The sequence below is a fragment of the Paramormyrops kingsleyae genome, chromosome 13 (assembly GCF_048594095.1).
Source record: "Paramormyrops kingsleyae isolate MSU_618 chromosome 13, PKINGS_0.4, whole genome shotgun sequence".
In the NCBI taxonomy this organism is placed as follows: domain Eukaryota; kingdom Metazoa; phylum Chordata; class Actinopteri; order Osteoglossiformes; family Mormyridae; genus Paramormyrops; species Paramormyrops kingsleyae.
Window position 1 is genome coordinate 10,941,978 of NC_132809.1, and position 72,089 is coordinate 11,014,066.

The 72,089-nt window shown below is 43.7% G+C and overlaps 1 protein-coding gene across 2 annotated transcripts; it reads right to left on the minus strand.

The window, feature by feature from the left end:
- Window positions 1-1,015: 1,015 nt before the first annotated feature.
- Window positions 1,016-46,493, minus strand: LOC111859503 (tumor protein p53-inducible protein 11-like). 2 transcript variants are annotated; one of them, XM_023842241.2, is made up of 8 exons: window positions 46,316-46,492; window positions 36,446-36,571; window positions 15,773-15,952; window positions 7,084-7,142; window positions 6,747-6,795; window positions 6,015-6,111; window positions 4,520-4,621; window positions 1,016-4,241 (listed from the first exon to the last, which is right to left on the minus strand). In XM_023842241.2, exons 3-8 carry the CDS (start codon window positions 15,899-15,901, stop codon window positions 4,108-4,110), a joined length of 570 nt encoding a protein of 189 aa, XP_023698009.1. In that variant the 5' UTR covers window positions 15,902-15,952; window positions 36,446-36,571; window positions 46,316-46,492; the 3' UTR covers window positions 1,016-4,107. The 2 variants fall into 2 exon arrangements, with proteins under 2 accessions (XP_023698009.1, XP_023698010.1); XM_023842242.2 differs by lacking the exon at window positions 36,446-36,571 and having other exon boundaries at window positions 46,316-46,493.
- Between the last annotated feature and the right edge of the window lie 25,596 nt (window positions 46,494-72,089).

A 72,089-nucleotide genomic window follows, 5' to 3' on the forward strand; every position in this document is an offset into this window, starting at 1 on the left:
ACAAAACTGGAAATGTCTCTTGGGTACCGTTTAAGCGTCGTTTAAAAACATTTCAAAATTTTTTTTTAAATAACGATTTCGTGTCTTAATCAGTTTGTGAGGGAGGCAAATGATAAATGCAGATAGGTTGTGATGGTTTTTACGAAATCACATACAACTCCAACCCCGATAGGCCTGACTCACCTGAACCCCCCCAGTTCAGACACTTTCATATAACCAACGACTGTATCGCAGACCGCGATAATGAAGCCTGTATTCATTTAGGCAGGTACGCGGCGGGTGGGGATAGACAGAGCAAAGGACGCCGTCCGTCTCATAAAGACCCCTTGTCCGGTGGGTAGCGTGTGCAGGCTTAATTATGGGGCCTGAGTTTGGGGGTTTCAACATAGCCAGATGGTGCTACAGGGAGAGGCTTCAGACAGAGGGAGGCACTGCTGGAGGTGGCCGCCACGGGGGCTCCTATTAAACCTGCCCCCCTTCCATATTTACGGAAGAGAACATGTGAAACACAGTCCCACATGCCCAAGTGACATTTCAAGCCTCTCACTGCACATATCCCACATATGGAACACGAGAGATATTAACTATACAGCAATGGGGGTTACTGGTAGGCATGCAAACGCATATTTCTGAGAGCCAGCTTTTTGTTTAAAGCAAAGTCAATAGTAACTGACATCTCAGCATCGTACAGTTATTTCCGTTTCCCTGCCCACTTTATAATTAAACCCCGTCCAGATAATTTGGTTGTAACTAGTAGGCAGACGAAAGTAAAGTTGGTAAACTGTGCCTCCTATAGGTAAGTATGAGAACTGCAGTCATTCCTCAACAGCTGATTCTCATCACAAAGAAAGCTTTTGGATTCCCAGACCATTCAAGGTCACAGACAAATACACCCTCAATTTGCTATGGGGCTACGTTTAGACTAGTTTAGTCTCCAGGAAAATCTGTAAAGAAACTGAGTGAACTGCACACCACACAACATAATTCAGGTGAACAACAAAATTAAAGGAAACAATTGGAAAAAAAAACATTTATTTCTATGGCACACATACACGAAATTCCATTTGGTTTTTCCAAAAGTAGATACAAGATGATCTTTGCATTTTTCTATCTATGAACCAGTATTTTTCTAGGCAAAATATGTACATACACACTTAAAAACCTATTTTCATAAAGCATTTTATACATACTCATTTCACCCAAACAAGTGACCGAGGACCCAGAGGGTAAACAGGTTGGTACCGGCTGTGGTGATTAAGTGGCTGTGCTATGTAGCAGTGCCATAAGCTTGCTTGGAAGTTGCAAGAACGATTGAGAAGTTTTTCCTCTTTTTTTTTTCCCTGTGGAGCCCATGAAAAGAGTTGGGGGGGGGGGGCACAGAGACTCCCCAACAGAGAAATGAGAAAGTCAGCTGCTAGACACACAAGCATCTGTACTGCACTTAAACAGCACATGTCCTGGCTCTGCCCTTTTGAGCTCCTCTATGAGCAGAGCTACGGTCTACCTAAAAATGAACCTTGCTGTGCACAAACCTTTGCTTTTTATGGTCTGTCTGAATGAGATCCAGAGACGCTGTGCGAGAGTACAGCTTTCCTAGAGCGCTCGGGTGGGCCGGAACACGCAAAGACAGAGAGCAGAGTTTTAATTACAAAGCAGTGAAGGAGACTGTTACTGTTTAGTACATGGAGTTCACCATTCTAAGCTCCATTCTGCACTGCACGAATGACGGCACATGTAGTGCAGCCAAGCCAGTCAGACGCTGTAGCTCATTCCATAATCCACAGAAAAATTTGAGCTCCGCTGCAGGCAGAAAATGTTTCAAGATTCAGGCAGACTTTCAAGTGAAAGGGGACCCAAAATAAAAAAGGTTTTCCATTATGCAGAACTTCTGAACATGACTGCTCTCAGTGACGGTTCCATAAAAATGCCTTTTGATACACCACACCTGAACACAGGCCAGTGGATAGACACCAAAAAAACCTTGCGGCTTGTATTTCAATTCATTCGTGTTGCCCTTTGGTCCTTCATCGCTGCTTAAACTTCATTTACAGCCAGACAGAGAAGCTGCTGCCTTTTGGAACGCGTTAGTCTCCTGGAGAAATGATTTGTTGGCAACTGGAGTTTAACCAAAAATTCCTGCCATTCCCCACCATCTACGTGCATCTGTGGTCTTGTCTAACCATCACTCACACCAAAGACAAAGACAAAGAACTTGAGTATAGGAATAAGCACATCATTTTGTGCCCAAACTGTCCCCAAAAGATTGCCTCTTTCCAACACGCCTTTCAAAAGCAGCCCGCAATCTAGTTCTACCAAGAGAAATGTGCTATTACACAATATTTGTTGCATGCTTTTTAATCAACAATGCAGTCCAACTCTTTAAAAACATCAAAGGCCACCAATGTAAATACAAACTGCAGGAAGGACACCATGAGAAGAGAAATCTACTGCCAGGTTAACAATTAGTTCAAGCAGTAGTGTACTGTACTACTTTTGTTCAACTTGAATTCAGCAAGTCACAAGTTTTTTTTTTCTTTTTTTGCTGCCACTCTAATAGAACCTAAAGCGACAAGGTAGTTGTTTACACCATAAAATACAACTATTGACCTAACCCCATGTTATCATCTGCGGTTTAAGGCAACACTATGGATATGTTTCAAAAGTCAGCTACATTACTCGAACAAAACGGTTAAGTTCAAAGTGCTACAGCAAACATGCTCTGTGTCACGGCCTAAAACTACAAGGACCAAGCATGTGCACCACGCCCACGCCCAACCATGCTGTCCATGACACGCTGGTGCCGGCTGCATGGAACGCATGGCTGTTGTAGGGAGCAATGCTTAATTTAGATGTGAAATGCAGCTTCTCGGAGCAAGAGCAACAGCATCTGAAATGTTGTCAACAACAGAAATGTGTTTTCAGCCCCGATTTACAAATTTTTCTCTGCAGGGTTCAAAGCAAAGGCAACTTCAAGCAGTTTAGTTTGCTTTGACAAAGCAGGTAGTCACAGCCAATCTGGAAGAGAGTCACAGAAACCATTCAGAACATGTGATCCTGTTTTCTAATTTCATAACAGGGGAACTTCAAGCCTTGCCTGTGAACACCCTAAGTAATGGCATTTTCATTCAACAATTAGATGTTTGCACTTAGTCTGCAATCAATGCAGGATCAAATTGGTTGAAACACTGAACTGTAAAAAGAGCATTTTTTTCTCTCCCCATGTAATTCAGCTTTGTTATATTTGGCTTTGCTTACCTACTGTCAGCCAATGGCAGGCTGCTCAGTGCATGCAAAACACCCACAAGTCCCATAGGGGCACTTATGTGCATTGGTTAGCGCAGATCCCCCGACCGCCTGGAAGAGCTACTTCAAACTCCCTGGTCGGATATGGCGCTCGGGATCGTCTCATGCTCGGAGTAAGAGTCAAATCAGGAACCCTGCAATCTAAGAATTGCTGATGGGAAAGATGGAGAAACACCACGCATTCTGTCCAGGCCGAAAGGTATGACAAGTAGAAAGATATCCGGTTCTGTCTCCATGGCTGCAAACCCATCTAGCAGGAGGGCCCTCTGGGATAACACACCACCAGCGAGTCTGTGTAGCAGCAGGCTACGCAGAATGGACACTTCCCCACCCTGCAGGTCTGCTGACACCTCTACCTATACATGAAATGCTATGGTACCGTGCCTCGCTGCTCTAGTTGTCTATATTCTATAGTCTATAATTGTCATGTGACTGGGGTTGAAAGGTGACACCATTCTATTTAAACTGCAACCCACTAAATAATTATAGGGGCTGCATCTCAGAATTGTTAGTCTGCCAATGACACATTCCTAAAAAAAATAATAAAGTGAAACCTCACATATTTACTAGACAAACTTGTTAGCCTTGTGAATGAAAGAGCTTTACTCACAGTGAGGCATTTCCAATGGACCTTATGTGCTGGACCCTGATTAATATAAACTGCTGTCTTAAAAGATTGTAGGAAGGCTTTGGAGGGGGGGGGTTGATTCCTCAAACCACATTGTATTCAGCCCAGAGCAATGGCACCCCACAGCTGAACAGCTAGCTCCCTGCCCCCTTGGAACACAAGGAAAGCCTCATATATCATATCTTCTTGGGACGCCGTCCCAGATGATAGTAGTAGCAGAGTGTGATGATGAGGAAGAGCACCCGACTGAGGAGGAGGAGGATGCCGGAATTGGATGCTGAGCCCATCTCGATGAAAGTCGCAGTCATTACTGCAGAGAGATGAGAGCATTTCAGGCGGCAGTCAGTGAACGTGCACTTAAAGATTATCACTCATACACAAATGGAACGTGGATTAAAATATGTACAATCAAAATAAGTTAATTCTTAATAGTTTAGTAAAAAATTGACACCCCCTCTTGGCGTTTCAGTTTACAGCACATGTAATGCTAAACGTTTGCCACTAGAGGGCAGCATCGTTCTAGAAGATCAGGACTAAAATGGGTATTCAATGCATTATGTGCAGGTGATGGGAAACAAGTTCTCATACCTAAAAACTGGACAGTGAAGTAGCAAGCTTCTGTCAGCAGTGTCCACTGGATAATGACCTTTTCTGCCGTGTACAGGCCATTCCACATGATTAGAGAGATACCTGTGAAGGAGAAGAAACAGTTCACTTCTCAAGGTTTTCAGTCACGCAGACTTTACAGGCAGAAATGCTGTGGGCAGCAGACAGTATAGCGGTTAAAGCAACGATTCTTCATCTAAGTGCTGCTAGTCCTAGAATGGGCCCGTCTGTTGCATGATTAAGCAAGATGCTCGTTTACCCTGCTGAAATATGCAGCCATATATACAGTGAAAGAAAGTGTTGACTGCACTCCGGAATGTGATCATTCTGATAATGTAACGCATTATCAGTAATACTTCCCCGTAGTTTTTAGTATTTGTATGCAGCACTTTTTACATTTACTTTGTAAATGAATGTTTTTTTGTTGCATGTGAAAAGCGTAACCGCTTTGCAATTTCGTTATCCGCGGTATAATGACAATAAAAGGCTTCTAATTCCAGTTCTAAAAGCAGCAACTCTCATTCGAGAATTAGGTCTGTCGATGTACTTCCTGTCCACTCTGTTCAGTTCTTAACATCCCAGAGCGTAGTCTATGAAAAACCTACAGAAAGCTACCGTGAAGAAGCTGGGCTGTTTGCAGTACAAGCTGCATGTTTTGTTCGCGGCAGATCGAAACGACAGGTCTGTCCTGTGTGGTTTTCAGCAGGATATAGTGCGGTGTCACCCAGAGGACACCCAAGGCCCCCGCATGCTGAGTGTGACCCTGCTCTGAAGCCCACATTTGAGAGTGTCAAATGTTTTCTGGTCTAAACCAATTCAACTATAATAAGTTCACATCTTCTGCTCGGGTCTCCATGACATGGAACAGAAGTAGGACAGATTGAAAAATTGGTAGGCAACCCTCAATCTCTTTCTTATAATGGTGGATCCCATCTCGAAGGACAGTTTAATGTATGATTAAACAGGGGAGTCGCATTCGGTGTTTTTAATCTCCAGGAACATTCTTCTCTGTACATTCTGCCTGTGGTCTTTTTATCTCGTCCATTTTCCACTGATTTTTTTCAGACAGTTCTGATTAAAAGCAGCAAACCTGTTTTGATCACCTAACGCACATATTTTGCCAACAGCCTTCACTAAGCTGGGTCAAAGGTGACACTGGGAATTCACGGTGTTGAAATATTAAATCAGTCATTAATATTGATGATTCACAATCATGCTGCTCTGTGAATCTGAGTTTGCATGCAACAGGAATGTTTCCAAACTGCCCTCACTTTCCAACTTCTTCCTGAAGAACTGCCACTGGTGATGGGATTGTGGGATTTAATATATCCATAGGAGGAACTTTTCAGTTTTGTGTAAAATGTTGGATGAAAATCTCATGTTTCTTAGCTGGTGAATAGCAATGAGTACATGAAGAACTGAGCAATGGCCTGACATGACCACAGCACCAGTGTGAGAGGAGAGGCGGCTTCCTTACTGAGGAGGGCTCCTCCGTAGAGGCGGATGGAGATGATGGAGCTGGAGAGCTCCTCTTCAAACACCATCTCCGACAGCTGGCCGGGGAACGCCAGAGCCTGCAGGAAAGCGAGAGCTTCAGATGTTTCCCGCAAGAACGCCTGTCCACTTCAGGCACTTCCAATTTGTGTTACAGACCGGCTGGAAGAGTCCTGATGCGTAGTAAGGTGACCTGAGGCTTCAATACACCTTCTGGCAAAGTCCACCAATTTCATTACATCCTGAGATGCGGCACAGCGGCACAGCGCCGAGGCAGAGCGCGCTGAAGGCGGGGAAACAGCCCTCATCTCTAATGCATTTCGTTTGTGCTCTGGGGCCGCCGGCTCTTCTAAAGCGGACGCCGTTCTGCAGATACGGGAACCTGTGGAGCGACTTTTCTCTTCTCTGAGACAGTAGGTCTGATACACAGTGTGCATTCTGTTAGCACAACGTTTTTGAATTCAGAACGCAATTATCTGAGAAATCTCTGAACCAGTTTGAGCGGCTCCGTGGGGGGGGGGGCTTCGTTAGAAGCATCTGGGCCTTATCTCTGGCTGCCCAACCACGGACAAGTTCTTACGTTGCTAAACTCTGCTACTTTTTTCTTGGGCACTGTGAGAGATGCCAGTCTAAAGCTCCCCCCGGCAAACCCACCCCCCACCTAAAGGCCGCTTCTACATGAAAGACGCCAGCACTGCGGCATATCGGTACTCACCATTAGCGCCATCACTGTGAACATGACGGCTGAAATGAGGATCCATACCCTGCAATGAAAGGTCGCTGTTACTCTCTCCCTACTCTGCAGCAGAGTAGGCTGAACACTTTGCCCCATGCAAGTTTCGCAGGTTTAATTTAAACTGGGGAAGAAGCTCCAGAATACTGGGAGCAAAAAAGATGGGGGGAGGCTTCCCCCCCCAAAAAAAATGACTCCCTAATGTTAGTTCATCCCCACAGTTCTGCCAGGAAACACTGAATACCACATATCCAGAACGGGTACCCATCAGATACGCCCTCACCCCATGCCCCCCCCTGCCCCCCCGCCCCATGCTCACCTGAGGCCCATCGGCTCCCGCACCGCAAATTTGATTTCGTTGCCAAGCATCTGGCTTATCTGCAAGAAAGGGGCGACATTTTGGAGCCATGTCAATGAACAGGGTGCTCCAGAGGTCAGGCACACTTCAGCCGAGCAATTATGGATGGCTTCCATGCTCCTGTCATGGACAGGTCATGGACACGTGTGGATATTTTGGTCACGTTGCCACTCTGAGGCACAAACAGATACCCGCCAGTCCATTCAGACCGCAGTCTAAAAACACGGAAGATCGAGGTTTGTTTTTAATTAGACCAAGTTAATTTTTATCGGAGATGATTCAGAGATTAACAGGAGACAGGCAATCAATCAAAACATTACATATTAATAAAGGTCTATATTTAGCTGGAAAAGCTGATTATAGATCACATGAGTGACACCCCTGTTAAAGCTTCTCCCCCATGTAATTTACCCATAAATGATTTAACCCTGAAGCACCCCCGTCAGGCTAGAGTCACCATCCGTGACATATTGGACCTACAACAGCTGTTAGCAGAAACCGTGCGGCACTTAATCTGAGCCAGGGAAACACTCAGCGAGGAACGTGGCGAGTGAGGAGACGACTGAGCCCAAGCTGCCCTATTAGCTATGAAATTGGGATCTCCCCCCCCCCCCCACCAGAAAAAAAGCCTGGTGTCCCTGTCTATCCTGATGTCGCATCCCCTGTGGTTTTGTCACACACTCACAGAGACAGTGGAAGACAGAGGCGAGGGAAATGGCAATGTATAGCTTTACAGTGGCTGCGGCCCCCACTGCACGATGTACGGGGGTGTCAGCACTGGTGCCTGCAAACACTGCATATTGAAGCCAGCATAACTCAGAATCAGCTTATTCATCAACACTGTGCATATACCGCAGCATATGCAGTGCATGCAGTGAGGACACGAAACATGCATGACACACAAAGGACAGGTGGACAATTGCGATGAGGTGGGAGCAACAAGTAGGATGGGGGAGACAGCAGTAAGGGGTTCCTCTGTGCAAATTAGAGTAATAGATGACAATATGTACAAAAGCAGTTGCGATAAAAATGAGAGAGTACTGCAGACTTACTGTACAGGTTTTTGTTTTATGACTATTACTATTACAGTGTGATAGTGCCAATGTTGTAGAAGATGGTGACTAACAAGCCTTGTAAAGAGGGCAGCCTGAGGAAGAAACTGTTTGGCATCTGGCTTATTCTGGTTCTTTGAAACCGGTAGCCTTCCTCAGAAATGAGTTCCTGGATGAAACAGTGATGTGAGTGGGCAGGGATCTCTGAGGATTCTTATTTGTTATTTTCTTGTCCTGCAATTGTGAAGATGTCCAGTGGAGGGCAAGATTCAGCCAATGACTGATGAAGCGAGGAGATGCAGGGCCAAACCGGACTCGCGTGGAGAACAGGAGGGTGCTTTTGGAGGTAAAACTGTACCCAAATGGGCTTGATATCCTTGAGTCTGGTAATCCTGAGGGAGCTGGAGATGGTTGTCCCCAGGAGCCATCCAGCCATCCAGCAGTGTTAAGCTCTAGAAGGTTCTTTGAACACCACAACACCATGCAATCCCCCTATCTCTGGTACATAGTCACATCTGTATTTGCGATGAGATCCAAAAGCGACATCATCTGCAAACTTTAACTGCTTTGTGGATGGATCAAGAAGGTTCAGCCAATGGTGTCCAATGAGAAGTGAAGAAGGAAAAGCACATAGCCCATTTGACACAGTGGATCCCGGCAGCCGCATTTACTGTTCTGTGATTGGCAGGAAGTTGCCAATACACTAATGGATGGGGGGTGTGCTAACATAGAATATTTGATGTGCAGGAGATTTGGTTGATATGTAGAAGATCTGAGCTAAAATCAACATCCGGAACCATCCCATATGTACCACAGCTGTCCAGATGTTCCTGTATACAGGGAAGGTCTGATGCGGAAACTGTAAAGAGTCAAGAAGTGAGTCACTTTTCAGATTGGGAAGAATCAGACAGGTGCCAGGGGGGATGGGAGTCACTGAGGCAAGATGCTTTGTCCTTTCTGGAAGCAGGAACAATGACAATTGTCTCGAAGCGGGACCCAAGCAGCTGTCAGACGGCCCGCTCTTTGTTAAACAGCGGGATGCTGATGTCGGCAGGAAAATGAGGGACATTCCAATTACACCAGTTCGAGATTTCTAAGTGGGCAAACAAATCCATAAACAGAAAACATTTCAGGTAAGAACATCTGATGATGATGACGAAGATGACTAATAATTAGTCAAAAATAATTAAAAAATAAAAATAAATTTAAAAATAATTTAAAAAAACAGAACCTTTATTATTATTTTGGTGCAAAAACTGGTCGCAGAGCACAAATTGAAGCTGCAAAAAAAAAAAGTTACATTTTACAGCAGCGAAATGATAACTTGTCTAAGATAACCTCTAAAGCTTCTGAGGGGGGTGGAACATTAAACAAAAAGCTCAGGCAATATCATCCCGCGAAACAAACTCTGTGTGGGGTCCTTTGCTGGCTTGGTCTCAGGGCCGAGGAGCAAATGAAACACTCCAGCCAGCCAGTACTCCTGGGGGCAGAAGCACTCGCGGCGCAACAAGGGCCAGACGGCAAAAAAAAAACGCTGCGTTTTCTCTGCAGCCGCTTCAGCCAAAGGGAGCCAGTTGGGCCCCATTTGCCAGGCCTGCTGCCGTCAATCTCACCCCGTGCCAATTAACTGGACAAAGCAAAACCTCCCCCCTTGGACTGCTTTTGCGGCAAGTCTATACGGAGGAGCTTATGTAATAGGCAGCCCCCGGTGCCTGTTTTCATTTCACAGGCTTGGTGAATCCTTCCAGCGGGCAGGAACGACACTCATATCCCAGGGCAATCTACCGCGAGACATGAGGATGCTGGGGGCTACCTGACTGCCCAAGCCGACAGCGAAAGAGGAAGAGCAGGATGCTCGCAATGTGGGGGCGGGGCCACGTGTGGCAGGCAGGACCTCCACACCAGACGCGCACCTTCTAAGCCATCGAGCTCCAACGGCGCATAGAGACAGCGCCCCCTACAGGGACGGGCCTACTGCTGAGCTTTGAAGCCCCATGAGCACCAAGATAGCACTAATACTGGTGTGGCCTACTTAAATCTGCAATACTGGTGTCAGCTGACTGGATCTTCTACCCACCCCCCCCAGACTCCGCACCGTGACATAATATTACAGCAGATTGTGACTGTAACCAATTCATTTTACACAAGACTCTGGCACGAGTGCAGCAGCTATCAATCAAAACTTTTTCCCCCTCTTCTAAAGTAACAGTAAATGGCTTAAATTTTATAAAATAATTGATTTATGACTTGGCTAGCAGACGAGGTTTAAGCGAACAATTTCAACATCGCGATGAAAATATTCTAACACATGGATGTGCCAACTATTATTATACAAACATTTATTTAATCTACCATACTAAAACTCTCATTCTGAAACATTTTCAGTGATGTTTAGGAATTTGTAGGCGTTGCCTTAAGACGTCCCCAGAGGCCTTGGAGTAACATAATTAAGAAATGTGTCCTTTTGGTTACGATCAGCATCAAAGAGCCCCTAAATTTAAAAGTCCGCCTTTTATAAAACATTGACACACACCACTGTTCAGTGTCACGTGCCGCCCTCTCTGCAGCACAACCTCTGCAGTGCGTGTATGAAAATCACAACCACGGCTATATAAATGATTCTAAAATAAGGGGCTTGTCAAAGTGACCCAGAATGTGTGACCCGCAGCTAGGCGCCGGTTTCTAGTGACCATCTAGTCGGTGATACTGCGGACGCCGGGCCGTCTGGGTGCCCCGTCTGGGTGGAAACGGACCGCTGAGGCTCTGAAGTGGCCTGAGCCATGGGGCCTTCAGGATGGTGGGAACGCTTAAGGACTATTCCACGTTAGAGTGGAAGATAACAGCCGCTTAATGGTTGTAATGGGGAGATAATGGGGTTTCCCAGGATGCCAGAGTCTCCAGGGCCTTGGGACTGGATGCAAGACTGTTCTGGAAAAAAAAAAACAGGTCCATAGCCCCCCCATGACATTTTCATCTATCCCACTGGACAGATCCGTCCCGCTGAAACAACTTGACCCAAGAGGTCGTAAGACAGCGGAGCGCCTAAGTGGCGCAGATGTGCCGGGCCTTTGATGCACTGCCTGGGCTGGTCCCTTCCATCACTTCGCTTGACTCCCCTCCTACAACAGCAATTTGGTGCCAATTCCTTCTTGATCACTGGAAATACTCTGCCTGCAGCTAAGAAAACATCACAAAGACAGGGAGGATTGTAGGTGATGCTGACTGGGGAAACATAAAAGTCTGTGATACACGTCACCCAGAAATCTCTCCCTCAGGAACAAAAGGCTTAGAGGCACATAGTAATATCTGGTTTCTAGGCAAAAGGCATGTGTTTGTGAGTTCGAATAAGAGCAAACTACAAAGGATTAGGGATTCTGCCGAAATCGTGCTCAGGTTCCCTGGTATTAGAGGACTAACAAACCTAACACCGCTTGCCTTCAGAATGCAGGGTTCTGTGATCTGTGCCACCAGACCAAGATAATCATCCATCTTGGCTGCACCAGTTCCTGATTATTTTTGGATTCTTGCCTTGCTGCACAGAGCAGAGATTCTAGTGGAATTCAGCTGCGTGGGACGCGGGAGCAGGACAGCCGCGTGAGAGACGAGCAGCTGAGTTATGGCGCCCAAAAGAAAGAGACGACCTTCGCTGCGTGTCACTGGAGAGAAACCTCGAGCCTTCATAAATAAAAGTTCAAGAGAAACATTCCCCATAAAATAGTCATGAACCTTCCTGCAGCCCCCCTCCCCACAGGTTTCAGAGAACTTCCACTCTCCTTCCCCCTTCAGTCAGGGACTGTTTCCTTGTTCCACGACAGGAAGAGCCAGGCAGCAGCCGGTGCGTGAAAAGCGGAACGACGCTCGACTTTCAGAGGATGCAGCCTGGCATTGTTTACAAATGCCCCTCCCAGCCCGTCAACCACAGCCCAGCAAACTGCCCCCCACTTGTGTTGCCCCGCTCGCGTTCACATGAAGACCAAACCGAAAACAAAACATGTCTAACTTGTTCACCAGTGACATTATAGACTGTCCAGTCGTGTTGATATAAGTGGTGACACTGGTGTCAAGAGCAGCTGTGCTACATTCCCACTGGGATCCGCGACGTGGAGACCGGTCGTTCACCGCCATCGCACTTCCAGTCGAACGGAAGGCGGCGAGCATGAATTACGGCAGCGATTAGGGCCCCCGCCAAGATAAATGGCGTCTGAGGAGCAAACCGATGAACAACCGCAGGGCGGAACGGGTCACATGTCAGCGGCATTCCTGCCCTTTTCCTGTCAAAATGTTTATAAGACAGTGGGGGAAAACTGGAAGAGGAAGCAGCTCTTAGAAGCTTCTTGTCTGATTTGTTCTTCAGTGGAAAGGAATGAATGAAAAAAAATACACACTGAAGCCTGCAGGTCACTGGTGCGACTCTGTATATCACCCCCCATTCCACACAGATGAGATGCACCTCAGTACAAGGCAAGCACGTCTAATAATCTCTTCTGAAACCACGCTCTCAGTCAGTTTTGCTTGGGATGGATCACCTCTGCCCTCCCTATACTTCATATCACATACAGGCTGACATAAGCTAGTGTTTGGGTGCACTGCAGAGAGACAGCCTGACATAAGCTAGTGTTTGGGTGCACTGCAGAGAGATAGCCTGACATAAGCTAGTGTTTGGGTGCACTGCAGAGAGACAGCCTGACATAAGCGAGTGTTTGGGTGCACTGCAGAGAGATAGCCTGACATAAGCTAGTGTTTGGGTGCACTGCAGAGAGATAGCCTGACATAAGCGAGTGTTTGGGTGCACTGTAGAGAGACAGCCTGACATAAGCGAGTGTTTGGGTGCACTGCAGAGAGACAGCCTGACATAAGCGAGTGTTTGGGTGCACTGCAGAGAGACAGCCTGACATAAGCGAGTGTTTGGGTGCACTGTAGAGAGACAGCCTGACATAAGCGAGTGTTTGGGTGCACTGCAGAGACAGCCTGACATAAGCGAGTGTTTGGGTGCACTGTAGAGAGACAGCCTGACATAAGCGAGTGTTTGGGTGCACTGCAGAGAGACAGCCTGACATAAGCGAGTGTTTGGGTGCACTGCAGAGAGACAGCCTGACATAAGCGAGTGTTTGGGTGCACTGCAGAGAGACAGCCTGACATAAGCTAGTGTTTGGGTGCACTGCAGAGAGACAGCCTGACATAAGCTAGTGTTTGGGTGCACTGCAGAGAGATAGCCTGACATAAGCTAGTGTTTGGGTGCACTGCAGAGAGATAGCCTGACATAAGCGAGTGTTTGGGTGCACTGTAGAGAGACAGCCTGACATAAGCGAGTGTTTGGGTGCACTGCAGAGAGACAGCCTGACATAAGCTAGTGTTTGGGTGCACTGCAGAGAGATAGCCTGACATAAGCGAGTGTTTGGGTGCACTGTAGAGAGACAGCCTGACATAAGCGAGTGTTTGGGTGCACTGCAGAGAGACAGCCTGACATAAGCTAGTGTTTGGGTGCACTGCAGAGAGATAGCCTGACATAAGCTAGTGTTTGGGTGCACTGCAGAGAGACAGCCTGACATAAGCGAGTGTTTGGGTGCACTGCAGAGAGATAGCCTGACATAAGCTAGTGTTTGGGTGCACTGCAGAGAGATAGCCTGACATAAGCGAGTGTTTGGGTGCACTGTAGAGAGACAGCCTGACATAAGCGAGTGTTTGGGTGCACTGCAGAGAGACAGCCTGACATAAGCGAGTGTTTGGGTGCACTGCAGAGAGACAGCCTGACATAAGCGAGTGTTTGGGTGCACTGTAGAGAGACAGCCTGACATAAGCGAGTGTTTGGGTGCACTGCAGAGAGACAGCCTGACATAAGCGAGTGTTTGGGTGCACTGCAGAGAGACAGCCTGACATAAGCGAGTGTTTGGGTGCACTGTAGAGAGACAGCCTGACATAAGCGAGTGTTTGGGTGCACTGCAGAGAGACAGCCTGACATAAGCGAGTGTTTGGGTGCACTGCAGAGAGATAGCCTGACATAAGCGAGTGTTTGGGTGCACTGCAGAGAGACAGCCTGACATAAGCGAGTGTTTGGGTGCACTGCAGAGAGACAGCCTGACATAAGCTAGTGTTTGGGTGCACTGTAGAGAGACAGCCTGACATAAGCTAGTGTTTGGGTGCACTGCAGAGAGAGAGCTCACTGCCTACCCACTTTCTGCATTTTACACACTAATGAGTCACTGGGTTCACGATGCCCATTAGCTGATGATTCTGCCCACATTTCTATCAGACTGTGTGTGTGTGGTGGTGGGGGGGGGACTGATGGCCCGTCATGGTGCTGCGTCTACTGCCTTCAACCTCTTGATCTTGTCCCCAGTGGCTCTGTTTTTCCCACAGATTCCCCAGCTGCGGTTCCAGCTCCGGCTGAGAGGCCAGCTGACGTTTCCAGGGCAATTTTTCCAGGACGGCTCGCAGCCCCATATATGGCACCAGCTGCGGAGGCTTTCGGACCATTTAGAACCACCGAGGCGGCACTTTTCAAACTGAGGTGGAACCAGAATCACAAGTGATAAAATGCGAAAACCCCCATTAAGCTCTGAGGGCCAATAGAATCCATGTAGCCCAGTTATGCCTTACAAAAAATATTTCAAACTAATTACATTTCAGACTAATTAATTACATACTGTTGGATGGCCATTCAGGATGGCTGGCTTTCATGCAACATCCAAGATGTTTGATTTTGAAACTAATAGGAACCTGGAACAAGCATCGTGCCAACTAACGGAGGAGTAAAGTAGTCATGGTGAAACTTACAAACCCACAATCTACTAACACTCACTATAAAAAAAAATGTCTCATTAAATGCTGCCATTGTGATTTACGACCTTCAATAACAGCAGAAATTTGTTTGTGTTTAAGAGTTTAAACGGTAAGAGAAAGAAGCAGGCGGCCATATTTCTGCCAGTGTGCTTAGTGTGAAAAATGTTTTAGAAAAAGCTAAAAGAGAAAAGCCCATACATGAGAACAGAAGTGAAAGCGTGTCGTGTGTAATGGTGAAGCGTGTCGTGTGTAATGGTGAAGCATGCAGTGTGTAATGGTGAAGCGTGCCAGGATTCCCATTAATCTGCATCTACTCTTTCCATTAAAAATGTAAACATAATTTTTATGAAAATTGGCAGGATTTATGTTTTCAATTAAAGAGAGTTTTCAGAAATGTATTACAGTGGTCAATCAAGAGATTGTTGAACATAATGAGGTCTGAGTTTAGTGCAGAGCAGACCACTTCCTGAGACTAACTAATCACAAACTCTTAATTACTGCCCTGCAGGCCTGAGAGGCTCCAATAATTGGGCGTCGAGCAAAAAAGACGGAAAAAACAACTACAGGTCAGTTCCATCAGGCAGAAATCGAGCGGCTATTTTAAGGTAACTGGTAATGGTGCAGTTAGAGTGTAAAAAAGCCTGCCAATCACAGCAGACTGAGGGTGACGTGATTGGCTGCCCTGCCTCACAGGTTCCCCCTTGAGCCGCATGCTAGGAGGCCCACAGCTTCCAAAGAGCATCCAGCAGAACCCGTAAATCCCAGTGAGCGGCACGAAGAGATACTTCGCGACGAGAGCAAACTTAGCGCACACTGACCTTTGACCTGTGCACTTCCCCGTCGTCATCCTCTCCCCCGACTCCCAGGATCTTACGGGTCTTCAACCGACTGACCAAGTCAGTCTGACTGTGCTTCTTCATAAGGGGGGGGTGAGGTTTGGAAGCCATGGCTTGCAGGGAGCGACAGGGAGGGGGCGGAGGGCCCAGGTGTCTTGCTGCCTGCGGGAGAGAGAGAGACAGAGAGAGATTGTTGAAAACTTTCCCTAAAGCGCTGATATTATTCAGCAGAGATGGCTGTACCTCTGTGCCAGGGGTAGCTCCATTCACTGATACGGCTCATTACAAAGCTTCTGTGGAAAAAATAAATCCCTCCCTGCCACCCATTTACACCACTAACAGTCTACACCAAAACCCCCATTTACATCTCTATAGAAACTGTAAAATACCATCAACAAACATAGAGCGGTTACACCATTTAACATGTTAAAGTCCACGCTAACTAGTAAACTCAGCACTACATATCAAGTGACATTCAGAAAAAGATAAACAGCCTTATTTACATAATACTATGTCCAAGTGCCTCCAGAAAACCGTGAAACAGACATAAATTTGCCACGTTACAAATCTGCAGCTTTCTCATTGCAGTAGTTGCTCAGTTACCAAAATAGCAAATAAGGACAGTGAAGGGACCCTTTTTCTTACTGTGACACCTATTATTTCAGGTGCCAGATCACCTTCCTTTCATCACACAAGGCCCATACCTACCAGGTCTCGTAAATTACAGTGTTGATGGAACTGCCTGTTCCTCATAAAAGCACGGATTTCACGGTCAATGGCAGCGCAGAGCGGCATGGGGAAATTTAGAAGGTAGGGTTAGCTTTCCACTGGAGCCAAGCCTGCTGCTGCAATCCACCTCTGTTATTTCATGACCTCCCCCCCCCCAAACCAGAAATGGGTAGGGGGGTGGGATATTAAACATGAAACAAAGCACAGTCAGAGCTCATACATACTTCAAAGGGCTTGCGCTCTGCCATCACTGTGAAGAGACGGCTGTGGTTTGTAACACGGCTCATTCTGGATTTAGTCATCGATTTACAAACAGAGGAGAGACCAGGCATTAAGAGACGGTTTGTGTACCTCACAGGGCCATCGACGCCTTTCACTTTGGACTAAGGTTTGAAAAAACATTCATATTTCCATTCATGCCCTTTGACACACTGCCGACTGAATCTACATATAAAATTAAATATTGAAGTACATCGGTGTTTTCTCCATGAGCCTGTTGTCAGAGAGATGACTACCATTTGGGGCATTTTCGGAGCTCTATAGAACACAACGCAACCATCGCTGAGCTTAGTGAGTCACCTGAAAACAGGCCTACATTATCACTTTCAGCAGAGGGAGGGAGGAACAGAGACGACACCCCCACCATTGCACCGTTTACCGTGAGACAATCCATTAAATTATACATTCATTAACAAGAATCACCAAGCACAGCATTTCAAAACCAATCCAAGGGACTTCAATCCAAGAGACAACCCATGGAGTTTGTACACAGTGCGTGCAAGCTCGGGGGAGGGGTGGTGACTGATATTAACAACCACCATTTGTTCATAGAGTACACTGAACCGGAGCATTTTTCTTGATTGCTGATATCTCAAGGGTTATGAGCCTTATAAAAGCAGGTCTTCAGTCCAAGAATAGACCATGAGAGCACTCAGCGAATGCTTATTTAATGCAGGTTGACTTGCACATCCATTGAGAATGACTCTCAGCTCACCAGTACTGGAAAACCCAACATTTAAAAAAAAAAAAAATTCTTAATGTAAACAGGCATGACATAGACAGCTGCATGGGTCCTTGGCCTTTCGCAAAATACAATAAAACGGTGACCCGCAAATGGCTATACCACACAGTAGAAGATGGCTGATGGCGCCGACGCCGAAGGAGAGTTCAGAGGGAGGTCACGCCGAGACACGTGGCTATAGACAAGAAAGGTCACAAGTTCTGCGGCCAGAAGAAATGTGTGAGCAGGGGGTGAACTTCCCCCACTGGGGTCACAGTTTCTGTTTAGGGTCAGAAAACGGTAGAAAACTGTGTAGGGCCTGGTGTCTCGAGACACACACATGCGCACACACACACACACACACACGGGCAGATGGTCACATCTACAAGACCTGCCACAGTTAACGACCCCATCGCACACCAGCTGCCATCAGCGAGATCACTTTGGCACCACCGTCCAAACATTTTAGTGGGATGGATAACATGTTAGCAGGCAGCTGGGTAAGATGGGGAGTCAAACAGCAGCTTACTAATGCAAACAGTGGACTTCAGAACAAAACACTGTGCCTGTGGACTGTCAAGTCACTACAGATCACTGGGTACAGGGTGACTGAGGAATGCCTTTACCAGTTTTTGTATATATAGTGGCAATTTAATATATCAATGACAAACACACATGCATACATATTTGCGCACAGTCACACACACACTCAGCGGGCAGTTTATAAGGTACACCTGCTTATTAAGACAAATTATGTGGCTCTACTCAACATATGCAGCACCCAGACAAGACCAAGAGGTTAAGTTACTGTTTGACTAACAGCAAAATGGGCAAGAAGCCTGGTCTAAGTGATTTTGAATGAGCCGTAATTGTTGGGGCCAAAATCTCAGAAACAGCCACAGTCCTGGGATTTCATATAACCCAGCATTTGGAGTTCACAGAGAATGGTGACACGAGCAAAAAACATCCAGTGAATGGCATCTCTATGGTCGAAAACTTCTTGTTAATGAAAGGGGTCAGAGGAGAATGCCTCAAAGCTAACAGGAAGTACAAAAATAACAGTTCAGTACAGCAGCCGTATGCAGAAAGGCTTCTCTAAATACAAAACTCACCTACCCCTGAAATGGTTCTGGAGGTAAAAATAGGTCAAATCCGATACTAGTCCATGTACCTATTAAACTGGCCACTGAGTCATATATAATATACGCACACCCACAGATGTATATATACATGCATGCACGCTACATACGCACCCTACATACACATGCTACACATCCGTAAAATAAATTAAGAGACCATGGCGCATTTTTTTGTTTCACTTATTTCTCAATTTATGGGTATGCGTCTGTGAATAATATATGTATTTTTTTTTTTGCAAAATGCAACCTGGCTCTTCCCTGTTTCTCATTAATGAAGGGCTTTTTCCTTTGTTTATGGGACTTCAGTCCTGCTTCTAGGACCTGATTCGAACAGTCCTAGCAGTGCACTTCACACCTGCGCTTAACATTTTCCATTCCTTTTGAAGGTCATTTGATGATATCCTCCGATTCATGATGTTCATCTGTCATTAGAAAGTTGCTTCTGCCCTCTCCCTGGCTGGTTTTTGGTTATCGCCAGTGTCTCCTGCTTCACCTTGTTCTTGTGTACTTTGAGCCTGGAAGCAGTCTGCCTCGTAGTGCAGCCTTCTGCCACCAGAACCAGGATTGAACCAGGATTTAAAAATGCAGATTTGTTGAGTGGTCTCTTAATTTTTCTCACGGTTGTACATGCATTTCATGCCCTTATAGCTCCTTACAAATAAAGCAAACAGAATGACTGGCTGCCAAACGGGGACTGAAGCATCAATACTGATGCAGTCTATTAAGCTGTACTGTAGGAAGCAGGTGGAAGTGAGCAAAGGTAGGGGAGTCATGAGAGTGGGAGGCTAAACCAGAGCCTAGCAGCTAGAAATTGGCAGCTTAAGGGTAGGGCAAAGGCTTAGGGAGACTTACATCACTCTGGGTTTCATGCTCACAACGCTATACTTTGAGTTTTTATAAGGAAACAAGAAAACAAGGCAACGTGCAAACAATTCTGTGAAATGGTGAGCAGATAGACAGACAGACAGACAGACAGAGATAGATAGACAAATAGAGATAGATAGATAGAATACTGGGAAAGCATCCTGTAGTGTGAAAGTTTTTGGCAAGCATTTTAAACAACAAAGAACATTTTCTGTTTGAAATAGTATTTTGTCAATATTTTCATATTCTCATACTGATAATTTTATATTCTCATTATTTTCACTTTCCTCATGCATCCTACACAGCTGGATTAGGCTGAGCTGGCGCCCAGTTTGAGCGGTTCTCCATTTTTTTCATCTTGTGACCCTGCAACAAAGATCCTATTATCAGCAGAATGTAGAAGCAGTGCATTATGGGTCACAGATTAGTACCAACCCAGTAATGAGCGCCAATGACCGATTCCTCTATCTATAAAAGTAAAAAAAAAAACAAAAGAGAAGACATTTAACCACCCAGATAATTCTGTGCAACCTTTAGAGTTGCAATAATTTTTTGAATAGTTGAGACACACCAAACTCTCCACTTGGACTAGATAAGTCATAAAGAGATTCAGATAAATGATTACTATTACTGATCCATTTTAACCAACATCCTTATTGTGAAGTGCTTGCAGGTGCAGCTGAAACAAACAGGCATGTTGTGCTTCAACCCTAATGCCAGGAAAACCACACAGTTATTTGAAATTCAGCTGCAAAAAGGAAGCCGTGACGTGCAACATATTTGAGATGAAAAGGTGCATTTTGCTGCTTCCCCTGGTGTTGTGACATAAGACATTGACCTTTCCAGATGACTTCTACATTTTCCAGCTAAAATAAAGCAATTTCCCAATGGAATACAGCACTTTAACAAGGGAAGGGAACTTGCTCCTATCATAAACAGACAAAGCAGAATCTTACCACATATCGCAGACTTTTTTGTTCATTACCAGTTTCTGGCATGGTTGCATTATCATGCAAGGGAAAAATAACACTAATTTAGAGCATAAAAACCACCACCATCTGACTCAAGGATTTCTTACATGACTGATAAAGATGTTAAAACCACAGCAGACAAATCTTGTCCTGGAAAGTGTAATAATTTTGCATTATAGGACCTTACAGTGGATCAAATTAGGCAACATATTAAATGCATCAGGATGTATCAGCACTGTCCTCATTCTGACAACAGTGGTTAAGTGCTTTGTCTTAAGAATGAACCTTAATGTTCGCTGCCTGCCAATGATGCTGAGGCAGTTGCCTAGCAACTTCAAATGAAGTTGTGTTTTTCTCATCCTTGAATGTATATACATACATATATACATATACATATATATACATATACATATATATATACATATACATATATATATACATATACATACATATATACATATACATACATATACATACATATATACATATACATACATATATACATATACATACATATATACATATACATACATATATACATATACATACATATATACATATACATACATATATACATATATATATATATATATATATATATATATATATATATATATATATAGTCTATGGAAGATGATGTTTCTATTTTAAGGATTGCTACTTTCATAAGCAGACTAGAAAAACCATTCCAAGCATATGGTTTGGATTTCGTACTTAAATGAGTGGTTCAGTTCATCAGTCTGCTTGCTTAAAAATGTAAATGAACCAGAGAGATCCCAGAGTTACTCTTGTAATCTCACATTATTTTCATGTTTCAAAGAGAATTCCTACACTGATTCTTTCCCTGCAGGATTTACAATGCAAAGGCAGGGTAATGTTCATACACAAACTTCAGCTTTTACACAGAAACACTTATTTAATCTTTGGACTAAAGCAAAGGGAGCGCAGCACACATCAGAACGAGGGTCTGCATCTACATTCTGAATGCTATTAACCAAGGTGCTAGAAGCCCCGTTTAAGTCTTACCTCAGCTGGCCAATAAATGAGAGAATGCAATAGGGCTGGTTTAATGTTCCATGAAGCCCCTTTAATGGGCGTTGTGAACCCTACCTAGAAGAGGAAGGGCCCCCAGGCAGATACCAGGACCTACATTCATCCTTCCATCTATGAAGACTTAACCAGTAGGGCTGTTTCCCAACCCAGTCCTCAAGGACCCACAGACAGTCCACGTTTTCGCTCCCTCCCAGACAGTCCACATTTCTTTTTGGAGGGAGCAAAAATGAGGACTGTCTGGTGGTTCCTGAGAAGCGGATTGGGAAACACTGCAGTAGGGCGCTACAATGAACCTAGAGCCTAAACCAGGAAGCACAGGGCACAAAGCAGGAAAACGCCTAGGAGCGAATACCAGTCCGTCACAAAGCACACACTCATGCACACAATCACACACTAAGGGCAAATTACAGCCACTGATTCAGTGTTTTTGGACTGCGGATGGACACAATCACCTAGAGAACCCATAGAATTCCTCACACAGAGTACTACTTGTAATATTAGTACTGGCCCAGGGACAGAGCCAAGATCTTCCCTGCTGATGAAAGCTATTACACACCTTAGAAAGGTGTTACTTCAGAACAGACCATAGTATATAACATTTAAATAAAGTAAAATGTTAGGATGTCATATTAGGTTCCAAATCTCCAAAAACCTATGCAGTTGTGCTTTGTCAGGATGAGTCTTGTGTCATAAACAAACATCTAGCAAATAAACCTCAACATATGGCACTGACTTTACATAGTTAATTAGTTCTGAGCAATGTAGTGTGATCAACACTGCAGATAATTCCGTGATACAGATGGACTAAGTTGTGTTCATCCTGGAATGTCGGCGTTCCTGCTCTCTGCCCATGTTCTTAATTTAGAGGCATCTTAAACAATGGAGAGCCCTCCTCCTCAGTCTCTTTTGAGTATAAACAGCCAGTGTTCATGGCTTCTGTTGTATGCACAGGCTGGTCAGACTGGAATAAATGCAGACCTTGGCCACATGCCTTTAAAAATCACGTCTCCACTCCAAAGTGCATCTGATTGCAGAGATGTTCCAACCCGACGGAGTCTGCCTGTTCGCTGCCACCGACGGGGGTGTATTCAGTTGGTCTCCGGCTAACAAAATAATCAGCTGAATCAATGCTCGGGCTAAGACGATTATGGGAATAGCTGGGATACCTCAGGGATGTCACCAGCAATCCCAGCTTCCCATGCTCTGTCTGACCAGTGACATGCAGCTCGCAAGCAGTAATAGAGCTGCACAATGTCCCAGATAAAAATCAAGGGGCCTAATCAAATATTCCAATATAATGCAGAATTAAAAGGTTTGTGTCTTTGTATTTAAGGTTTTCCAGTAGGTGGCAGTAGTCCTACCATCTCATTTGTAAGTTTCCTCAGCAAAGTGATTCTCCTTTTTGTGCTGATGCTGCCTTCAGCAACAACAAATAATCGGAGAGGTAACAGCCCCTTCCATGAAAAGCTGTTGTCCCAGATTTATAGCTAATTTACATTAAAATACTGCAGCAGGGCTCATTAACACAAACTGCTGTGTCTTCCTGACAAGACTCATTCCACTTCAAAGCAGAAGCTGTTGAAGGTGGGCCAGATAGAGGAAAACGTAGCCAAACATTTACTTGATTGCAGGAAGTTTAATGAAGGCCGTAACCCAAAACTCCAATAGGGAACAACCTCCCCCAGACAACAAGGCCAAATATCATAAATTAAGGTGCCTTGTGGAATAAACCAGACCTGGATGTTTCTTCCGACTGGCTCAGATTAGTTGAGCACATTTCTGGACTTTACAATAATACCCTGCGACCATGAACATCGTCCCGCTCCTCAGGAAAATGCTGCTATTGGGTGCGGTTGACATGAGTCATAGGGTTACGGTGAGAGATTCTTGGGCCATACCTGTTAGGAGTGGATGTGAACCTATCAGACCTCGCATCCACCCATCTTTCCCGTTCCCCATGGCAACGCACGCTCCCACACACCAGCTCAGACGCGGCAAAAGTTGCCAAGGAGTTGAAGCTAATCGTCCTCACATTAGAGTGCATGTGAAAAGCGTTTTGCAAAAGTATAGCAGCGTTGATGAGGCTGAAAAGCTAATATTCAGTCTCACTCATCTGCAATTCGCTCACAGTGCAGGTGCGCTACGCAAGCCTGATCAAAGGGCACAGACACGTGGCACTCAAGTTCTCATGCCTTTTTGTACGGAACGTGGGTCCTGATGAGTCAAGCTCCGCCCCACGGCGTGCCACCCAGCTGTGACAGGCCTGGCACAGTCTGCCAGCACATGACTCTCGTACACAATTTCAGGGTCTGTCACTTCAGCTTAGTCTGACTGACAGGCAATTAAAGCAGGCCAAACTGCGCAAACGAGCCCTTGCTGCGCAGCTGTGGCTCCGGATGCGCTCTCCCTTACCTTTGGCAACCCAACGGAGAGGTGATTCAAACCCACCCAGTCACCACGATGGCCCACCTGGGCCCGAGTGAGCAGACGACAGATCCACATACATGCAGTTCATCCAGCCATTGACCTGCTCCATCTTCACTGATCATCCCTTGGTTATATTTTCTTGGCAAGACTGGATCTTCTTGTATATTGTACTTGTCTTGTAGGAACCTCATCGTCAGGGTGTTTTGATCTGAATAACATTTGCTGTTAGGTACCCAAAGTGTTTTCTAATGCATTGTCAGCTCTTGGTCTTCTGCTTTGCTCCTGCTGCTAATCATTCATTCGAAGCTCAGCTTAGCAGCTCTGGTACCTGAGCTGGTCCCTTGACAGCTGTATGCCTGTGATGTACATTATCAGCCTCCCTTTATGTTGGACACCACCATCCGCTAAATGCCTACATGTAAATGTTAACGTTACTGAAGAGCCTTTAATCTCAGGGGTCAGTCTCTCCTGGATGAAGACGTGTGCCAGCTGGACATTCCCTCCCAAATGGGTATGTATACGGTCAAATTTCTCCACTGTGTACATGGGCATCTGAGCACTCAATCTCTCTCGTGTGGAACAGAACACCTGAGCACCCAGTCACAGTAGAGATGAGACCCTAAATATGGATACTACAGACCCCCCCCCACCCCCAGCCCATTACGTCAGTCATATCCAAAGGACTGTCCTGCACATGGGCAGGCATGATGTCATAGCCAGAGCACGAACAAATCGGATTTCCTTACCCATTGTGTGCACTAACAATGAGGTAATGCAGCCAGCCAGAGCTGTGGATTGTAGGGGCTCCTTTCACTATGGTCCAGATCTGTCCAGCTATTTATCCTGTCAAAAGGTAGCATCTTCTCTTATGGTTTATGGCAGGGCTGAGAGACTGATTGTAAATTGTCATTGTCATTATCAACCAGTTTATTGCCCCCATCCATAGAAAAAATAAAGCCACCCAGTCCTTAGTGTTTTGGTTATTATGTAATTAGTGGTTGGGGGGGGGGGGGGGGTCATTGGCTCTGGAATATCTAGGGGTCCCCAGTTTAAGAATGGCTGTAAACTTGTAAATCTCTCCTGGTTAACTTTCTCCTAATTAAATGATATAATAATAAAATAATAACAATAATAATATTATTATTTTTTTAATGCTAGCCCCCCTCAGGAAGACCAGAGCAGGAGCAGCGCCCTCACTCACCCAAGTGAGTCATCGGTGGCCCCCTCCCAAGGACAGCCAGTGGGACACAGCAGAAGGCTGCCCCCCCCAACAAGGGCAGGCAGTAAAGACCGGAGCAGTCAGAAAACTCCGCTTTTCCATCCTGGACACAGAAATGCTGAAGCAAAGCCTTGCCCCACCCCCCAACAAAACAAGCCTACAGTAATGCAGAGCAGAATTCATGTAAACATGATAATAAACCTTTCGACTACAGGTACACAACTTATTTCTTTGACAGACCTGTGTAATAACCGTACAATTGCTTTACAGCTCAGCTCAAGTCAATGGCTGCAGCCTAAATCAAAATTATCAGTGTCTATTCAATTCAGAAGCTTTTTTCTCCGCTTTCTATGTAAACAAAAGCAAAGAGCAACAGCAACAGAACCATGTGACAGAGAGTAGTGAATGACGGGTTAATTGGGGAAGGTTGTTCATTTTCAGAGATTACTTGTCCCTACTTGATCCTCATTAAAACAACAAATTAAGCTACCAAATTCAGCTACGGGTCTCTGGGCTGAAGCCATGTCTGGGTTACCAAGAGCCAAAAAAGAACACAGCAATTCGTCTATATCGAGAACAAGGCCAGGCGTACAGAATGCTCAGGGATAATCACTGTCGGAGGACAGGCTGAACACCACCCCCCCCCCCCCCATCTACAAAAACTTGGGGTATGAAATCTGGAATAATTAACGTGCATAATAGCCTACAGAATTTCAGCAATGCGGCAGTATCAGTACAGTTTGTATAGATCCTTTAAAAGATACACTAGAGTTTATCTGAGACCAGATCTTACATGTTAGGTACGATTGTATTTCTTCGGTCTGTCTGGGTATTGCATCAGTCCACTCTACCATGCCTCCCCCATGTTTAGCAGCAGCAGTACTTTCTTGTGCTTTTCTGTAGGGGGGGGGGTCACACACGAGCTGAGCTAAGCCTTGTGAGAATCGCTGTTTGTGACAGATTTAAAGTCAGATGTGCATTTTCTCATCCCACATACAGCCCCCCCCCAACATACTTCTTAAAGGGGAGGAGCTTGACTCTGGCATCATTTTGAACGGGGAAGAGTTGCATGTTTCCAGGCTGTTCATGTCAGCCCTTCTACAAACAGTGCAGGTCGTAGCCAAAGTGGCAGATGTACCCATTGCCGATTATGTGGGAGGACAGCTGAAACACACTAGATACGACTACAGTGATGGCACCTGTTGCCGTAGTTACCTGGACTGTTATCTGCACATTCCTGCACATCGCTCTCACTCTCTCCCTTTCTCCCCATCTCTAGAGTATAGAGGAATTTCAAGATCCGCCAGAAGTTCTCCACCCCCAACAAAATGCAAGATGACCGGACTGATGATCTTTTCAGATGTCAGGAAGTGCCACTGTTGCTCTGTGGTTTCCATGGCCCAGCTCAGAAACTGATAAAGCAACTGATGCAGCCAGTTTAGACGGAAAGAAAACCTGGGGGGGGGCGGGCTATGACACACTCAGTGCCACTGCCATGACCCCCCCTCACATCTGGCCCATGAAGCCAGGGATGGTCCTTTCATATCCTTCAGCTTGTGGATAATGGCCTGTTTGTAGAAGGTCCCCCACAATCCTACTCAGAAACTCCGTCAATTTTCACTGTACTGCCATGCAATCAAGAAAAGGGAGGCTAGGTCCACTGGCAAATAATATTCCACAAACACCAGTGTAACCACAGTCCTGTCTGGCACAGTTGTACTAGTATTTGCTCGCTTTCCCACTCATCGCTTACAGCACATTCATCCTGCATACATCCACCACGCAGCTCATTTCGCTTCTACTATAAATGTTATGAGAAGCCTTACAAAACATACAGGACCTTCGAAGGAAACAAAAACCCAGAAGAGAGCAGCTCAAACAGCCACAGGACACAACAGTCAGGAGCTTCCTTCCTGTCACCTTTGACCCCTAAAACCCAACACACCCTTAAGGGCTTCCACTGTCGTTTTCAAAAGCATTGATTCACATTTTCAAGCCAATCCTCGGGTCAGATTCAATAAATTACAAATTGCAGGCTTCTTTTAAGGTCCCTGGGGGAATTACATCTAAGAAAGCAAATTTAAGAGACCGAGTGCAGACTGTGAGAAGGAATGGCAACCAAAAGGGTGGTGGCACATCAAAAGGGACAGAAACATGGAAAATGTAATTTTGTTTGCTACCTTTTCATGTAGCTGTTGGAGTATTAAGTGAATAACCTGAACAGTAATTGTCTTCTTTGATTGTTCTGATTGGCTCTCAAGGTCAGGAACTTCAGTTTGAACTTACAATTCCATTTAAACCCAAGTGCACCCATTTACAATTGCACAAGCTCCCATCCAACTAAAGAGCGACATTAGCGATTCTAAGAGTCTGCCCAGGAATGCGCCGGAATACATGCCAACCTCCACGCACATTTCCTTGAATCAACAAAAAGATACAGGAAGTATAAAAAGGCAAATGATCTGTCTGGTAAAGACAATTTCACCACACCATAGTAAATGGGCTCTCATTCAGAGGCTGTGGACTGGTGACCTGGGCCACCACTAAAAGCTAAAACTAAACCCATTGATTGTCTTTGGGCCAGTCTTTCAGATCACAGTGAGCTACTGGTACAGTCTGAGGTTCTACTTACTGTACTTTAAATAAACCTAGATTTTATTACTTCAGACCAGTCACTCCCACCCAATACACATTGTATCTGGGCCCCACCCAAAAACAAACCATAAGCTCAAAGCAGAATAAAGGATTCACGTCATCAGGCAAGATATTGTCTACGAGGCCGTCGATTCACGTCAAGCTCATCAGCACAAGAGATTAAAGGCCACTTGAATACCTTTGTTTAATTTTCTAATTAAAATTAAATAAGGCTGGGCCAAAAGTGGCAACAAAGGCCATGTGCCCCCCAGCCCCGGTCTCAACCTGCTCCATTCTCGTTCATCCACAGAGGTACCACCTGGTTGCTAGGCAGTGCACACGGTGGGGTCTCTCAATTGGGAGGCGGTCTTGCTATTGTGACACCATTCGATAAATCACTAGCTCTGCATCACGGCGGCTCTCCTCCACAACAGCTCTGATAGCCTGTAAAAGGTCAGCAACATGCATGGGGGGGCTGTTCTTTTGTGCAAGGAAAATGGAAGCTGATTGCAAGACGGACCCGGTGCCTGTCTTCCTGAAGGAGACGTTTAACCAGAGCGACAGCCTACAATGGTCATTAAAAATCCTCTGGCAACAAGCAGGCTTGATAAACCCATACTCAAGGCCAATAAACTGACCTGTGAATTTCAGCATCTCCTTTCATATTAATCCCACAAGTTCAGATGGTGAGAACCATTGGGGACAATACTTAGGGAGAATACTTGCTGAAACTTACAGATTGGACCCCAATTCCATGAAGCCTATGGCACAAGGCTGGACTGGGTGGCAGTCCACTGCAGAACCAGCACACACAGATTAGGGATCTATACCTTTGTGGGGACTCTCCCCTTGTTTCTATTAGGCTAACCATAAATTCAACTATGACGACCAGAACCCTTACTCAGCCCTAACTTTAATACTAACCAACCAAACAAAATATACAGACTTTTGGCATTGTTAGTTTTTTAAATGCAATCACAGATTTTTATAAAATTGATTTCCCCCCTATGGGGACTGAACAGATAAAACGTGGGAATATTTGGTCCTCACAATGTAATATATACATGCCCACACACAGACACAAACGATGATCAGTTTTGAGATGCTAGTTCTCCTTTGTGTCTTTGCACATTCTCCCCTCATTACGTGTTTTTCCGGGGCTGTGAAGTCACAGTGCTGCTAATGAAAAATAATTCTGATCCAGTTCCACGTTCCAAAAGAGAAAGTTTTTGTTAAAAACAGATCCAGAAAATTTCCAAGCCCTAACGATATGGTGGGCAACACTTTACTTGAGGGGGCACAAATAATGTAGCAGTACACTCTTACTTAACGTATTAATTAATCAGAAACTAAGTGTTAGTTACATACTGATCACTTGTTTGTTCATTAATCAGTCACGACGGTTCATGTCTCATGAGTCATGCAATTACTATTCTTGTTCATGATTTGCACGTGAGTGGTAACCGAGTTACTAAGTTACTTGTGTCCCCTCAAGTGTGACCAAACAGTGTACTGAAAATTGGTTTCCATGATAAGATGTATTTTGTTTCTTGCATTTTCTTTTGGCATTTAAGTTAAAAGTGACAGGCCTGTTGTTTGACATTAAATTTAGGAAAACATAAATGTTAATGTTCTATAGCACGTGCATATCGATTAAACGAAAAGGAGTCACCCTGGTTGGTAACAGATTTCATCTCCCCTATTTATCAGGCTGCTTGTCTCTGCTCTTAAGCTCTCCACCCATGCAGTGTTTCTAGAAAGTGGTTCTGGAGGTAAGCATTCTTCATCCTCTCTACCACCCCCCACCTCAGAAAAGCAGGTGCTCCTGCCATGTAGATGCAGATGAGAGCCGGGGAGTTGGTCCAGTTAACAGCCAGGTTCTTAGGACTGGTCCTTACTGGGCGGCGTTACGCCCCTTGAGGTGTGTGCCTGGGTCTGAGACTCACATCTTAGCCACGGCCGTTCCTCCTGATCCTCATAATACTCCCCCCCCCCCCCCCCTTCACCCCCAATTAGCACTGCACTCGCCTCTTTGCATACAGCAATTATCTGTCAGACCTGGACCAGTAAACACCAGTCATGCTCGGCTGGTTGACTGACTCGCTCTTGTCAACATTGTTAAAGTAAAAGTGTTTTATAATTAATTGTATCTATAGACTGCAAGAACGAAAGAAATGTAAAAAAAAACAACAGTAGACTGTCAGCTACAGAAAAAATGCTGCAATCGTTAAAGGGGAGAAGCATTAATTATGGGTAAATATCTCACAGGTACTAGCTGACTCTGACCTTCCCAACCCTGGAAGCAAATCACCTATATCCCCTGAAACTCCAGATTCATTTTAGCTTTACAAATTAATTATGTAATTAATTTTTTCTACTTGTCTAAGGTTTGTCTGAATGTTTATCTTGAGCTATTTTTCCCTTGTCTGTAATGTCACTTTAATCTCAGGTTTCCTTTATTAAATTCATACCATTTCCAGCACAATTATCCATACTACCACATTCACATGCCGGAAGATCTCATTTAGGAAACAGAATGTCACAAAAAAGTCACTACATTTACAAATTACTGGCTGCTTCCATTGATGACACCCATTTATTGTTTAATGCACTTACCACTTTGGAAAAAAAGCATATGCCAAATAAAACAACATAAATGTAAAACCCTAATAATTCCACGTAGCTTCAAAGGCAACAGAGAACATTTGCAATGTTTCTAGCTCCGGAAGAATCACCCTCTGCGCCATATTGTTCTCATTTATCCTAGCTGTCAAGCAGTAAGTCAGGTCCCTTGTTTCAAACAGGATACCCTCAAGTCAACTTCATGAGTTACTTGCCCATGTGACATTGCACATGTTGGCAAACAAACATGTAACCCTGGTTATCTGGTTCTTCCCCTAATGGAAGTTTGGTGAGACTTTTTTGGTCTCACCAGTAGTTAATCAATCCATATCACTGAGTTGAAAACACGTTAAGTTAAGGCCACCTGACTGCCAAATGGCCAACCTGAAGACCAGCACTTACCAAATTACAGTATAGGAGACACTACCCCAGCTGTGTCCTTGGAACCCATAAAGTACTCAGACACAAACACTGCTTCTATTCGCAGAATGCCTCGAAAATGTCCTTGCTGCATTGTTCAGCAGAAAGTGAAGCCCTACCAATCATGGCTGGCCTTTCCCACAGGACATTACAAACCCATTATTTCCTCTTCTGCTTCTACTACATAGACAGAGAATAAAAGTAGGCTTTCAGACAGCAAGCGGACTACACAGAACGTGACGAACAAGCTAAATTCTTGAAAAATTCCATCAATATTTCACACCAGGCCACATATTCAAAAAAGGAGAAACAGTAGATCACAACATGCTACCCAGGAGTGGCAAAAATAATAATAATAAAATGTCTCACCACCCTTCAGAAGACTGTACAAGTCTTCACACAGTCTAAAAGTGGGCGATTGCCAGCAGGAGAAAACTCCTCTTTTCATGTTAGCACTTAAAAAAAACTTTTCTAAACTGGCACCAGCGTTTTCACCCTTTGATCTTCGGGACATCGTCTGACGTGTGCACTGGCTCAGGGAAGCAAAAAAATTCTACATATAAAAAGTATCAATGAAAATCAGAGATGGAAAGTCCAGCTCCAGAAAGTGCAAATCCAGACCAAGATTTTGTTTCAACCAACCAGTTGGGTACTCTCTGACAGTGACTCTTTATACACAACTGGTTGGTGAAAACAAATCCTTGGTCTGGATTTGCACTTTCTGGATCTGAACTTTCTATCTCGAATGAAAATATAAAAAGTTAATGCGGCCGACGTGCCCGTCATAAGCATTCGATCAGCCGAGTGCATGCAGAGATTTCTGACGGTGCGCCCACAGCACTCTGGGACATTAACAAATGGGACAATAACTTTCAGCTAAATCTTCCAGCCATGCGTGAGGTGTCAGCCCCTCCCCCTCCTCAGGTGGCCTGGGACAGACACAGTGTTTACATAACAGCCACTGCTCTGCCACCCAGCATGCACCCAACCCCCCCTATCCGGAGGCTGTGGCAAAAGCAGTTGTGTCTCAGAACGGGCTGAATTATTAACCATCTCGGCTGCGGCATCCTGCGGCTCAGATCTGATTATCCTCCCACGCGGATAATTACGGGAAGGCAAGGGAACACCCATTTCGCGGCATTCAGAGACACGTGCGGCGCTACGCCCAAACGCGGCCAGGCCGCCACTCATTCATCACTGATTCAGTACCCTGGAAAAAAAAATCTGATACAGCCCGAAAGACAGGTTGTTGGGGGGGGCATGTAGCTTATAGTCCGGAAACCCTTACCTGACACGTTCTTACGAAACACTCAGGATCTTAAGAGGAAATTGCTGCGCAAACCCAGCAAGACTATTATAAGCAGGAGGCCAGTACGCCAGCGCACCATTTGTAGGTTCCAGCTAGGAACAAAGGAACACACTTGTGAGCCCCCTACCACACCATCATAGCTTAACTCAAGGGTTCCGGCCTTCCAGTCCCACCCCACCCTCAAATGTAGATTAATGTCCTCAATTACAGACATAGCTTAAAAAAAGACTACCGTAAGGTTCAGTACCACAAAACCATAAGGCAGGTAATGCAATAATCGGTTAAGGCTACGGGGAGAAATAAGAAAATTATGGTTCTTCGCACTCTCCTCCTATTTTTAGGATGTTGAAAGAACCAAGTTCATCGAATTACGCCTCCTCGGGAGACGAGATAGCACGATAATCAAATCCGAGCCCCGACGCCAATAAAAGTCCTTTAATCATTTGAAAAATAGGGAGAGATTAAGGCAAGAAGGAGCTGCCTGTGTTGATATTTTATTGACTGCGAGGTGTGAGTCATAATTGCCCATGTGTAAACACCTCCTCAAAAATGCAGAATGAATTACGGATGGAACCCATCCTGCTTATTAGCAGTAAAATGCCCACAATCAGACTGGATTAGCTGAGAAATGAACAAAGGACTGTTATATAAAAGACAGAATCTCTCCCGAAAAAAGGCACAAAATTGCCCCCGGCACCCCTTTAAAGTCCTCCTACAGGAAGGAATTCCAAAACTGAAAAAGAACTTTCAGACCAAATCATTTTATTTTTTGCTCCAGAGTGTCTGCAGATTCAAGCCGAAGGAATTTTCAGTTCACCTACTGCAGAACTACCGCTAGCGATATATTTGGTTTAAATTAGCAAGACCCTTGCTTGGGTTCCCTGAATCTGCATAAATCTGTATGTATCAGGTCAAATTTAGAGCAATACATCATCTGTGACTGCTTATCAAATACAGGTTCATAGTGTTTAGTTACTATTACTATTAAATTACTACAGAGAACAGAGTTCCCCCTGCAAAAAAAATCCAGAAGTTAACTTTTCTGTAGATTTTGAATGAACTTCTTGGCCTTTAGAAGGGATATAATGACTCACCTGGGTCTCTTTTGAAATACTGCAATTGTACCTCGGAGAGTATAATTACCGGTTAAAGGAGCATGGAATGAACATTTCAGGCACAAATAGCAGATTCCTAGCATATGAAGAGCTCAGGGTATTAAGTCTCTTAGAATATCATTGTTGTTACATTTACATACACAGAAGTGATGGAAAAGTCACAGTAGAAGAGAAGAGGCAGGGAAAGCCAAATGCCTCTTCCATCCAGCTCTTCAGATGATAATAACCAAACCTTCCCACATCTTCATCCTTCACACCAGCCTGGCAGTAGCGGCTGAACAACATCTACCATGACGAGATGCAGACACATGCCAGTGTCAGCGTCACATAAAGCTTTCATCTTGTCAGTGTAACTTGTTTCAGGGATTCAGAAACTGTCAGTGAACTAGTTAAAACACTCAAAGTCTGTATTTCTTAAGAGCAATAACTGATGCAAAATGAATGCACATTCAAAAACAGGCTAAAATCCAAAAAAATGTTCTGCCTGGCCTTGGTATTCTTTCATTTAATACCATCAATACCATAAATAAGAATGAGCCTTGCTTTGCTAAAGGTGACTATATTGATTGCCATGGAAAGAAATGCACAAGGTGAAGTCTTGGATGAAGGCAATACCAGTGGAGGATGGAGGAGGAGGAACATGAGGAGGAGGAAGAGGAGAATCGTGATGATGAGTATAAGGATCAGGAGAGATGTGTAAATGAAATTTCACTAGACACAGCAGAGGACATTCAGGTGGTCAAGTGCAGACAAACCGACCAATGGTACGTATTTCTCAAAAACAGCCTCTCTCTCTTTTAAATACTCGGCTCCATGCCGTGCAAAAATATACTGAGATCTTGTGTAGCCAAGAACAAAATAGCTGTTCATTTCACTCCTAGTGTCTATTAAGAAAATAATTTGATTTCTCCCTAAAGATCACGGCGGAGATTCGGTGGAATTCTATGCAGAGTGAACAATTCAGTTGCATGAAAATGACCCGAGAAAATATTAGGAAGGAAAAGTTGCCTTAGGTATTACAAAATTACTGAAGTAACAGCGGATGAGTACATACATTTTCCAAACTGCCTATTCCAGGAAACATTGGGCAGAAGACAATGCAGACCCTGGACCGAATGGCAGTGCCTCAAAGGTACGCACCTGCAAACGGGGCAATTTCAATTTCTATTTTAAGTCTTTCCCAAGATGGCCTACCCATCGCAAATTCTGGTACTGCAAACACATTAGCATAAACCCATTCTTAGAAATTCAGGACAGATATTTTGGAACCCAGTGGTATTATGGGTATGTTCTGTGGGATGATCTGCCCCAGTCCGCATTAGGGCATGAAGATTCCAACACCAATTAGGTTAAACCCCACAGACATAACTTTGAGTAGCACCAATAAAATCACACCAACAGAGATACCATCGCATTCAGAAGAGAGGGTACAGTCTTCAGCATTGATGCCAATCATTTTACATTTTTCATTTATTACTCTCCTTTTTATATTTATTACTCTCCATTTTATATTTATTACTCTCCATTTTATTTTTATTACTCTCCAAAGCAACATGCATTTTTGGGAAGCTAAGATCAGACAGTCCCAGGGACAACTGAGAGTTAGGACCCTTGCTGAAAAAGCCGATGCCACAGTCACTCTGGGGTTTGAACTGGCAACCTTCCGATTACAGACACAGCATCCTAACACAGAGCCACACAATCAGACTAGACTGGCTAGGTTCAAGCAGACTAGATTAGCTACCCTGCAACCACTGTCCCAAAAGGCTGTCAATGGAAGACAAACGCCAGCACTAGATCTTCCATCAGCCCTCAGTTACCTGACCAGACACGCATGGGAACCCCTCTGCAATGCCTTCAACGATGCTTAGCATTAAGCCGCTACATCCTAGAAATGCCTGACCTCCACATGCGCTTCAAGTGCGTGATCATCATCGTGAGGAAAACCAAAAGCACAAAGTTCTGTGAGACATGAAAAATACTCATACAGTCATTAATATAACTGCCGTAGAGGGGAGGGGAAATTTTTTTTAACCACGATTCCAGCAGAGCAAAACCAAAACGTGTCCTCAAAAATTGCACTAAAATTAAAACGAGTTCAACATTTTACATTAAAAGCAACAGATAACCAACCGCAGACATCATCTAATGCATGAAACGCCAAAACACAAAGCCAGTTAGATAAGAAGCGCAGCGATTCAAACAGTTTAATCCCTCTTTAGAGCATCGAATTAACCCAGCACCTTCTAATTAAGCCGCAATAAAACAGGAATTCTACTTGAATATGTTTTCATGGGGTTGGAAATAAGGCAGGAGGACAATGCTGACTTCATGGGAGCCATGCTTTTGTGTAACTGAGGCAGATAAAATGAACAGCCAGTCATAGTTCTTACTGACGACTCAGCAGCACAGCCTGGAAGATCAAGGTACCGCCATGGAATTCACAGTGACACAGCCAACTTCCTGTTTGATGAAAATAACTGGGCCCTTGACTCCCAAGACAGGCGCAGATCTCACCGCAGGACTATGGCAGAGTGTCCAACACCGAGTGCTTCCTTGGGGACACTGAGTTTGCACTTGCAGGAGCAGCGGAATCTCCACAGCTGGCACCTGAGGGACACGGTTCTACCAAAGCCACTGAGCCAGGCTAACTGCCATCAGCATGTCACAAATCAGAGTTCCAGCGAAGGCCTTTTCAGCACTGCAGTTCTCGGTGATGCCAGGCGGCAAGGCACGGTTCGGGTAGGGGGACACCAAACATATCACCGTAGAAAACAAGCGCCGCTTTTGCGCACTGCGAGAAACTGCTCTGTTTGACGTCAACAGCTGCGGACCTCCAGGAAACAAGCGTGAAAAGGGGATTTGTCCCAGCTACCGCAAGATATGCGATACCATGTCTATAAAGGCATGAAACAATGTGCTACTGTGAGCGTGAGTCTGAAACTGCACAAAGACGGCAACAGTCCCCCGTCTCTGTAAGATCGCTTGCATGCCATCTCAGCAAGTACATCATTTCTAGTCAGTACAGAGAGGAATCTGGGAAACATTAACTTCACATGCGTTCCGCGTTCTCTAATCTCATCTAGAACACTGCAAGTCCAAATAAAGACCGGTAACTGAAAAAGTAGTGGAAAAAGTCCCGGCAATACATACTCAGGGAAGAATATTACCGAACCCAAAGGCTGGTCTTCTCATTCAAGTTTAAGGCCCAGGTAGTCTCCTCTTGGTTCGTAGATTTTTGCAGGCACGTGTCCGACGGAACAGCTGGCTGCAGGCCCACTGGGACGGAGGAGAAGAGGAGGAGAGGGTCAGGACTCCAGGAGATCAGAGACTGGCACCAGTCACTGACCTAGAACAGATACTGGCTGGAATTTCGGCGGTGTGCAGGGTGCTCCCGTCTGACTGTGCCTCACAGCCAATCCCTCCCTCCCAGCAGGCAATGGGTGGGACTAGTAGGCCGGACATAACAGCAATGTATCACCGGGGAGGTCATAAGGGCCGGACGGGGGGACCAGAAGATCAGGAAACAGTGCTTCAGGGCTGGGAAACCACTGGAAAAAAACCCTGCTGAATGAAGCAGTGGGCCATGAACTATTCCCTTCCTCCACAGTTATTCCATTAACCCACTATTCAATCCCCTCATTTTCCAAAAAGCTCATCTTACATCATATCCTACTTGTCATTAGCCTGTTTCTACAAAGGCTGCACAGTGTTCGGTATGCACCAGGCTGTAGATGCACAAACAGCCACTTTACTACATCCGTCACTGTGACAAGGCTACAGTTGATGGATAAGCAGTGGCTTTCACCTCGGCAACTGCTGAAGATCGCTCACTGCTAGTGACAGCGTGGCTCAGCCTCTGGCCACCAATCGGTCTCCGTTAGCTTGGTCTGACTTTATATCATTACTGCCCAACACTTGACATGAACAATATATTTCCAGTGAAATTCATCAGCAGAGGAAAAAAAAAAGAGCTGATGTTTCTGTAAACACAGGTGGTCTTCAGAAATGAAGCACCGACCCAAACTAGGCTTGCAAAATTCTGGGAATTTTCAAAGTTAGAAACTTTCCATGAGAATTAATGGGAACATATGGGGATCAATGGGAATAAACTGGAATTTTGAAAAGTTGCAGATTGGCTTGTAACAGGGAACTTAAATGCAGTTGGAAAAAACACCTTGACTGCACTATTAGTGATATCATTGTGTAACTAAGTGCTTTGGAAATTGTGAGTGTGTAAAATAACCCCAAACAAAATAATTCATATTCTATGTTGTATTATTCAAAGAGTTTGCTTTCTTTGCTGTATCGGACAGCTCACACGGAGTTCCACAAAATTCAATATTTTCTAAATTCCACAACTTAACTTCAGATGGAAAGTTTCTGGAAAGTTTCCGGAAATTTTCAGCCCCTTTGCAACCCTTTCCCCAAGAGATATATTTAATACAACAAAAATTCTCTAGTAAAAACAGACAAGAAAATACTGACTTAATTGGAAGTCTCAGAAAAAACTGCAAGAGAAAACAAGGTAGTGTATAAGTGGGTGGGGGAGGGTCCACACTGAGATTTTGCCTTAAAGGTCTTTAGCGCTTATGGGTACTGCAGCAGGCTTCTGAACCAAGACATCAAGGGCAGTTTGTGTAATGCAGAAGAAGCATGGGTGTGCTGCTTCCTGAGGAATAGAAATGCATTATGGGGACATTTATTTCCTACAGCAAAACCACAGGCCGCGATGGGGAATGAGTGAGCAAGCGCTATTAGCTTAGTGAAACATTTAAACTGCTGTGACTCAGAGAACCATCAACACAGATGGAGCACTTGTAAGCCATAGGCCCCATGTTTAGTTGTTGTTAATGCCCCCAGAAGGGGGTATATTATTGTATTTGAGTGAGAAAAAACTGGCAATGGAGAATAAAACTCAACAGCCCATTCTTATGAGAACTGGATGCGTGCATTACTGCGATACTGATCATTTAATCTGAGCTTTGGTTGTCCCATGTCATCAACTGAAATAACTCAGTGATGACGGCCACAATGGAGTTAACCTAGCAGATATAAGAGTTATCCATCTACCCATCTGCCAACCACATATGTTGGACAGGATTATGGAGGGGCCTGATCTGGACCACAATGAAAGGGTATAGAATACCAGTCCATCACATGAAACCACACCAACTCACTATGGGCAATTTAGGGACACCAATGACATTGTCCCGAGAATCAAGTCCAGGCCTAGGGATTTTCTGGAGTCGTTCTCTCACACATGTGGTACACAACTGGAGACTCTCCATGTCAGACATGTTCACACATACTAGAAATACTCCGGGTTGTGTAGACGAGCTGTTTGTTGGGGTCTTCTTCATGTAAATGGCCCTTAGTCACCCTTGGATGTCCCTATTCTTCAGTTTTTGCGCCAGTCGCATGCTAGAAATGTCATCAACACGCCTTCTCACTCACAGCAAATTCTCCCTGCTCCATTCACAGATGAGTCAATTGGAAATGTTCCTGGATTACTTTGTACTAGGGAGCTAGCAAGGTAAAGTCCACGTAACGTACGGTACAACTGTTTTGGACATTTGCATTCACACACACAGCCCCTCTGTGTAACGTCTAGAAAGTTCAGGTTGGCAGTACGTGCCTGAAAGGGGCTTAACTAGGTTTTAGGACGTGTGATCATCTTGTAGAAACCCACTCCACTATGGGAGAACGTGCAACCCTTCAGGACTCAAAACCCCAGAACCTTAGAACCCTGGCTGTATGAGGCAGCAGTGCTCCCCAACGAGCCACAGCGTCACGCTCTCAATTCACCACCATTCAGAAATGAAGACAGAGATCAACAATGAGTGAAAGATCAAACAAATTCGAGACACTTTCAACCCATTTCCATTTTTCTTCTGTCCTCCTTTTCTCAAGGCCAGCTCACGAGATCATTTTTCAGAACACTTAACAGAAATGATTTGCCCAAAACAAAGTTTCCATTATACATGAAACAAAACTTATTACTTATTTAATTTCATTTTAATTAATTTCTGGACAAAGCAAAGCCAATCCAAAGACGTCCAATGAGATCAAAGGGAAACAGTCTGTCCAATGTGGTGCCGGCTGGGATTCCCCAGAGGAGTTATCAGTACATTGCTGACCATGGACCACGGCACACAAAGTGACACACGAGCACTGCAATAAAACAACAACAACACTGGAGACAATGGAGCTTATCCCTGTAAAACAACATGACACAGATTCAGACTTACACTCAATAACAGCTAATGGCTACAAAAACAGGAATTACTCAACAAAATTACAGAACAATGGCGGATGCTGAAACAATACCATGACAAAGAGGTGTGTATTAGTGTATAAGTGTATATACACACATGCACAAAAAATGTGTAAACAGTAAATGAAGTCATAGACAAGGTTTTGAACTCTAACAACGAACAAAAAATATTAGACTCCTTTGAACTAATACTATGGACTACTAGTCTTTTTCGTTTCATTTCAATTACTAAAGACTGTGCAAATACACATGCGTCACAGTTGACTGTTTATGTAAGCAGATTTAGAGTAAAACCTGAAAGCTAACCCTCCACAGTGTGTGAAGGATTTCCCACAACACATACAACAGCTGCATGTAGATTTATTCGTTGCTGACGATCTTGAATCTTGGAGTGCATATTTCTTGCAAAGTAAATATTTATTGGGATCGGCTTAACAAATGGGCAGAGTAACTAACAGTAATAAATTTCAAAGGGAATTCATCGAGGCAGTTTCTTTTTACAAGTGGTTGTATTAAACTACAATATTTATGTTGGGGGTTGGCATGCTGGCTCACTATGACATCCTCTTCCCTCATGTACCCCGGACAGGGGGCTGATTCCCACCCGAGCTCCCGGAAGCACGTCTGCGTGTTCTGCCTCTATTAGCAGGTTCCCTGCCACAGTTTAAAAACATGCATTCAGGTGAACTGGTCTCTCTAAATTCCCCCTAGCATGATATTGTGTGTATGATGGCATGACCTGCAACAGAAAGTCTAGTGCTTCCTGGGATGGGGTTCATGCATCCTACTACCATGTCCTAAGAAGAGAGATCGACCAACTCAGAGCAAATCAATACTCATACATGTATCTTCTGGGTGATTCCTGTTTTGGGCCACATATTCATGTCCTCGTGTTTAACTGGCTCTTATTCTTTTAAAATATTAGACAAATCTTTATAACAAACCTATTTTATTATGTGTTTAGGTGTTTTCTATTGCTCTAACAAAGATAAATTACTATTTTTATCTTTTTACATCTCTTTAAAGCACCATTTCTCTGGAATATGCGCTCATTTTAACATGTCCCAAATGCAATGTATTCAACTTCCTCAGTAAATATAAACTATAAAATTATAAAAACCAAAACTTATTCTTTATTATTTTGATAGACTAGGGTATACTAACTTTAGAGAAAGAAACAAATCTGGTGAAACTTATTTTGTATTTATTATTATTATTATTTTATGAGTATATTTCTTAATTATTTATGTTACTACAGTGGTATTATTATTATTATTATTATTATTATTATTATTATTAGTTGTAGTAGTAGTATTGTTGTTGTGAATCTGAATCTACTTGTTAAGAGGCCGACTTGGTTCCACCCTGTTATATTCTATTCCACCCTGTTAGGCAATGATTTAAGAAAATATTCTAATCACAACAGTAAGTGTTTGGTATATTTGTATATTGTTTTGTGAAAATAAAATTCCTCATACAAGACAACAAAATGGGGACAAAAAATGCACAGATTCCATTATTCTGACATTGTACTCTTCATAAAATTAAAACTGTTAATGCTACAAGAATGAAACTTTTATCATAGCAAAAGGGACACATTGTATCCCAGAAAAGTTCAGTATTGTTTGACTTGTACATTATTTAAACTCTGTGATTACCATGTACATGTCCCTAACAGGGTGGAAAACGTTTGGAGAAATATATACAAAAAACATCCCATAATTATAATATTTTCAACCCCTGAGCTTGGCAAACATGCATTCCTCATAGCTAAGTCACCCATCTAAGATAAAATCTGACTATCATTAGAGCCCTGTTTGTGTACTGGACACTATTTAAATGTTGTATATTTAACAGTACGCCAAAAATGTAATATAAAGATGGAGCATTATAGTTTGGTGGAAAGTTCAGGTCCAGAAAGTACAAATCCTGACCAAGATTTTGTTTCTACCAACCAGATGAACAGAGTCACAGTCAGAGTACACAACAGGTTTGTAGAAACAAAATCGTGGTCTGGATTTGTACTTTTTGAACCTGAACTTTCCACCTCTGCTTGCCAGTATATAATTTAACTACATATACATTGTCACTTTAAAGGTCATTGGTTATTAAATTACAGATTTATGACATAAAATAACCAGAGGTACCAGTGTACATAAAAGCTAAGTTATTATAGCTAAGTGTTATAAAAGCTGATTATTTGGCTGTGAGGACACAGCTGCTAAGGTCAGTGAGACCATCCTACCTGCAGATGATGCTCGCTTTTCATAATTTAGATGTTTATGGTCTAATAGTCTGCTCTACTCCAAATTTAGTTTTACATTCTATCGTGTGCTGGATCCCCCCAAAGTACAATTAATGTTACTATTAATCTGTAAGCATCTACCATCTGAGGCAAGTAGCTGTTTCTTTGTGATCGAGTCCAACTGAACTTACCATCTTGCACTTTACAGTATCAAAACTTTGTTACAGTGAGTGACTTTTTGAGCTTATTTTCAAGTACTACTACACACAGTAGCCACTACAAAAACTGACAAACATTACAGAATAAAACTGTCAAGCTGCATCCTTCAGCCCCATACAAAACTGGATTCTCAAGGTTCAGGGAACCAGCAAGAACGATTAGCCCCCTGGAGTGTGTGTGTGTGAGTGTGTGGGTGTGTGTGCGTGTGTGTGTGTGTGTGCGTGTGTGTGTGTGTGTGTGTGTGTGTGTGTGTGTGTGAGTGTGTGTGTGTGTGTTTGCATAGATCACATTTGAGGACCAAATTGTCCCCAAAGTGTAGTAAAACCTTAAATTTCCCTACTTTTGGGGACATCTTTTGAGGTCCCCATTTGTATAACCTCAGTTTTATAAAAATCTGTGAATGCAATCAAAAAAATAAAAATGCCAAAAGTCTTGTATTTGGGTTGGTTACTTATGGTTAAGGTTAGGGATGGGTAGAGGTTAAGGGTGTCGTGACTGGGATTAGGGTTTTTCCCATAGAAATTAATGGACGGTCCCCATTTAGATAGGAATACCAACTTGTGTGTGTGTGTGTGTGTGTGTGTGTGTGTGTGTGTGTGTAAGCTGAACAAAAACGTCTGAAAAATAGCAGCATTCATGGCTCTTTGTGCATTCAGGAAAGACTACAGAACTCAGCATAATTAAAGTCATTTAAGGCCTTTAAGGAACAAGACCACACCACCTCTCAAACACTGTGTTCTTCGGAGAGAAGCTCATCTGCTAAAGAGCAAAAATATGAAGTTCCTGAAAGTAAAAATTAGATTCCCGACAGGTACCATCTATGGACTCCTCCGCCAAAACTGTTACAGGTGAAACGTAAACCATAAGAACCCACCAAATGCGGTGACACACAGATGCATGCTGGCAGGACCACCTGACCCTGGGACACAAACTGCTTTATAACACTGAATCAATTGCAGATTAATGTAAAATGATTTTTTTACCAACAAACCTAAAACTTGAAAATCGAAGCTGAACAAAGGGCAGTTATTGCGATCCGTGCTGCTCCCCCCGCCCCCTGAAATCCTGCCTAAATGCATACAGTCCCCATTATGTCCATCACCCCCGCCCCCCCCCCACACCTGCTCAGAGTAAAGAACTGCTTTGGAATTCCTGCACGCAGGTCTGTAAGGTGGCTCGTTGTTCCTCTTCAATTCCTATGGTGTCAGTCATTCTTCATTACTTACTGACTGAGCGATATTATTTTTTAACAACGTACACTGGTGGCCTGTAAAGCTGAGCTATCACAGTATAACGTCACAACCTCCTCTTCTGGAGCCAAAATGCAAACCTCAGTACTTGGAACACCACATTTATTGCCATTGTGCAGAATGCCTGCTGTGTGTGGGGCAGGGGGTGGGGGGCTCTCCTCATCGCTCCGCTCCCTCCGAGAGACGGAGGCGTGCTGGAGATGATGAACACCCACAGAAATGCCCTACTGTTCCACACCTGAAGACTACCATCTATGGAGACAGCTGAATATACAGTTGAAATGGACCTGAACAGCTGGTAGTCAGTGGGCCAGGTCAGGTCCACCTCTGAAGCTGCACAATTTGGTTCGGAGGAAGTTATTGGATGTCAATGTATTCACCAGAGAGAATAAAAGTAAATATCTGGATGCCTGAGATAAACGTCTCGGGCCCTAAAATTTGGGGCCCAGGTGCTGAAGTATATTATATTTGGGTCTCAGACTCCAGACCTGCACCCAGAGCTCTTCAGACAAAGTCAGTGTCTGCCCCCGCCTACATCTCTGCCTTTCTAGCAGCAACATAGATACCTGCGCCATTTAAGAGCAGCATCCTTAATTAAGTGTTATGGTGGTGACCCCCACACCATCCCTGCTTCCAGGGAAATGCAGACAAACCTTATCAAAGTACGCCCAGATCCAGCCTTCTTCACCAACAAGTGTCACATATAGCAGTCAACTATCTTTACTAATCACTATAGCAACACAGAAAGACACCAAATCTGACATTTGCGGCTTCCCAGACAGCTCCCGTTCAACGCAGCGGCACATCGCAGCAACTTTTTATGATCAGGCCCTTTAAAAACTAGCCCGGTACCGGCCAAGATCTGTCATGGCTGAATCTGAGCGAAATTACGGTGAGCGACGGCACCGCCGGGTAATTAAGAGATCGTTGAAAACAAATGTATTAAAATGCTGCCCTTTCAGCCCTGACAATATGTCACTCACAAGAGTATGTCCCGTATAATAACATACAGCTCATTTATTAAATTTAAAGCAGGGAAAAATTGCCTAAAATTATACGGAATGTTGTAATGGTTATTTATAGCAAACTATGAGAAAATAAAATAAGTACACAAATGGTAATGCTTTACATTGTAAGCTAATTGTAAAACAATCAAATATTTGTATGCATCTTACACACGTAGTTGCAGAGTCAACAAGCATGCCATAAAGCAAATATGCACAAGTATAAATGATCATCGGGGATATATCCGCGGAGATGCTCATAAGTGGGATACCAAACTTCACTGGCCGGAAGAATCATCCAGAAGGAGACTCGGGTAATTAGTGGAGACCTGGCTGGGTCTCTCCCACCGGGCTGGAAACCGGCCGAGATCGCGGAGCAGAAAGCGGCAGCGTCACCGCCGGAGTCAGCATCGGGTGGGAGTGCAGCCTAAGCTTTGCAGTCAGGAGAGACAGCCCAATTTCAAAGTAATAAGAAAGGCGGATGCATGCTTATCCACAGGGTGAGCGGCGCAATTATTTTAAAACGTCATGGCAATTTTGCACTCGGCAAAAGAAACCGATTGTAAACATTCATTAAGAATGTATTTATTCAGGAGCGCGGAATCAACAAGTGGTAAAAAAAAAAAACTGCTTGTGTCAGATTACATATATTTAGCTACTGCTAAATATATGCATCCTTGTTCATGCAAACAGAACTGTGTGCCTAACATCCTGAGCTGGACAGGGGTTCAACATTCACACGTGAAACTATAAACACCTTGCATGATAAAGCATTAAAATCCGCCCGCTTCGTGGACAGAGCCAGCTACAAGAATGATTTAAATGATCTGGAAAAAATGTAACACTCTGCTCGGTACATGGTCCCCTGGTTTGCAGTTCACCCAGGTTTCCTCATATCCCGTTACATGGTTTCATAGGGCGGGAGATACGGGGTAAGAAGCGCTGTGCTGTACGAAGACTGCAAAAAATACACTAACACGAATCGAAGAGATTCCTTTAGGGACAAACTTTCTCTCTGAGAACAAATAAGACTAAATACAAAATATATAAGTTAACAGTAGTCTGACAGTAGCAGAACTGTACCCTTGCATGAATGCATCGATATAAAAGATTCGGGGGACTTTTTCATGTGTGCTTATGCTGCGCGTCATTGTGATTGTGTAATGTCTAATATTTCAGAGGCAAGTTCCTTAAACAGTAATATATTTACGAAATGCACATCAAAAGATGTTTGATCGATTTAAATGTATTATACGAATAAGCAGACTGGGCAGCAATGCAGGTGGATAAGCGCGTCACGCGGCAATAAGTAAGAGTTCGCGAACGAAACGTTAGCAAAGAAACTTGCCATTTCCGCTGAAAATGGTTAGGGTTGATAAAATGGTTAGGGTTGATCTATTGCAGATGTTCATGTATATGTACGGTTATTACTTGTGAATCGTTACCAACACGTTGCCGTGCTCCCTACGTAAGGCACAAGCTTAGGTGGGGATAAATCCAGAGCCCAGCCAGGTACCTTCTACGCTTCCCATTCAAGAATTTTATATCTCTTAATGTTTCGCCAAAATAAATAAACCTTTAACAGGAACGGCTTTGCGTTTACGTTTAATACAATTTAGTGGATTCAGTTTTGGCAGATATACGGCGTTGTTGATTTTTTTTCCAGCTCAGTTCTTCGGCTTTTTGTTAGTTCGTATATTTCAACGCTTACTTGTTCAGCCTCCTTAAAACAAAAAAATAAATACTCAAAATAATCGTGCCCGACTAACCGGTTTTTCCGCAGTCCTCAAGTTTACGTCTTAATTGCAATTTCAACTTCTATGTTGTTTATGGTGCGCATTTCCTAGCAAACCTAATCAGGGAACCACACAATGAGCGAGTTCATGTTACACATGCATGGAGAACATTCATGTCTACTGCTAGTCTCCCATCTAATTCTCTTTAGAAACTGTCAAAAAAAACACGAATGCAACAGTTTTTAAGGGATGGCTACGCTTTCATCACATGAAATGGGGGGGGGAAACTCACCTGCAGGCTTGAAGCACTTTATCCCACGAGTACCTTTGTTTTTCCTTCGGTTTTGATCAGTACGTGAGCGGATTGTGGCTCATATATTTACATCGCTGGTTTAGCAAACATCCGAGAATTCGACAGATCCCACATGCTTTTACCGTAATGTGACAAATAGACTGAAAATTCGCGCGCGCCGCGCCTACCGTAATATATTGACTATGCACGGCCCTGCCCGGAGAGATCATGAATGGTGTATAATTAATGACCGACGGTATAATGTAATTGTATTTCGCTACTTTACGTTTTACAGTACACGTCATGCAGGCATTATTCAAACATTTATGAAAGTTTGATAGATGGTAGTGTGCATTATTTTTCTCTCTGATTTTGCAACATAAAGCATTTTTGTCTGTTCATTACATCGGCAAATACAATTATATTGTACTACAGCAAATGTGAATTTTACCATTTCTAGTCATATTTTCCAAAGGCCTTTCAGTCCTCTGTGACCCATGATCCAATGTAGAAGTATTCAGTGCTTGTAATGGGGAAGTACAGGTACTGGTACTGCCCTTGTTATTCAGTACCAGCAGATGTTGAGAGGTGCCAGTACTTTGAAGAGAAAAATAAGGAGGTGCTGTCAGTGGCACAGCGACAGGGCAGGCAGGGCAATGGCAGGGAGCCCTGCTGGGAGCCCCCTCCACCCCCCTATTACATAGTACACTGCACAAACAAATCTGCTGTATTTGTATATTCTGTTTTTCACACAAGTGAAAATAAAGGTCTTGTGTTTATTAAATTCTCTTTGTTGATATCAGGGGTGTATTTAGAGATGAATGGATAGGGGGGCGGAGTCTTTACTAGGGGGGCTGATAGCAAGCTATTCATGACTTAAGCCAATAAATACACATGAGGCTAAGAAACATTTCAGGGGGGGGTAAAGCCCCCCTAAAATAAGCCTAACAACACCCCTGGTTGATATTATAAATTTACACTTTACAGTAAAATAAAGATAATAAATTCTGCCATGCCGGAGGAGGGGCCCCTTTTTTCGCCGAGGGTTCCCAAAGTGCCTAGAATCGCTTCTGGGTTCTGATACTGCGTACTGGTGAGATCCAGCCCTCTTCAGGCATTGGAAGTACTGTCACCTGACAAGCTCAGTGATTGGTGATCCATCTTGTTATTCTCTAGCTTCAAGTTCCAGTCCTTCAGCTCCTTAATTTGGTGGTTTTAGTGTCCAGGTGTTGCCTCTCTACTGTCCTGGAATTCTTTCCCCTTTTGCTCCCGGTGATGTTTCCTACTTCCTGATCCTTGTCTTATTGACCCTTACCTCAAACTGCGGCCTTGATTTGTCCCTCCTGGTTTCTCCATCTCTGGTGTGCTTTGTACCTGAATCTAGCCCCCCCTCCCCCCCCCCCCCATGCTCCCCCTGTATGTTAGTGTCACTCTGCAAATTCTGAACAGCTTTCGAGAATTCTGAAGCCCAGCCAATGGGGAAAGTGCCTCATTTCTCTCGGATGTCTTGCTTGATAGTGGTTAGGTTTAATGGGAGAGAATAGCAGTTCTACATCATTTTAACAATGAGCCCCTGGTAAGTAACACATCCTAAAATCATCGTCTGGTGTTTCTCCACAAAGATAAACCCCAACCAGAAAAGAAAAGGAAAGAAAAGGTGAAGACAAGTGTATAATGGTTAATTCCTCCAGTGTGAGAAACGTTATAGCAGCATTGTATGCTACGAGTTCCCTCATTAACCTAAGTTGTGCAGGCAGAACCAGAGCAGACTTGGCTATGAGAGGGTCACAATTACCATAAACTACAGCTATTCAAGGTGTGGAATGCAGACTCTCAGCCACACCAGAGCAGTAATATCAGTGACCCCCCCAAACCCCCCATCCCCAAGGCCCACATGTCTCCCATCAATTTCCCCAATAGTGATAGTGGTGGGAAACTGTTTAATGGGAACGCCACACTGGTATGCCAGCTGCTCATCTATAACATTCAGGAGGGACCAGAATCTACAAACACAGATGTGGAGACACCTGTTCAGGAGACAGAAGCATAGCACTTCCCCACTGTTGGGGGGGGGGGGTTCCTATTAATTCTGTGAGCCTTAGAATCTTCCAGGCCTGCAGAGTAAACCACATGGTGGAGACCAGACCCATAACAATATATTCAGAGGCGTTGCTCCAATCAGGGAGTGTGCTCATATCTGGATGGATTTCACGCAGCAGCTGGTTATCAATCAAGGCTTCTTGCTTGGCACCGGTTCTCTTGAGCTACTCGAAAAACCGGATCTACTAAACGTCACCCGGCCTTCTGTGACTCCCTAGCTTTAAGGAAAATACTACTTCTTCATCCAAGAAAACTCCTTCATTGGTCCCTAGTGAGAAAGGGGTGGATATTTCATGCACCTGCACCATATTACTAATAAAATAAGTCTTCTTCTTTCTCTAGAGAGCTGGAGAGGCAGAGAGAGCCTTCAGAGAAACTAAATGCTGCATGCCTTCCTTAAGTTCTACCTTGTCTCTTGTCCCTTTCTGTTGGTCCCTCATTAAAGTCAAAATTGTGGTTTTGAGGTATTTAATCTGCTCTCCCATTTTGTGGAATAGAACAGAAAGGCTTCTCTGAATGGACAATACACCTATTCTTGAAGTGGTTCTGGAAGAAAAAGCAAACTAGCATTATGGGAAACATTATTACAACAGATTCTCACTTACACTGAATATAGTTGTAGAAGCATTTTTGTTTCTTTTGGCCAGACAACTAGTGCTTTTGCTTTTGTTTCTGTGTCATTTTGCAAAGTTTTTCCTTTTCAATATTAGGTCATTATTTGTTATATTTTTCCATTCATCACCTTTATGGATAATTATTATACTATAATAGATTGATATTTTACCATTTCTATTCATATTTTCCAAAGGCTTTTCATCTCAAGTTGGCTTATGTTTTCTCTTTAATGTTTAAATACCTCTGAATATATTATTGAAGAGCTTTGACTTCCTTGAAGATCTTGATATTTAAACGTGAGTGAAATACATTATACTATTATATATATAAACTAACTGGCTGATCAGTCTCCACTTAACTACCTGCTGTGCTATATACAATGACTCAACACTTTTTTGGTGTTTCTGTGGAATCATTAAATTCTAATCAGTCTGAAAGGTCAACACCAGCTCAAAGGCAGAAAAGCAGTCCATGGTTAAAATAAAAGGATAATAGTCCTGTGCTTGCAGTCATTTTCATTGAAAGCCATGACTAAAAATATCACTGTATAATGTATTATGGTTGAGAACAACAGGTTCTCAGATGTGCATGAGTGTCACATCTCCTGCTAAATAGCCCACATGGCTCCTTACCCCCCCACCCCCCAAAACCAACAGGCTTTCCACCCGAACCCATGGATTGGTGTCTGAGGAGAAGAAAACTTTTTGAACAGGACAAAAGACAAGGTGATGCAACTGTGCAGAAAGTAAATGGGAGACACAGGGCTGTGAATAGCGCTCCTTCCCCACTGGCCAATCACATTGCAGAATCCAAAAGGAGACACAGGGCTGTGAATAGCGCTCCTTCCCCACTGGCCAATCACATTGCAGAATCCAAAAGGAGACGAGGGGCTGTGAATAGCGCTCCTTCCCCACTGGCCAATCACATTGCAGAATCCAAAAGGAGACGAGGGGCTGTGAATAGCGCTCCTTCCCCACTGGCCAATCACATTGCAGAATCCAAAAGGAGACACAGGGCTGTGAATAGCGCTCCTTCCCCACTGGCCAATCACATTGCAGAATCCAAAAGGAGACACAGGGCTGTGAATAGCGCTCCTTCCCCACTGGCCAATCACATTGCAGAATCCAAAAGGAGACGCAGGGCTGTGAATAGCGCTCCTTCCCCACTGGCCAATCACATTGCAGAATCCAAAAGGAGACGCAGGGCTGTGAATAGCGCTCCTTCCCCACTGGCCAATCACATTGCAGAATCCAAAAGGAGACGCAGGGCTGTGAATAGCGCTCCTTCCCCACTGGCCAATCACATTGCAGAATCCAAAAGGAGACGCAGGGCTGTGAATAGCGCTCCTTCCCCACTGGCCAATCACATTGCAGAATCCAAAAGGAGATGCGGGGCTGTGAATAGCGCTCCTTCCCCACTGGCCAATCACATTGCAGAATCCAAAAGGAGACGCGGGGCTGTGAATAGCGCTCCTTCCCCACTGGCCAATCACATTGCAGAATCCAAAAGGAGACACAGGGCTGTGAATAGCGCTCCTTCCTCACTGGCCAATCACATTGCAGAATCCAAAAGGAGACGCGGGGCTGTGAATAGCGCTCCTTCCCCACTGGCCAATCACATTGCAGAATCCAAAAGAACTATGACTATGCAATAAAAGAACTATGACTATGTTAAGCAATTACAAACTCATTTAATAGCATGACAAGAATTCTGCCCTTAACTGCCAGGAGGGCGTTTTATTTCAGTGAGCAAAAACAGACAAATTATTAACAATTCAGATGAGTGGAAATGACTGGAATGGCAAAATTTTCAGAATAAACAGAGAGCATGAACACTCTGAGCTGAACAAAGGAGAGAGGACATTGGATTCTTTCTAAAAAATTGTGTGCTAGGCCTTCTGATATCATGCCAAGTGATTTAATATTCCTGCTGAACACGGCGATTAGAAAGACGTGGCTTGCAGGCCCCTCGCTGGGGAGAGACACATCCAGGAAGTGTGGGACCCTCCCTCCGTAAAGGATGCTCCAGCTGAAAAACAGCTGCAAAATCTCCACGTTCATCTAATTTTTAAATATGCTCGATGGCTACGGCCTGTTAAACATCACTGACCCCCCCCCCCACACACACACACACACACATACACACAAGCATATTTATTCCTATTCTTTCTGTGGATGCACCATGCCACTGACATGCCAGGTTGGCTTGTATATTGACAGCTGAAGTCTTGCCTCAAGCACAAGGACACGGTCCTGGGTGTGGGAGAGGTGTGTGCAGCGCTAGTCATTAAATTTTCTTTTTTGTTTTTTTGGTTAGCCTGCCTTTCTGCCTTGAGGACAATTGCTGATAAAAACCCTGAGGTATTTTCTTTGAGCACGGTTCTCTTGGTTGTGAGAACGTGAATATGAGCAATGATACACACTTCTTTGTAAACAAAAAAATACACACACATTGAAATACTGATATGCACCCACAAAAACGCAGACCTAAATGGGAGACCATCCCTTTCATGGAGATCTCCATGTTTCCAACACCAAAGCAAGAGCAGACGTATGACAAATCAGTATCATATGTAACTTAGCACATAGCTGTCAAGGACATTCAGGATGCAAATGTATTCAGAAAAGCAAAGTACTTCCGTATGGTTTGACTAATGTTAAGCACGTGTTGCTACTGAAGTAATCAACTGAAAATGAATGTTATTAATACTAGAAGTGAAGGGCAGAAAGGTAATGCATTGAAGAGGTCAGACTCAGAGAAGAGCGAGAGAAGCCGCTTCTGTCACACACTCACATCTCAGAGTCAATTAAAAGTAAACACTGGGAATTAGAACATCAAAGACATGCTAAAAATACCACAAGGCTTATCTCACATCTTCTGAAATTACCCCAAAGCCAGGATCATACTATTTTTCAAAAAATTCGATGAACGGCGTTTGCGTAAATGTAAAAATGTATAATCAAAAGTATTCTGCATAAATATGCTTTTTAGCATAACAATATGGGGAAAAAACTATAATTATATGATAGAAGCAGCTAGAACACCCAGCTCCCAAGGATACCTGTCAAAATAACCTCGGGGAGGCTAAATCAATACCTGGGTGATGATAAGAAGATTCACAGACTCCCATAGACAGTGGAGGCCTTGTGTTCCAGACACTAAGTGTGATATTACAAGCTGCATTCGCACATAGCACAATCTATGCCTCCTGTCACCACTTTTCCCCATTGGGAATGCTTGTACATTAGCACCAGTCCCCTGTTCCAGTCACAAGTCTGCTTTGATGATAGCCCCAATCCCTCTGAGCCATCCCTCCCAAAAGGCAACAGTATACAGTTTCTCTGGGCCAAAAGCACAGCACTTTATGTCACACTGGTGTTTTTTTCCCCCCAGACGTCTCGCTTGGTTGCCCATTTGAGAACATTCTTGCTTTTGTCTTCTTTGCTCACGACTGCAGCAGATGCCAATGTGCAGATGACCTGATGGGGAGATGTTAGCCATGTGAGCTATGTGAGCCATCTCCAACGCCTGAAACAATAGGCAATAGTTCTCAGGTGTGTTCCTGATGCTCATATGGAAAGGCGGGCAGCGGAGGAATAGGCAACAGCAGAGATGAGCGGGCGAGAGTCAGGCAACAGGATAGACAAGTGGTCACACAGACAGGCAAGCATCTGCGGAGGGAGTGAGGCAACTGCAGAGAAGGATGTGCAACGGGAGAGGCAGGCAACACCAAAGATAGACGAGCAGCGGAGAAGACAAGGCAGGGCAATGGAAAGACAAACACACAATGGCAAGGCAAGCAGGCAACACCAGAGACGGGAGAACATTATCCACCCAGCCAAACTGTTTCCATGAACGTATACTGGAACAAAGTGGCATCTAATGTACCGTGGAGCCATGGACATTAAGTGAATATGCTCTCAGACACCAAGTAGGTGCAGTCACCCTTAGGCGTCCCAGCAAACATGCTTCACAAAGTGTCATCTCACCATACATCACAACAGATCCCTTAGGCAATATGCATAACTACAAAACATTAAGCTTGAAAAACTGAAAGTAATGAAAGCCTTTAGACAAGTGACTAAAATATTTAATAGCTCGAATTAATAATTTTAAGATGGATGAAAAGCGATTATGTCATTGCATTATCTATATAAATGTACTAATTTAAATGAATGGCACTGTCAGCAGATCTGAGTGAATATGTGTTATCTGGCCTCTCCTGATTCATTCAGATCATTCTGACAGAGCAGGACTTCCACAACACTCCTGCACAGGGCCCTGGGTGACTTCATGTCAGTTGTTTCAAATGGAGACAGTTCTTGTCCAAACAAGGTAGTTTGGTCGCCCCAGTGTACACTCAGTATTTTTCCATCCATTGGGATGCCCTAAGGGAAAGAGTTTCTCGCTAATGGAGGGTTGTCCTTCTCAGAGATAAACTATGAGAGGCTTAGTGGCTCAGGAAACAAAATTGAAAATGAAATGTTTGGGAGTGATTCAAGGGTTAAAAAAATACCACTTTGACAGTCAAGAAAACCAGTTCTGTGAGATATAACTTCCTTTGCTTGCTCTGTCTCATGGTCCATATCAAGTTTTTCTTCAGTAGACTAACACACGACAGAACCTTATACATAAAGCAGAACAAAGGTTGTAGGACTCTAACTGAATCATTGCTATCAAATGACTCAACCTCCCATCATGGGCTCGTGGGAGTTTTACTTACACAAAAATGTTCTGAGGGCAGAATGATAAATGATTAGTTCAGAGAGATAACTAATCAGATTGTACCTTCTCTAGTTGCTTGGACCCACCTCCTCTGCAATCTGATTGGTAATTTCTCTGGACCATTTGACATTCTTCCATCAGAACATTTTTGTGTAAGTAAAACTCACCTGAGCCCACAATGGTCAGCAATCCCCACAGCACACCTTCCATTCCATCCCATAATAGTTCCTCTCTTCACCTTCGATGTAATGGCCTGTGCTCAGCCCCAAGTCCCTAGGTTCAGACTGAAGCTCATTTCCACACAGCAGAGCTGCAAGGCATTTACAAACTAGATAATCAGGCCAGAAACTTAATTGCCTTTTGGTTACGTAATTTCCGGGAACGGCGGGTAGATGCTGGGATGTATAAAACAGCACCATTAATGTCAGCGTTTAAAGTTTATCTGTAAATTAAAAAATGCTCAATACAGATGAATGAAGCCACCCTCTAATGTATTGTAAATTAAATTCAGATTCACTTCATAATGTTACATTAGTAGTGTCGTTTTTATTTTAAACTGAGCCAATAAAGGCTAAATAAGACCCTGTCAAATACCTCTTTGAAGTGAATTTAATATGGGATGGGATAAACATTTCATCCTTAATGTGCTTTTCTTTTCAGTTGTAATGGTCCCTTTGTTTTGAGTCTAAATTAATTTCCTCCTTCCTTCTGTAAAATGCAAAATGGCTCTTCGAGGAAGTGGGTCCATGTTCTATAAGCAATTAATGCCGGCGGCTAATCCATAAAAGAGTCCTGCGGCCGCTGAGGTGTCAGGTCCGGCTTCTCGATCTCGCCACCGCTGCCGTTATCATGTCTTAATGCCGCGGCACCCTGTCTAAGCCGTCGTTTGTGTCTCGCGAGGCCCTGACTGAGATGATGGGATAGGAAAGATCTGACATTGCTGTCAGTCTGTGAATGACCTCAATGAGCCTCAAACACCAGACCATAAAACAGCAGATGAATTAGGCTGGCAAGTAGCAATGGCAGGAAGGTTGACAAAAACAAACTTTAAATCTAAAACTATTCAAAAGTCGATCCTAAAGTTATCAAGACGCTTTGAAGTATGTGTGACAATACCACACATCATTGTCTATCTATCTATCTATCTATCTATCTATCTATCTATCTATCTATCTATCTATCTATCTATCTATCTATCTATCTATCGATCTAATGTGCATATGATTAGTGTTCCTAAATTGTCTGACTGTGCTTCTTGGAATAGGAACCCATGACTGTGTAATGCAGTAATACAAGATGGCTGCATATTTTCAAATTATTCTCTCTTTCTCTTAAGAGCATTTCATATGGTCCAGCACATGGCTGGAAAGACCTGGACCCCCAGGGTTTCCTATAATCTGCAAACCCTGAGGGGGTTCAGGCTAGTGTTCCTGCAGCGGAGGTTCATTTCCACCGTGCTGTTTTTCTAAACAAATGATGGCAGAGCTCAGAAGCACAGGGCACCTTGGCCCGTTCGGCCTGGTAGTGCTGCATTCAGCCCTGTAGGTCCGTGGGACACAAGCCAGAATTCGAAGCCCAGGGAGAAGCCTACAAACCACAGTCAGGAAAGTCATTTGCTTCAACCTGATTATTAATCTTGCCAATTACACCAAGTTCACAGATCCTAGAATTTCCACCTGCTGGGAATTCTTGGAAACCACACCATTAAATTACCAGTGTTTTCAGAGTTGTGGGCACATAATGACAGATTTTATTACAGGAAAACTTTGAAGTTTTGTCTAACTAAAATGGGACTAATCTCTGAATGTCACGATACCTTGTTGTTAGCCAAAGGCATCACATATTTTAGTTTTAATTCTTAAATATAAATGACTATCTCATAGTTGTCAGCCAACCAGGTAGTCACATGGCTGCTGGACAGGGGTAATATTTAAGCTTTCCATGGTACCACATAGGGCCTGAAACAGATGGAGTGAGGAGAGCGAAGGGCAAGCTCTTTCTGTAGGAGAAGATGGACAAAATATAAACCTAAAGATAAACTCAAGTTAAATGGTCAGACATTCTGAAGAAGAAGCGCATATATATGTGTGTGTATGTGTGTTTTTTTTACAATGTCAACATTAATTTTTGACACACACAGAAGGTAGGAGCAGACTAGGAATTTTTACATGTAGATGTTCAGCAAGGCGTTTTATCCATTACTTACTAACTGCTTCTGTCTTTAGAAACCCTGGGGGTTTCCGGCCTAAAAAAGGAGATCACTGAAACCAAACAGAAAATCCCATGACCCCTGAGTATGACAACAAAAGATGATATGGGACATCCGGCACAAAAGGTTATTCTATAGATTCCCATATCACTGATACTGCATTTTTTTTAAATGTTGTGAAATGTGGGAATCTTCACGTCCAGATGGCCTCCATCTGAAATCCCTGAAGTCAGCCAATCAGGTGACGAGGAGCTTCACTTAAAGGTACAGCACCTAAATAAAATCTGTCTCCGATTTACATTTTCATCCTAAACACTAAACACAGATAAGGAGCAGAAGGACAGCGTGTAAGGCCCAGATGATTTTTGTTGTGACCTGTGGACTTTGCCATGCCTCCGAAGATCAGTCTACCGTATGGGTCTCCAAACCCGGTCCTGGAGAGCCACTATCCAGTAGTTTTTCTATCCTACCTGGCTTCTGATGAACCACACCAGTTCCTGATACTTACCTGTGTGGCTCATCAGAAGCCAGGTAGGAGAGAAAACCTACTGGACAGTAGCTCTCCAGGCCGGGTCTACAGGTATGATTCACAGCTCTTTTTGGGGAAAGCCTGCGTATTGCATGTTTCTAAAAAGACGCAGTCATAACAGATCAAATCTGCTGAAACCTTTTGCTTAGTGACTTGTTTCCACACTAGTCTTTCACTTTCTATTCCTAGTTTATTACTTTCATTATTTATTTACAAGAAAGAGCAGAACCATGGGCAAAGGGAAACCGACTTCAATTTTTGTGTTGTCATTTGCATATAGACAGCGGTGCAACAATAATGACATAACTGCCTGTAAGGTGTCTCCTTCCAGAACTTTCTCTCCACTGAGCCAAATAAGAAGTCGATATGTTCTGTTTGTGCCCCAAAAGCAGGATTATTAGCAAAATCATTACGTACAGTAAACTAAGTATGTAATTAGGTGCAGTCCTATCATCTTTCACGTATAAGTTGTCTCCCCAGGCTCTAAAAAATACCAGCCAAGCACTCACCGGTTGAAGGCACCATTAACCACACTTTCAGAAGACCTGTGTTTCTATAAAAAAAAAAATGCAGGAATTACCGGAGTTTCTGTGTACAAAATGATAGGAATTTGTTAAACCGCTTGGAAAAACCATGACAAAAAACAATAACAGGCAACTATATCTTTCACAAGCTAAAGCCATTTGCTCCACTCAAGTTTGTATTTGTGCATTGTCTCCCCAGCTTGAATTTGAATCAATATACCACGCAGAGAACACAGCGGCAAGCAAGAGAGAAATATAGAGCAAAATATGGCCGTATGAGGCCAAGTATCAGGACGCTGAAGCTGCAAAATACAATTTAAGATTAAGCGGGATGAAGTTTGTTTTCATGCTGCTAATTAGAGTCTAGCTGCTCATTTGTCAAATGGAACAAACTGTCTCTGAGGGTATTCTTATATCTATAAACATTTTTTTTTTTCAAATCCATCTGGCCACTTAGAATGGGGACATTATCTGTGGTTTTGTGCATGGTGCTGTTTTCCACAAAGTTACGTAAGCTAAGGTCTTACCTCAGCTCGGCTTTGTGAGACAGAAAAGGTAGAATGTGTCACGGGGGGGTTACCAGGGCTGTTTTAGGGGGCTTTAGCCATAAAATAGTCTTTAGCCCCCCCCCCCGCCAAATTAGATTAAATACTGTGTTCTCATTCATTTTCATTGAAAAATCATCAAAAGAAACTTAGAGAGTACAAATTCAGTCATGCGATGCTGAAATGTAATAACCAAATATTTGGAGGCAAATCCAATAACTGAAATGTAACTAAATATGCATGGTCAGATTCCCCTAAAGCTTTAGCAAATAAGCCTTTGTGGATGCATGCTGTGTGTCTCAGAGAACTGGCTCCTCAGATTGAGGAGAAGCTATATGAGCCCCGCAATAACATCCAGTGCACATTCCACTTTCCCTAAATTTTTACCGACAGCTGATCCAGCCAGTGTCTCGGTGATCCAGAAGCGAGGGATTTATGTCCAGGAGCGCATTCAGCTTAACAGGAGAGCGCAGCCCTGAGCAGGACGCCTACTGGTCTTCATGTTTCAAGATTATCCAACAGAAAAATTATTGATTTTTTTTTTCATCACAGTACAGTCGTCCCTCAGTATCTGCGGGGGATCGGTTCCAGGACCCCCTGCAGATACCAAAATCCACGGATGCTCAAGTCCCTCATATAAAATGGTGCAGTATTTGCATATAACCTATATTCATCTTCCTGTATAATTTTAATCATCTCCAGATTACCTGTAATACCTAATACGTAAACAGTTGTTACACTATATTGTTCAGGGAATAATGACAAAAAAAGAACTTTCTGGAATGTTTTTTTCGATCCACAGTTCATTGAATCCGTGAATTCGAAGGGTCGACTGTATTTCAGTTCTTGGTTAGATATACATTTTACTGGAATTCAAAGAAATAAGAAATAGTCCTTTGGGGGGAGAGGAGAGAAGCAGGAAGCAAAGCCCTGGGGGGGGGGGGGGGGGGGGCTTGCGAGCGACAGTGGGGGAAGCAGAAGCAGCAGCCCCACCTCCCACGTCCATGTTCCACCTACTAAGCAGATAGCAGCAAAACAACGCAGTCGACGGTAGCCGGTTAAACCTCTTTAAACAATGCCCAACACAAGCATGTTTTTACAGTGATTATCAACTAGCTCATTTGAAAGTTAGTCAGCCATGGCTGAAGCAGCCATCTGGTATATTGGGCAACTTCCCAATTCAATAAAATGTACCAACGGGGACCATTCAGCAAAATATTACCCCCATGAGCCCCTCTCATGGGGCTATCAGAGACTCCTACATCCTTGGACTGATCGCAGTCCAGCCTTTCTAAGTTAGATGGTGATTAAGTCCGACAACAAACAGGACGATGCACGATGTGTATCGGGAAACTTCTACAAATTTTTATGAAACTTATGTCACCACCATACACATGGGGGCAGGTCAGTGTGAAGTATGAACCAGGCTTTAGGTTCTGTGGGGTGCATCCATGGAGGCCTCAATGTGCCCCAAATTAAAACTCCTCAACAATTTCATTTTTTGTCTTTGAACTTCCTGATTACCAAAAAAAAAGAGAATGTCTTTATGGCCAACCATAACTAGCATAACCAGTGAAAATGGATTTTTTGAAGATTAAAAATATTAGATGTTCTTGCTCTCTGTCACATTTTGAAGCGTGGAAATCTATTATAATAATTCTGTATTTCTTTTTCCAGGCTATATCAGGAACGCAGCCTTGAATGCTTGGGACTACAAACGTTCCCACTGCTTGGCAACATCCCACTAATGATTAGAAATGTATTCTTCAGCATTGCAGATATTTAATGGATACTCGGCGAGTATGGAGGATCTCAGTTCTGGGAGAAAAGGAAATTTTCTAATTTCCCACATTCATGTACAGACATAGAGGAGTGTGGGGGTGTACTGTAATAGAAAAGAACAGTGTAAAGAATTTCCCAAGGGGAGGCATTATGACATCTTCTTTTTACAGGAACTATATCTATAGCATCATAATAGATGCAACAACACAATTCCAACTGTATCTCTAGCAACGTAATAGATGCGACACCATTTCAGCGGGGAAATGCCAGGGGTCAGCATCTTCTTAACCCCTCCAGATCATGTTCTATGGTTGGAGAGTCACTGCCAAAGAGTTGGACGTAAATATCACCCCCCGCCTGTTGAGTGCCAAATCCATTCACCGCTGACATTTTAACATTCGTGGACACTCTCCCCAGCACCAGCAGACAAAAGACTGACCCACCTTTAGAAGTTCCTAAGAACGTCAAAACGTTTCATTGCCTGAATGCTACAACCTCCCCCACCCCCCAAACGACCTTAAGGGCTACTGACCAATCAGTCTTTGTTTTTTTTTTTTGTCCTCCTGCCCGAAAAAAATCCATATTTCACATGCTCCCTCTTTTTTTCTGAGATGCCGTGCTCGGCATAATGCCCTTACCGTTAGGAGTGATCATGTGATCGCGTTTCCCAAGGATCTGTCATCATGCTGGGATTATATAAGAAGATTTACAGATTTAATACAGATCCAACACGGGGATGATACAAATTATTAAAATAATTTCCCTCCTGTCTTCAGCGAAAAACATTTGTTTACCAAGTGTGGTAGATATCTAGAATGTGCTCATACAAAATAAGAAAAGCTGAAACAGAAAACCCATACATTTATAAGGGTATTTTTGTACACCTGTATGTAGTGCATATATAATGATATATACCAGTATATCCTGTATTTTGCACACCTGAATTTACTGTAGGAATGTGGTTGCAACATAATCATTGGCCGAAAGGATGTGTAATGTTGAAGTTAAGAGTAAACATGTGCATGTATATGGATGCATACAGAACATGCTTGTAAGGCTTTTATAGCTTATTTCACAAGTAATTTCCCTCCTATCTCTCCACAACTTTCACTCTGGAGCAAAGGCTGTAGCTGCCCCTGTTTAATTGCACTCATAAATAATTACAACATTTAGGCTGCAGCTTGCATGCAGTTAATTTGGGAGTTGCACTGCTCCCAATGACAGACTGTGATTATAATTTGGCACTGGCTGGGGGCTGAGCTTTTTGGGCCTGTGTATGTATGCCTGAGGCAAGTGGAGAAGATCCAGTGCAGAAACCCTGTGTAGATAGCCAGCAGAGACATGATGTTTAGTGGAGCACGTGAGCGTAATACGCAACCTTGGCCAATCCTCACAAAATATGTCTCACGGGAGGTGGCATGTGGGCCCAGTGCAGAGAGATGGCTGCATGCTGACCTGAGAGAGGTCTGTCTGAGGTCTCTCTGTTTGATGCTTCTGCATTGTGAAAAGTGCCAAGAAAGAGACAGATGGAGAAGGAAAGCCAGAAAAAGAGAGATTAAACAGAGAAGGGGAGAGAGACCACCTCTGGTCCCTGGTTGCTGTATGCTGAAGCCTCCCCCCCCAAACCCAACCACATGCTTACCTTGCGCTACCCTGATCCATGGTGAAAGGTCAGCTCTGGTTACCATAGAGGAATACAATTAGAAGATCTGGGAAAATAACGATTTGTCAAAGCACAAATCAATAAGTCCATTAAAGGAAAAGGACCTCAAGGTCTCAGTTTACAAATATCTTGTATCCAGTACTCAGCAGAATATGACATCACAATGCCCTTCTTGGTGTCTTAAGTTGACTTCTGTAAGGGAACTCGATAGAAGAACATAGAAAGGTCAGCACGCCGCTCTCCGGTCTTTACCGTATTTCTGCAACAATTCACTTGATTAATTGTCAAATAAGTGCAGAAACTTACAAGCCCTTGAATGGAAGTTGAACATGTAGGTTTGTGAGTTCTCCAGGCTTCTGTCTGAAGATGTCACTCAAGGAGACACGAAACAGTGTGACTGATTTCCGGAGAATTCATTCATACTTTCCATAACAGGATGTACAGCTCAAGGTGTGGTTCTTAAATTTAAGAATGAGAAATTGCAAAAGAAGCTAACTAACATATACAACAGATGACTTTGTTCACTCCTTTTATTAAGAAGAAACCATTTTGCTGATTGTGAGAGTATTGCACCAGTTTCTGGGAGCTGTCTGAGGTACTGTCTAGTGCTAGCTTTGTCACTATGTTGTCAGATGCGCAGAAAAGAAACTTCCAGAGACGAAAAACACTGTAGGGTCTATCGGCTGCCACCACATAAATAGGACCCTGTCTTTGTTCAATGTTTCACTGCCCAACCCACGCAATGTAGGAACAAAGAGGAGGAGAAAGGGAGGCTTCGCTTAGCCGGGGACCCCCTGCCACACACCTTGTCTTTGATGTTCCAGGCTTTTCACCGCTGCTTCCATCAAATGGGCGTGACGACGTCAGGCTCTGAAAGACAACAAGAGAGACGAGGTGCCAACAAGAGATCAGGAAATGATAGCAACAGACCCGAGGAGCTTAGAGAAGAGGAGAAATGGAGGGAGGCGGAGAGGAATGAGGGAATGAAAGGGCATAACTGTAAGGTAACCATAAGTATCAGAGGTCATCCTTTGACAGAAGCCCGAGGGCATCTTTGTGACAATGCAGGGTCGGCAAAACAATGGCAGCCTGTTCCCTGCTCCACAAAAAAAGAACATGTAAATTAAGTACAGCTTTCGTTTTGAGGGTGGTGTAGGGCTCGGTGGGGTAAGCCTCAGTGCCTCTGATCAGAAGGTCACTGGTTTGAGCCCCAACCGGCGCAAAACAGTCACATATTTATGAGCCCTAAGGCAAGGCTCTTAAACCCTAGCTCAGGGGGTGCTGCATGACCCTGTACCGTGACCCCCCCCCCCCCCCCCAGCTCACTCGCACCTGTATGTGTGTCTCATGGAGAACATGGTGGGATAGGCAAAGAAAGAATTTACCTACAGAGAAAGTATCACTATTCTGTTGTTCTAGATCACCAGTACCCCAAGTATGATGAGAAAATGATAGCACTGTGCTACTCTTTAAAATTTACACTGTAAGTTACACAAAGCAATGAATCACTGACTGACATGAAACAACTGCAAGGCCATTAATCATATCAGTGCAAACGAACAGGGTAACTATGTAAATATTTAGTTTGCTCTGTCTTTTGTTGCCGTGTATCTGAAATGGAAGGACGACCATCCAGGTATTCACTCAACAGTATGAAACTGATGTTCAATTAACCAATAATTATGTATGAAAAATACAGAAATATATATTCATTCATCCATTCAGCCAAGCTAAATATTGCATTAACCAGTAAAAAATTGTCAAAAAGCATGACCACAAGTTCATAAGCAGATTCATTAATTAATTTCAAAGACTACCACCCTACACATGTATAACATGATTTCTTAAGTATCTGTCCTTGTTTGCTGATAGAATAGTTATATCCTTATATTCATGTATTGATTGGGCTTGATGAATTATAACAGAAACCAATGTACACGTTTGCAGTCAATTTATTCTGTCATTTTAACACAATTCAATCAGTTTTATTTCCTTTATAGAACAAGAGGGAGATTAAACAAGTGTCTGACTTTTGTTTTGCCATAAATCTTTGCATCCCTCTGTTGGACGATGCAAAAGTCATAAAGACTCAACAAATAAACAGGCTGCTAAAGAAATGAAACAACATTTTAAGCTACGCAGCTATAACTGAAACATCTACAACTCAGCCAAGTTCTGCTGCTTTCCCATGTGACCAGGGGGCATGAAAATAAGCCGACTGCATATCCTCCCCAACCTTTTACCTGTTGCTCTCTGCTTATCAACAAAAACCCCAAGCGTTTTGCAGGGTAATGGGAAAAAAAAAGAAAAATACAGAAAAATAGTGTTCATTGGTGGACAGGGCCGGACCTACCTTTACAGGGGCCCTGGGCAAAGCTTTACATGGGAGGCCCCCCTACCAAGAAAATTAATGATTATTTCACTTCCTCCACACAGGTAATTCAGGGCCCAGGCCATGCTTCTGCCTGTACATAAATATTATAATTTGATATATATGAAATTATTTTTTTCTTATTTTTAATATTGTGTAATTCTGTTTATTTATCATTTAAATCATATATATGTACTTTTTTGTGTTTTGTCCTTTGTTATATTATCATTTTACCTTTTTGCAATATCTGAGACCCATGTCTGTAATCGCTTATTTTGTTGGCCTGTTCTTTTTTTGCTTCTTGACTTTTATCCTATATGGAAAAGCCCATTGGGCTGCATGAATAAAAGGTGACATATAAATAAACATTCTTCTTGTTGGTTATTATTATCATAAATGAGGCTGATCGGACCCCAGGCACTGCCCTAGTTTGCTTATGCCTGGATCCAGACGGTGAAGACCCCTCTGGGCTGGGTGGATGATCATATTACCCCTGATCTCCACTACTATCAGATCAGAAGAAAATTACCCTGAGCATACCGTACTTCTGCAATTAAAAATGTCTGTAAAAAGACAACTGTATTGTATTTGCTAGTGAGTGGACCAGCAACGGCCATAGACATACGGAGGATGCTGCTGTAGATAAGGCTGCTGAGTAGGAAGGTGCAACGGGGGAATATGAGGCTAACTCAACTCCAAACCCAGCAGGTCATTTATTTGCCCCCTTAGTTACATGTCCTATCTATCTCCATCCTAGGTTACCCAGGAAAACAATGAGGAACACAAACCTTTTGAAACTGTATCTGTCCATGATGCTGAACACAGTGCTGGAAAGTTCATGTAGATGAACATCCCTCCTGGGCTGCCCCGGATTAACCATATGGGTATTTGGGCACGTGTCCAGGGACACCACGTCCTCGGGGGGGCACCAAGCAGAGCCCCCACCCCCCCCCCGGCCACTCTCCCATAAGCCGACCAGCCCAGTCCCATTCATGAATATTTTTTAATAAGTTAATGCAATTTAATATCTAATATACTTAATATGGCACTCACTGAAAATCCTGTGTAAGGTGTTTCCTGTGTTTGATGCATTTCTGAATTCGTGAGCCACCAATCAGCTCAGTTTCTTTCTGATGTGACATCATGAGTCCTGTCGCCCAGGGGCACTTAACACTCCTAATCTGATCTTGCTCCCGGTATCAATAAAGCATATCATCTGTCCAGCTATGTATCTTCTGGGCAACGCTGCTTGCTCCAAACACAGAGAAACCTGCTTAAGGATGAGAAAATGTCCTTGATCCATTTTCTGTAACCACTTATCTTATTCAGGGTCACTGGGCACCTGCAGTCTATGGGTACAAGGCAGGGAACAACCTAGGATGGGCCACCAACCCACCAGTCTGTCACACATGACCCCCCAATGGGCAATTTACTAACTCCAATTATCCTCAGCATGTTGTTGGACTGTGGGAGGAAACCCCACGACGACATGGGGAGAACATGCAAACTGCACACACATGGAACCATGCCGGAAACTCAAACCCTGTCCCAAGGGTGTGAGGCAACAGGGCTAACCAGTGTGCCACCACACCACCCCCGTCTCCTTGATGTGATATCTCTGTATTGTTCCATTAGCCTTAGACATCTCCACAAATAGCCTCCCATTTATCGCACATCACTTGCTCGTCTGAAAGGCTGTGTAGGCAACGTTGCTGTCATCGCGCCTGTCCCAAAGGAGGTGTCTGCACTTAATTCTCCTCAATCCATGGAAACATCACAGATCAGCGTGCCTGAGGCCGAAACACGTTCACACCGAGCACTTCTCCAATTAGGTCCGGATCAATGGCATTCCCTATAAACACGCGGTCCAGGAAAGTCGCCTCGCCCATCTGTCCTCAAACACGACATGACTTCCAGGAGAGATGATTAAACTGCCACAATGGAGACGAGCAAAATCATCCAAAAAAGGCGAAAATTAAGTCATACTCCTGCACCTGTCTTACGTTAAGAATCTCACTCGAGTGCCAGAAAATCCTCTCAGGCTTTTAGGGACAGATAACATGCTTTCTGGACATGGCTGCTGCAGGTATAACACCTAATGCCACGGTGAGTGCCGCACAGGACGCCCAGCTCATGGTATCTTGGCTAAGATTGCATGGAAGCTCCTACTGGGACAATGTCTCGTGGTCCATGGCCATCAGCTGGAGCCGGCAGGGTAGGAAGACGGCTTAGCGCAGACAGGCTCCGATGAGCCGCGTTTACACAAAATGCCTCCCACCGTGGACCGCGAAGCATCCTGTCAGAAGCTAAATCTCTCGGTTATCCTACTGTGGCTACCCTGACCTTTTCTTCCCCTTCTTCATACAAATCAGGGGCAGTGTGTGGATCAGCGGGTTAGGCTGCTGTGCCTGTAATTGGACAGTCACTGGTTCAAATTCCAGGGTCAATAGAGTGATTTCACCATTGGTCCCCCGAGCAAAGCTCTTAACCCCAATTGCTCTATGGACTATCTAACCCTGCTTTTTCAATTGTACACCGCTTTGGGTAAAAGCACCCAAAGAAATGCTAAACAAAGGTAACATGAATCCAAAGGCTGTCACCAGCACAGCTTCTGCACAGATACATTTCAGCCTCATTATGCAGCAGAGCCAAGCACACGCTGATAAAGAGAAAACTCCCACTGATTGAGTCCGTGCTCCACAGACTCTATCAAAATGAGGGCGTATAATGTCATACGGGGCACAGAATATGATAATAACAGACCGCAATCAAATCAAACTACATTCACATTATCAAAGCCATTAGCATGGTCTGAATTAATTTACGCCATGATTCCTCTGATTGCATTAAGCAGTGGTCAGGTAAAATATGAAAAGCCATTTTTTTTGGAAGTGGTGCAAGCATTAGTAATTATTCATCATGTTCACAGACTCAGCAGCTAAAAGATGGACATCTGATGACACTAGCGTAAGTATGCAGAGCAAATACATCCCACGGTTTCAAAATGATTTTACTGCAATACAAAGAAGAGATTAAAAAAAAATCTTTTAGGGAGGATGACTAAAGCAGATTCATGTGCAAGCAATGACTTGTTTAATTCTCTAATCGAAAAGCACTGTTTGACTTTTTTAATATTGACACGTGTCATTGAGCCCGAGCATATTTTCTATTTGTTCACAGATATTTTTAGCCTACAGCCAATCAAATAACTTTGAGTAGTAAAACACACCTTCGGTAAACATTACTCATACAAAGACTCAGAAGTGCTTTCCTGTTCAGGCTTTTTCTTTTTTCATTCCTAGCCAAGAACAGCAACCACATGTTTATGCCATTGAGGAAATAAAACATTTTATTACCAGCAGCTTCTGAAGAAAACAGAAAACAATCTGTCACTTTAGAGCAGAAAGTTAAAATAATTATTTTGCTCTGGGACCAGTTCACACAAACAAGCTGTCAGACTTCTGTGCCCCAATCAAAGTTTTTTGTGGTGTCACTGAACACTGAAAAGGGCATTTCCTATTACAGACACACTGGCAACTGGAATCATGTGGTGCACTGGACTGATAAGGAACTAGTGGTGGAGTCACCATGGCAACAGGGTTGCAGCAGTGCAGTGGTCTGCAGGTGGGGTGGACCAGCAGGAGGCTAGGAACAAACCTTACAGTATTATCGGAGGGGAAGCAGTAATTTTGCAATAATGCAAACCACTCCCCTCTGCACATACAAACAATAAACAGCACATCTGACAGGGTGACATCAGTGCTGGGAAATCAACTGACAAAGGCAGTGTAGCTATGCTAGCGGCCAAAATTGGGAAACACTTCCAGTAACACTTCCTGCAGGGAACAACCCTGGATGGGGGGCCAGTTTGGGAGGCATGGTGATGCAGTGCTTAGCACTGTACAGTAGCTCCACACCTCTGGGACTAGTGTTCAAGGCTCCGCCATGGCTCCCGGTGCATGTCCTCCCCATATCGTCATGGGGTTTCCTCTGGGTTCTTTGGACCCCCCCCCCGGCCCAAAATTGTGCTAAAGTGAATCTAACTTGCCAAACTGTCTGTAGGTGTGTCTGGATGGATTGTGTGGCCTGCGATGGTCTGGCATCCCATCCTGCATTATTATTTGCCATGCACCTATATCTTCAAGGTTAGGATCTATAACCCTGAACAGGGCAAATGGGTATAGAAGATGGATAATAGTGACAGATTATCAATACTGTAAAATGTTCTAGAAGAAGTCCCAAGGCCTCAGGCATTGCTGATCCTTCTCTGCAGCATCAGAGCGACAACCAACAAGACTGGTTTGAGCCTGTTCAAGATCATCATGGGGGCATCCGATGCATCTCCCTGACAACATAGACCTGACAAAAGCAAACGTCTACCTTACTAGTGATATCCTGGTTTATTATTGCATTCATCTCATCAATGCCATTCAGTCTGCCTTCCAAAAAGTCTCCAACGTGTGGGAGGAGCCGGTCGACGGTCACACCCTAGTTCCTGGTGAGCGGGTACTGATCAAGAGACCCCAGAGAGAATCCCTGCATGCTAAGAGGGAGGGCCCATATCTGGAACTGTTAACAACAAACACAGCAGTCAAAGTGTGCGGTAAAAGCTGATGGATTCGTGCTATTCATGGCAAAGGAGTAGACGACGTTCCTGAGACCTGACTCACTAAGGTGACCCGCCAGTAACCTCTCCCTTAGTAGCTTACACTGCTGGGTGACCAAGTCACTGACTTTAACCGGCCAGAAGATCAACAACAGCACTACTGATTGTCAAAAGACAAGCACACACACCCACACACACAAACGCATTTTGTGAATTGTCAAGCTTTTCATTTGCTTTCCTGTTAGGCGACGCAAATCTGTTCAAGAAAACTTTGTTATTTTGATTGAAGACTTTTTCAATGTTCTGAACAGATTTTAAAATAACTACTAAAAAATGCAATCATCTCAACAGCCGTGGCAAGTCTGAAGCCTATTCTGGAAAATAGAGAGCACAAGGCAGGGGATCACCCTGTACAGGGCACCTGTCCAAAGTAGGGCATACACTCGCATTCTATGGGCAATTTAGAGAAAACGATAAACCTAAGTCACATGTCGTTGACCTAAATAGATCAATATAGATGCAGAGCATTTAAATACCGCACATACGCAATTGTAATCAAACACACAGCCTGTTAGGCCAATGTGCTGCCCTAACAAGTACATGTATTATGTAAAAAGGTGTAAAATCATATTTAAAATATAAAGTGTAATGCCCAGCTTTAAAATACAGCTTATCATTACTTATGAGCTACAATACCGCTTGATGTTTTGTAGGCACCGGTGTTTGTCACCTGACTTTTACTTTGATTCAATTAACTCAATTTTTCCATCATTTTTTTATATTGATCTGTTGATACAAACGTCTGTGAAGAAGAGCTGTCTCGGCAATCTTGGACCATCAGTGAGATATCTGGCTGGTACAGTATTAATATTAACTGGTGAACGTCACAGTGGCTCAGCTCCACTCTGCAGTTACAGGTTGTCATTTTATGTTTAGATATGCTTTTGTCCAAACCGGCTAACAGTACCAGCGAAATTTTCGGACACGCCAAGCAGCCTACAAAGGAGAGCGATCGTGTCACATGACCTGGCCACCTGACCCAAACACATTAGAAATGGTTCTGGAGGAGTTTGACCAGAGAGCGAAGGAAAAGTGGCCAATGAGTGCTCAGCATGTATGTGTGACATCCTTCAGGACAGAGAAAAGGCATCCCAGGAGGCCAACTCATGAAACTGGAGTACAGGAGACAGTAAGGTCAGCCAATCAATGGAGTAATTGAGGTTAAGGGCCTTGCTCAAGGGCCTAATGGTGGCCTCACTCTGACAACCCAGGGATTTGAACCAGCAACCTTCTGAATCTAAACCCACACAGCTGCGCCCCCTCAATTTTTCGTCATTTAATTCTGTTTTGGTCAGTGGATAATTCCATATGTGCTATTGGATAGTTTTGATGTCTTCATAATTATTCTAAAATGTAGAGAATAGTACAAATAAACCTATGTGTAGGTGTGTCCAAACTTTTGACTGGAACTGTATGTATACAATTTACATGATATTTATTTGTTCACGGACCCACTATAGTCACTGGAAGCTAACAGAACAGCAATATAATCGAAATACTTACTACAAAGCATCCTACAAAGATTTACATTTCTCCCCTCACCAGCATAAGCAATGAGAATGATGGATGGAAGCATGGATGGATGGATGAATGAAAACACTGGCGGAAGGATGATTGGATGGATATCTTGTGATGGGAATTCCAGCTCTTTTCAGTGATTCAAGTTATTCCGCTCAACTTGAATCAAAGATCCGACCGCTCACATAAATTATTCAATGGGATTTTAATAACGAAATTAACACTATTTGCATATTTCTATTTCAATAAATGTACTCATAGGTTTTTTTCTGTATTTATAAACTGAACAATAATCAACACAAAATGCACGTAACGAATACCGGAAAAAACTGCACACACAGGAGGGAAAGGCTAATAAACATCCTTCGTCACTCGTAAATTTTAACTAGCCTATAAATCGTTATTACCAGTAAGACATGGATCAGACGTATGGGTCCATTAAGAAATATTTCCCAGCTTTGATGTACCTGCTCAAAGCAGCGATCGGTTCACGAATTACGCTTCACTAATTTATAGAGGAATCAGCACATAACCGACCTAACAAAATACCACATTGGATGATTTCACCAAGTGCAAGACGTCCTTGCTTGAATTTCAAAGTATCGTAACTAAAGTTACAATATTGCTCTGGTTCACGTCCCATGTGTCTTTTGCATCACCTCTTGTTTCTTTTCCTGTAACCCGGCTTCATCCTTATTACGCAGTTCGTTACCCAGTCACGGCATTCATTGTCATCACATTTTTTGCACTTTCCACATCACGGTTTTAACCATTTAAACTTTCAGGGAGTTTACAAATGCAGCGCGTATGTTAAGACGCTGCTGTCCTAGTTTGAGTTCAAGACTGTACACAAATCCTCGCTAAAGCTGTTGTAAGCCATGTGTAAGTCCTCTGCTGCGTCGCCCAGCCAAAGCACCGATCGGGGACGCGCAGCCGGAAGTCTTTCTTTAAAAGTCTCGAATTGAAAATCTCACGCCAGCCAGCTGACCAAAGTTGGCAACACTAGGTAAACCTCCACCGTGGCCATGCACGGCGGCTGAGCCTGTAATGTCAGGTGCAGGACCCGACCAATAAGTTTTGACTGTGCTATTTACTGTTAATTTTAAGCTGCCGTGTTTAACCACGTGCGCATATACGTATATAAAGAATTATGTTGTAGTTTTTTTTTCTCCAGAATAGGATTATACGTCCCCAGAAGCCTTCTGTCACGATCGCTGCATGGGAGCGCAGCGGAGTCCAGAAATTAGGATGAATAATAAGGGTAGGACACAATCAGGAGAACGACCAGACATTAGCGACCCAAAGCCGTTAATGACAGGACTGGGGAAAGACTAACAGGGAGGCACTAAAATACAGAAACTTAATCAGACAGGACTAGAAACAGTTAGTAGCATGGGAATTCCACACGTGATTAACGAGGGGGCGTGGCACACAGGAGGCTCGGACGAGCAGGGTGTGACACCTTCCAGCACAATACTGTACTGAGATGTTAATTTTGCACAGAAGGCCTTTAGCGTTGAAGAGAATGACCTCTCTCATTAACAAGGTATTTTTGCGCACGGGACTCCCTCTTACTGTATGGCAGGGGTCACTAACCTTTTTGAAACTGAGAGCTACATCACGGGTACTGAGCCATACGAAGGGCTACCAGTTTCAAACGCCCTCCTAAACTTATCTAATCTCCATGTATAATAAACATGTTTTTAGTGGGTTTTTGTTAGATATTGTCATTTTCAAATCTATATGAATGCAAATGTGATTAAAGAAGAATAGCAACAGGATAAAATTAAATTTTAGATGCTGCTCAATGGTGAGTTGCGCTATTTTTAGAACAGGTCCGCGGGCGACTCATGTGGTCCTTGGGGGCATCCTGGTGCCCACGGGCACCATGTTGGTGACCCCTGCTGTATGGTTTGTTTATTGCAATATCCTCTGAAAAGTGTAGACCCTGTAGTGCATGAAAATCCCAGGAGGGTCGCTGTTTCTGAGATGCTGGAACCACCATGTCTGGCACCACACTACATTTAAAATCACACATCTTAGCTAAACAGTACCTGAAGAGCTGCACTCGGTCTGTGTGCTGTATTTAAGCCTGATTCACTTGATTCACTTTTTGGAGCAGATTGCTGTAATAAAGATACACTTAATACACTGGCTACAGAGTGTAAATTTGTTTTTGTTTTTTTGTTTTTTTAGGAATTACTGAGTTTGGCAGGAAAATATCCACATGTACTAAATATTTTGACACTCAGTAACCTCATACAGTGGGTATAGAAAAGAATCACCCCCTTCGAAATATTCCCATTTTTTTACTTTACAGCCTTAAATGAAAACACACACAAAAAATATTTCTTCCCAGCTTTACTTACTCAATGCAACCTATAACATCCAAGTGAAAGATACCACAGCTACAGTTCAGAAAAATTATGAACAAAAACAAAAACATGACATACTGAGATTAATAAAGGATCACCCCACAATGTCAATATTTTCCTGAACCACCTTTTGCTTTAATGACAGCCTTGAG

What these genes read in the sequence shown, in the direction of transcription:
- LOC111859503 (XM_023842242.2), bottom strand. Translation starts at nt 15,901, where the DNA reads ATGGCTTCCAAACCTCACCCCCCCCTTATGAAGAAGCACAGTCAGACT. An exon ending in CTACGGAGGAGCCCTCCTCA is followed by an intron (nt 4,622 to 6,014) that starts GTAAGGAAGCCG and finishes TCTCCTTCACAG; the next exon opens with GTATCTCTCTAATCATGTGG. An exon ending in CTTCACTGTCCAGTTTTTAG is followed by an intron (nt 4,242 to 4,519) that starts GTATGAGAACTT and finishes ATCTCTCTGCAG; the next exon opens with TAATGACTGCGACTTTCATC.